General features: G+C 51.3%; 1 protein-coding gene across 1 annotated transcript; it reads right to left on the bottom strand.

Moving 5' to 3' along the window:
- Window positions 1-15797: 15797 nt before the first annotated feature.
- On the bottom strand, window positions 15798-38024 carry LOC117869841 (hepatocyte nuclear factor 6-like). Its single transcript, XM_034756951.1, has 2 exons — window positions 37091-38024; window positions 15798-16103 (listed from the first exon to the last, which is right to left on the bottom strand). Exons 1-2 carry the CDS (start codon window positions 38022-38024, stop codon window positions 15805-15807), a joined length of 1233 nt encoding a protein of 410 aa, XP_034612842.1. The 3' UTR covers window positions 15798-15804.
- Between the last annotated feature and the right edge of the window lie 30202 nt (window positions 38025-68226).

Genomic DNA, 68226 nt, shown 5'->3' with positions numbered 1-68226 from the left:
CCCGCCCCCACATCGCCCCGGGACCCGCCCCCGGGATCCCACCACTGCCCTGCCGGAACCCGCCCCCCACATCACCCGGGACCGAACCCCGGGATCCCCTGGGACCCAGCACTGCCCCTCCGGGACTCTCTGGGACCTCCCACATCACCCCAGGATACCCCCACACATCACCCTGGGATCCACCATTGCCCCCCAGGACACGCTCCCTGTGACGTTGTGCAGTCTATATGGTTTTATAAAAACTTGATAATAAGTCAATATAATGTAACTGAGATGGTTTTAGAGAAAATACGGTAATAAGTGAATGTAACGTAACTGGGATATGCTTCATGCAAAAGGTCTCTTGTAAGGTATCATTACAAAGCTTATAATCTACTGAGTATGATCATCTGATTTGTAGAAATGTACCACTCTTGTATCCAAAACTAGAAATATAAAATGTAACTCTGAGGGCCTATTGTAATTGTGTAAAGTGTGGACCATTAATGATGGTTTGGAATCTTGATGACTCCCATTGTCTGCAGATGGCTGTTTACCTGTGAGTCTTCCTGTATATGTGTGTGCTGGCAAGTGAGTAATGAAGTCTTGCAGTGACATGTGATCATGTCACCTGAACTGGAATCCATCTTTAACCTGGTGCTTTTCCAGTGAGGTGGGGGTGGAAACCCAGATAGACAAAGAGTTCCCGCCTTATGCAAAAGATATATAAAGGGGGGAAGAGAACAGAGAGGGGGAGAAGCCATCATGAAGAATCCCCTGGCTACCACCTGAGCTGCAACAAGAGCTGTACCAGGGGAAAGAATTGTGCCCAGGCCTGGAAGGTGTCCAGTCTGAGAAAAACTTACTGAAGCATTTCTGAGGGTGAGATTATCTGTATTTAGTTTGATTAGGCATAGATTTGCGCATTTTATTTTATTTTGCTTGGTGACTTACTTTGTTCTGTCTGTTACTACTTTGAACCACTTAAATCCTACTGTCTGTATTTAATAAAATCACTTTTTATTTAGTAATTTACTCAGAGTATGTATTAATACCTGGGGGAGCAAACAACTGTGCATATCTCTCTATCAGTGTTATAGAGGGCGAACAATTTATGAGTTTGCCCTGCATAAGCTTTATACAGGGTAAAACGGATTTATCTGGGTTTAGACCCCATTGGGAGTTGGGCATCTGAGTGCTAAAGACAAGCACGCTACTGCGAGCTGTTTTCAGGTAATCCTGTAGCTTTGGGACAAGTGATTCAGACCCTGGATCTGTGTCTGGAGCCAAACAGGAGTGTCTGGCTCAGCAAGACAGGGTGCTGGAGTCCTGAGCTGGCAGGGAAAACAGAAGCAGGGGTAGTCTTTGCACATCGGGTGGCAGCTCCCAAGGGGGTTTCTGTGATCCAACCCATCACACTCCCCACATCCCCCAGGGACCCAGCCCCCAGGAACCTCTGGGACCCACCCCTGCCCCCTCCGGGACCCACCCCCCACATCACCCTGGGACCCACCACCACCACCCCAGGATACACCCTCACATCAGCCTAGAACCCAGCCCCTCCATATCACCCTGCGACCTACTGGTGCCACCCCCCAGGAACCTCTGGGACCCGCCCCCCACATCACCCCAGGACCTGCCAGGACTCACCCCACACATCAGGACCTGCCTCTTCTCCCCTGGGACCTGCCCTCCAGGACTCTCTGGGACCCACCCCCTCAGAACCGCCCAGTCCCCCATTACCTCAGGACCTCCACCCCACCCCCCCATCACTGAGTGTCATACAGTTTGTGTCTTCTGTGGTGACAACGCTGAGTCCTCCTGTCCCTGGGAATTTGGGATGGGTCCAAACTTGGATGAAAATGATGTTTGCACAGTTAATGTGTAACCCTGTTAATGGCTGTCGTTAACATGGTTCTCATCCCAGTTGGGAGCGAGCCTAGTTTGAATATGGTTCTTTAATCCAGCCCCTCTTTATGCCCTTGGGGACAGCTAGAGCCTGAATTTAGGCTCCAAAATGTAGATTTTTTGTTTAGATTAAGGGGGAATTTGCACAATATAATATAGCTAGAAATAGGCTCCTCCAGCTGCATTTAGGAACTGAATTTTGTGCAGATGTGGTTGCTCCATCTCAAAAAAGATAGATTGGAATAGGAAAAGGTTCAGAAAAGGGCAACAAAAATGATTAGGGGTATGGAACAGCTTCTGTACGAGGAGAGATTAATAAGATTGGGACTTTTCAACTTGGAAAAGAGACGACTAAGGGGGATATGATAGAGGTCTATAAAATCATGACTGGTGTGGAGAAAGTAAATAAGGAAGTGTTATTTACTCTCTCTCATAACACAAGAACTAGGGGTCACCAAATGAAATGAATAGGCAGCAGGTTTAAAACAAACAAAAGGAAGTATTTTTGCACGCAACGCACAGTTAATCTGTGGAACTCCTTGCCAGAGGATGTTGCGAAGGCCAAGACTATAACAGGGTTCAAAAAAGAACTAGATAAATTCATGGAGGATAGGTCCATCAATGGCTATTTGCCAGGATGGGCAGGGACGGTGTCCCTAGCCTCTATTTGCCAGAAGCTGGGAATGGGCGACAAGTAATGACTCACTTGAAGATTACCTGTTCTGTTCATTCCCTCTGAAGTACCTGGCATTGGCCACTGTTGGAAGACAGGACACTGGGCTAGATGGACTTTTGGTCTGACCCAGTATGGCCATTTACAAATGTTCAGGGATGTTTGGATCCAGGTTCTTCAGCTAAAAGCAGGGATGAAATTGAAGGGAAAATGCTATGCTCCCAGGCTCCACTAAGCCCTGCCCATTTGAAGTGCCACAATGAGGTGCTACTCACAATAAATTGTGCAGCCCTTCCTAATATAGTTTTCTTGTTTTATGCACTCTGCAGCACAGCGGGAGGAGTTGATCATCATCCATCAACTTTCCTGCATTCTTTGCACAGCAATGAAGTAGTTCACAACATTGCCAGTGAAACAATCATCATTAGGTTTCAGAGTTAACAGTCTACTGAGATTAATTGAGACAAGTGACATCTCTCAGAGGGATTGTTTCAGGCTGGCTGCAGGCTTGGGCAGAAGGCACTGCAGTGGTTTACACTTGGTTCACAGTTTGATGATTCTGTTTGCGACTAGAAGCTTAATTTTGGTTTTTGAACAAAAACGGGTTTGTTGGAGAACAAGGTGATGAAAAAAGTAGGCCAAGCCAGCCCACTTCGATCCTCTTTTTCATCCTTGTAAGAAAAGTGAGTGAAAACAAATGTTTAAGAATCTTGCTCTGCAGGGTTACCCTCTCAACCACAGCTGCCTGGGGCTGACAAGAGGAGGGTTAAACGCAAAGCCTACGAGTGACAGGTTCATCTTTGTGCAGTGCCGAGCACAATGGGGCTCTGGTCCGCGAATGAGGCTCCAAATGTGCCTAGATCATTACTGAGAAAAGGAGAATAGCAGTGTGTTGGGGTTGCTATTTCCCCCCTAGAGATCAGGGCAGCTCCTCCGTGGGCCCCTTGGGTTTGGCTGTCTGGTAATCCTTTCCTGTATTTGGGCCAGGACCAGGGATGGGCGGGGAGGATTCAGGTGGCTTTATGCTGCTTTTGTGCTTCTCCTACTGTGAGGCGGTGCAGCCTTTGGGCTGTTCTAGCTTGCGCCATGGACCCCGGAGAACAGGGCAGCGGGCCCCAGCCGTGCTCCCAATCCACCCTCTGTACTGAGGGCTGGGAGCAAGACCAATGCAGAGGCCTTATGCTAGCTGCACCCCAGCCAAGGCACCACCCAGGGAACACCTCCCACCAGGCCCTTCACACCTAGCAACTACCACCCAAGAGGAAGGAAGTCCCCCCCCCCCCCCCTGCAGGGAAGCAGGGCAAGGACCCCAGCTAGAGAACAAAGGTGTCCCTGTGAATACTCCCTGAGAGCCTGGAGCCTGGAAGGGGCCCAGTACAAGGCTCCCACAGGCATCTGGTTGGGCTGGATTTGCTGCAGCGAGAGAGACCGGGAACGCTAATGCCGAAGGCCCAGTTTCAGTCTGAAGGCCACAGGCCTGTTGCGGTAGGTCCTGGGGGCCTGGCCCACTAATGGGGTCACTCTCAAGGGACTGGTTACAGGCTGGGACATAGCCCGGACCTTGGGACTCCGGGACAAAGAGGTTTAAAACGCCTTTGGCGTCACGCCTGGGCATGAATTCGCATCACTCCCGCAGCAGCATTCTCCGCCGTTTCAAATGCCCCGCGAGTAACATTCAAGCACTCCCTGTTGCTCCTTTTGACGTCTGCTACCCACCGGCCCCACTAGCAGAGCTGTGCTGAATGCAAACCAACCAAGAGCTCGCTTAGACAGTCGGAGTTCTGCCTCTCTCTAGTGGCCTTGAGTGCGGAGTGTGACATTAAACAGCGGATGCAGGAGCGGCATGAACAAATCAAGCCAGGAAGACGTGTTTAACCATCCCGCTTATACCTGGCACTTGCATCTTCTTTTTAGTAGCGAGGGTCTTGTCTTTAACCAAGGCCGAGTTGTCCAAAGCACGAAGATCATTTAGCTTGTACATTCTTTGGGGGAAGGGACTGTCTTTTTGTTCGGCGTCGGCTGGCCCTGAGTGGGAATTCCAGGGTGTTACCGTAACACACGTAATATATAACTAGAGAAATCAGCGCTGGGAAACCCCGGTTAAGTCCCAGTTAGTCCTTCCTCTAGTCTCCCGGCCCTTGAACTTCCCCTGGTAATGTGGCTTCTCTAATTCCTCTTCTGCTGCTCGGAAATGCTGCTCCCTGACGTTCAGCTTAAATTTCCCTTTGCTGAAGGACTCCAGGCATCAGAAGAAGTGGGTTTTTTTACCCACAAAAGCTTATGCCCAAATAAATCCGTTCGTCTTTAAGGTGCCGCCGGACTCCTCGTTGCCTTTGCTGAAGGGAAGCCACTCTCTGCAAGGCACTTGGCATGACGCACTAGGGCCACTAGATGCCACTCTTGACACATTTTGCAGAGACTTTTACAGGCTTGGCTACTGAGGGTTGCACTGCACCAGGGTCAGCAGCCTACAGCTTCGCCAGGCATTCTGGGCAAGTGCAGCTACCCAAGCGGCGGACTCCCCAGTGCAGGAGATTGCTGACTGGGGAGGACAATGCTAGTTCTGCCGTGAACTTTAAATCCAGGCTTCTGGCCAGCCAAGCAGCAATAAGACCTCTCCCAGAAGACGCATGTGCTCTCAAAGTCACCTCCAAGAACAGGGCTGGTGGGAAGATCCAAGCAGAAGGCTTTGAACAGGGAAGCAAGTCAGACTGACTCTTGGCCGGGTTTCTTTTTCAGCAGAAGCTTTATTGGGCCAGGCCAGGCTGATGGGAAGGGGATTAGCGTTCTCACCTTGCTATAAGCATGATGCTGCTTCACCCCACAAAGTGCTTCCCCATGGACTTGCCTGAGTGAGTTTCATTCATTCATTAGTGCCAATCCATGACTGACACCTCCATCCAATCTGTAGTTACTCAAGGCCTCTTTAGCAACCACAGAGCTGGGCAGAGTCGCTGATTTCAGGGGGAGAGGCAATCATACAGTTTTTCCGTTGGCCTTCAGCTCTCACATCACCTTCAAAGGGCCCACACGCTGTCATCTCCTCCTCCAGATCTCATCAGGAAATACCTGCTCACACAGCATGAAGAAAATCAGTGGAACTCCCTGCTGCAGGAGATCAGGACATTAGATATGGTGGCTGGGTTTGAAAAGGAGGTGAACAATTTTATAACCGATGCAGGCTACACTGAGGGAATCAACTCTCACGTTCCAGGGCAAGAGCTGATTGCCATGAGGGTCCGGCAGGAATTTCTGCCTCCTGCACAGAATGACGCAATAGGCCAGGTGCATTTGGGGAATCTTTTTAACCTTAATTCATCATTTGTGCTGGCTTTTATACCAGTGCAAAGTGGGTACAAAACTCCCGGTCACTTTGCAATGCTGTAATGAATGCACAAGGTATAGGGCAGCAGAAAATTCTGGTGCAGCTATCAACCACCAGCATTAGGAGTGACGGGCGTGATCCTTCCTTCGTCTGTGTGCACGGGACCATGCTCTGATGCCTTTTAGAGGTAGCGGGCTTAGCTTAATGGACCGTCCCTCTAGTAGGTTCAAATTCTAGCTGAGTTAGCCTGTTGTGGTAGCTAAACGTGAATTCCACGCAGCAGGCGGGGTGAGGGTTTCTCAAAGAAAACTTTAAAAATCCAGGCTCTGCATGGTCCCCTAGCCCTTCTTCTCCAATCCATGACCAAAATTCCACCCCCGCAAACCCCATTTTTATGCACAGGACGGTAGAGCTGTTGGAATATTTCACCAGAATTTCCGAATTCCATATTTCAATTTAAAAAAAAAAAAAAGCTGACACGTTTTCACAAATTCTCCTCCACCTTCATTTTGCAACTGACTCTAGAGCTGGGTCAAGATTTGGATAGAAGTTTGACCAAAAAAAAAAATGCCCCCCAAATTAATTTCCCCCCATTCTACCTGACTGCTTCACTTCACCCCAGACATGGCTGCATTTCTGTGGCACTGTACAGAAAGCAAAGCAGCTTGGGATTATAACAATAGGCCCTGAGCCTGCAAACACACACACGCTTTACTACTGTGAGCAGCCTGTTGAACTCAACAGTATGTTAATAAGAAGACCTAGCTCTTATGTGGTGTTGTCTTCAGTAGATCTCAAAGCACTTTACAAAGGAGGTCAGTATCATTATCTCGATTGGACAGATGGGGAAACTGAGGCACAGAGCGGCGCAATGACTTGCCCAAGGTCAGCCAGCAGCCCAGTGAGCAAGCCAGGTATAGTACCCAGGTCCTAAAACAGGGCACTAGCTACTACGACACACTGCTTCCCTACAATAGAGTATCGTTAAAGAAGTACAGACATCCCTAGTGTGAATGCAGCCATATCGGTATAAAGAGGCTTTTTACTGGTATAGTGATTCCGGTATAAGCTGTACTGTTATAAGGCACTGTTATACTCATGGCGCTGAGTCCACTCTTGCAACAAATAGTTTTACCGTAAATCAGACCCCTTAACTGATAGATTGTACAAAATGTGTGTCTAGAACAGGCCTTAGTGCAGTGGTTCCCAAACTGGGGTTCATGAAATGTTACAGGGGAAAAATTCCCTAATGGGGGACAAAGCTGTCCCTAGTGACCCCGGGCAGCCCGGGACCAGCAGCCCAGAGCCCCTGGACTTCCAAGAGCTAAGCAGATCAAAGCAAGCATCTCTATCACACCGAGGAGATTTAAACTTCAAGACTCCTTATAAGAAATGGAAAGGGAGGTGGATATTTTTTGCTGTTTTTAAAATTAAACTAGTATTGTTTTTTAAATTATCATGAGAAACAAGTTTAAGCTTTGTTGTAACGTGCGTTGTTTGCCTGGATTGCTCAAGACCTGAATGCTTGTGTAGGAGGAACTCTTTGAGTTGGCTTCTTAAATACCTTCCTGCTGTTTCACATCTGATACTCCTTGATGAAACATAGGAGCCTTGTCTTAGAACAGGCTTCTTCAAAGTGATACAAGCTACGAAAGTGAGATCTTGGAAGAATGTGGCCATTTTCATAATGTAATAAAAAAATAATCATTAATAATAAATAGTGTGTAATAAGCATGTCATAAAACAAATGTTATATTTCCAAGATCACTGCTTTTATAATTTATACTCAGGTAAAGGAGAAAATCCCTGGAAATATTCATTTTTAGGAGGGGGTTCGTGAGACTTGACATTTTAGAGAAAGGCATTCACAGGTCGTTGAAGTTTGGGAACCACTGCTCTAAGTGGAAAAGAGAATTCAGCCTAATTATGAACAGGGACGGCTTCAAATGCACTCAGGGGTCAAGGTATTTGTAAAATACACCCCAAAGGATGGACTCATGACCCCACTTGAAAGCAAATCAACCGAGCATGGAGCTTTTCAATAAAGGACATTTACTTTGTGGATAACATATCAACACAAACAGGTACAGGCTGAGGTATCCGAGAAAAAACTTTGGTATAAAATGTACATGTCTTTAAAATGTTTACAGGCAAAGAGACTTTGGTTAGTTAGCACAGTCAACAAAGAAGAAACGAAGAAGAAACATTCAAGTGAATATATAGCAATGCACTGCTTTTCACACATGGTCACAGCACGCTACCAACGGGAAAGGAAGGAAAGGGCTGGTCGAGTTTGGCGTCACGTATTATTTGTGAGAGGCTCCCGGTGGGGTCATTGCTTGGTTGGGTGTTTTGTGAATCGATGCTGGTCGGCCAAAAAGAGAAAAAGGAATTCAACAACAGAATTCAGATTTAGGTTTGGGGACGGTGGCGGTGTGTTGCAGTGGGATGACGCAGGGCCCAGTTCTGGACAGCGATCAAAAGGAACAGACGCCCCCCAGCAGCAGCGGCACGGATCCAGGAGGCTCCTTGGCAGGACGGCTATGCTCAGTCAGGGGGCTAGTCCCATTCCCACCCACCTTAAGGCCCCCCATATGTTACCACTGTGGCACAAAGAGGCCTGCTTGTAACTGAGAATCAGACCCACCGTTCTGTACGAATCCGTGCCGCCAGCCACAGCCAAAACGTGGCATTGGGGGAAGGAAGGAAGGAAGGGGCGTCACAGCAGTTGTTTGCATTGTGCACAGATAGGAACGGATGCTCAGAGCTGCTACTATATTCTTCCCAATTCCCCACTGTGGAGAAGAGGCCAGGCTGGACTGCAATGAATATAAAGGGGATTCTTGACTGAGGCTGCTGGACCCGGCCAGACCCCGTGGTTCTCTCTGGCTAGCTTCTGCCAGTTCTGCAGCAGAGATGTGCCAGGGGCTGGCCGACAGAGGCACCTCTCAGAGCTGGACTGCAGTAGTGGGTGAGAATCTTACCAATGCCCAATTCACAAGAGGGCACAGAGAGCTTCCAAAGCCTTTCCCCTTTATCCCCATACTGCCACCAGCAGAGTCCTGTGAAGGGGAAAGGATTCCCCTGACCAAGACCAAGAGGCAGGGCATAAAGGTAAAATCAGCAGGTCCCAGGATGATGGTATCTAACATCACAAGTTTAGGGACGGATGGGTTCAGAATCCCAGTTTTGTGCCCTGGGGTGTGTGTGTGCGAAAATTGTCCAGGTCTTTTCTTTGGCTCTTTGATGTTGTCAATTCCAGTGTGAAACTGGAGGTTAAAAGAGGAGCCCTTTAGCCTCCCAAGTGGCAGACAAGGCCGCTGCTTGAGAGACACCAGTACAGAGTGGGCGAGGTTCTTGTCCTTAGAATCACCAGCATTTCCCAGCAACTGGGATTACTGGAGAGAGATTGGAATTTCCAGTGGAGTCTAAGGGAGTTAGGCACTCAGCTCGCACTGCCAGTCAATGAGATGCCCCAAAGCTCCTTTGAGAGTCCCAGCCAGACAGTCAAAGGGCCAGAGGGAAATCGGGGTGCTAAAGAGAGCGGGAACCTGGACCCGAACAGCTCTGATCTTTGGGGATCCCCGTCTTGACCTTCCCGGCTTGTGGTGAAATAGCTCGGGCAGAATAAGGCCCTGCCTGAAACTCAGTCAAAGTCCCTGAGCAGAACCATTTCAAAGCGCTGGATTGTTTCCTGCTCCCAGGGGATTGTCTGTGTTGGCGGCCGGCTGCTGTCTCACCTGGTTCCACATGGAAGCACCCACAAAGGGCTTGTGTAACCCAAGCCAACCGGAGCTCCCTGCCCCGCCCCAGAGGCCAGACCGTGCATAGAGTTTCAGCAGCCTGCTGGTCTCTCTGAGCCAATGGATCTGGGGCAAATCCTGGCCCCACGGAAGTCACTGGCAAAACTCCCATTGATTTCATCGCTCATTCTCTAATTCAGGCAGGGGCTGCTCGGGCTTTTAGATCCAGCAGTTCTGCATTCGCTCGTGACCCACCGAGGGACACCAGTAGGCTAGGAAGGCTCCTGAGAAATCTCCCAAAAGGGCCTGGATTTCATTCGGAGGCAGGGCAGAGGGTTTGGGTCTGAGGGATGCTGATCCGGCCCCAGCCGTGTGAGATGTGCTCCTTGCTCTTAAGGGAATGTTGAGAGACTGGCCCCAGGGGAGTCAGAGAAGCGACTGCAAGAACGTGTTGTGTTCTTGCTCAGCAGCTGTGCTCCCTGTGTGCATTCAAGCTCATAACTGCTGAGCCGAGGGGCAAAGGTATGTTTTTAATGCTCCCCATTGCCCTGCAGGCTGTGGGGGACGGAGCCAGGTTCTAGCCTGGCTCGGGCCTCATCAATAGTTATTTCCTAGGTTGCAATTGCAAATCTCCCCCACAGATCTAGGAACCAGAAGGAGCTAGCAAAGATCCTAGGTGCTCGTGCAGCCAGGGAAACGTGCGCTGGCCGGAACAACACCGAAGCATGTTGTGCAATGGAGACAGCAGAGCCGCCCAGAGCAGGGTTTTTAGCTGTCAGAGGTTTTGTTACCAGGGCTGATTCCCAATTCGAAGTGAACCCAGTTTGAGACTCAGAGCCCAGGAGGAGTTTGCAGCACTGACAGCTTGTGGGGAAACACCTTTGCCCCGAGGACGTTTCTTGCTCAGTTAGAGGTGCGGGGAGGGGGAAACTAGCAGAAAAAATAATCTTTGGATCTTTTTGCAAAGCCTTGTAAACCAATCCTGTATTTATCATGGCTCCGATCCGGCCCCACCATCCTGCTTTTACAGAGAGTCACTCCTTAGCAGAACAGCACCGGTCTGTCCCACTGTTACAGGTGTCTCACTAAAGTGCATTACATTGGTAACATCCAGAGAGCAGGGGACCGTGGGGAATGTCACAGAGTCGTTGTCTCGGTTAGGACAGATGACGCATGTAGCTCACGTCACCAGCTCTGCAGGGAGGGAGGCAGCTCCTGGCCCACGCAGGGTGACAGTCCGACACCACAGAGCACTTCCAGAGACAAGCCATGCAAAAAATATCTCTCTCTAAATATAGCTATCGACACACGCACGCAGGCCCACCTAGGCGCCCACACGGAGACTCCTTGCAAAATCTTTGGTATCTTTGGTGCAAGAGACAAAGTGAGGTAGAAATTTGCCGCGGTTTGACAAAACAATAGAGTCGCACGAGACATATGGGGACAAATTCGGGTGAGGAGCGGCTGGGCAGGCAGCAGGATCCGGACACCTGGGCTGTCTCGCGGTGGGGACGGCGTTCAGACAGCCAAGGGGAGATGGAGCCAGCTAAGTCTCGGCCGGGTCTGATGCGTTCATGCAGAATCTGGGGCAGGGTTTTCTAGGTCAGATCCTTCCTTACGTGTAACTGACTCCAGGAGTTGGGGGTGGATTTCCCAGGGCCCTGGTGTAGCAGATGGATGGGGCAGAGCCAGCTGGGGAAACGAGCATCGCTCCAAAGAAGCAGAGGCTCTGGCCTGTACTATTTATCCGAACGAGTGCGCCCCGCATGGGGAGCGCTGAGGCCTTTCAGCCCATCCACGTGGTTATTGATTTGCGACTGTGGTCGTCCCCGCTTGGGATCAGCCCCGCTCCACAGGAACGGAAGCCTGGCAGCGCCGCATGGGAGGGGTTAGTGGAGATCATTAAGGACAGGCTGCTTCTCACTCGCTCCTTTCCACCCAGAAGCTTCAACCGTTTGACAAACCGCTCGGATCTGAGCATCACGGGGCAACCGCAGGTGCGATTTTGAAACCAGTTCACTTACTCTGGTGCACCTTTGTGTGTGGACGCTCTTGCCTGGCTTTAAGCCTGACCTACAGCGGGTTTAGTTTGGCCTGATGTGCCAGCTAAACCAGGTTGAACTGGATAGAATGTGTCCACACGGCCGCTGGCGGCGGCGGGGGGGGGGGGTGTGTGTGTGTGTGTGTGTGTGTGTGTACACACGAACACACAAGCCCTGAATTCCATCTGCATTGTGTAGAAGCTGACAGCATGCCTGCCAAGCAAAGATCTCAGGTGCTGGGGTAGCCGAGGGAAATTGGCCCAGGTTGCAACCCCCTCCTGCAGCCATGCCACCCTGTGGAAAACGGGGCTCCCACCCATTGGAGGGACCCTGGCAGCTGATCGGCCACAGTGATGCTGGCGCCAGCCCCGTCTTACAACAGCACAACGTGTCCGCCACCAACGTAGCGAGGCTGGTGCAGGTGAAAGCCGCCCCCAGCCCCCGGGGAGTTTGGGGATGAACGTCAGCGGTGCCAGGATTTCAGTCCTGCCCCAGGCACGTGCTCTCGACTGCCAGCAAGGGGATCCCATTCGCCTTAGACATGGTCTCAGGACATCACCTCGCCCTGCCACCCACATAGATACCACGGCGACGGGCACCTTATGAAGCCTTACTCGGACTCTTATTCTATTCGTTGCTGTATCCCACTTCCCCTTGAGCGCCACCGATAGAAAACCAGATGCTCATGGCTGGAAGCTTCCTGCCTAATCTAGCCCCAGCTGAGAGCCCGGGATGGCCACCTCCAATATTCTTATCCAATCTGCATTCTGGGGCCCAGGTGTGATGAGTTTGCTGGGCCCCAGCCCCGTTCCCACCGGGGTCCCCAGCCCCTTTCATTGCCCACCTCGTGGGCCAGCCTGGCAGAGAGCTGAAAGATCGGGGGTGGGGGAACCACTGGAGACCAAACTCCCCTCTCCTTGCTCTGAGTGGATCCCACCAGGAAGCACCCGGCAGGGTGGTGTGGGGCCAGCTTCCCTGCCCATGCTGTGGGCACAGCCGCCCCCTTAGCCAGGAAGCCGACGGGGAGCTCAGCTGTGCAGCCCGTTGGGACGCTGGTTGCTAAAAGCTCAGCTCTGATCCCCACCTTTCATCCGCCCTCCAAGCTGCCCGGGTCTCCCTGCCTTCACTTCCCCTCTGCCCTCTGGGGAAGTTGCTCCCGGCTAAGCCAGAGCCCGGCTCAGTCCCTCTCATCCTCAGAGGAGAGAAAGGTCAGGGGCTGCTTCAAAGCCCTCCCCAGCCCTTTGAGTCGCCGCCTCTCCAAATGCAGCCCCGGCAGACAGGGCCTGAGGTCTGGGGGCCGTGTGGGGTGCTGGGTGGTGGGGACAGTTCCACAGAGGGCAGCAAAATCCCGCTGCGCCGTGCCGAGCTGCTGCGTCCGGCGAAGGCTACGCTGGGTCCTGCCCGGCCTCGCTGCGGCTCAGCTCCCCCCCCGGGGTGTCTGTCATGCACAGACAGGCGGGGGGCAAATTAAAAGAAAAAGCGTTGCCACCTCCCCGAAGCAGGGGAGCCGCTCCGGACCCCAGCGAGGCGCAGGGGGACTTTGGCTGGCGCCTCCAGTGGGGGCAGGGTGGGGACGCTGGGAGGCGAACCAAGGAGGATTTTGAAAGCACCAGGCCCTAGCTAGGAAGTCGAGCTCCAGACCTGAACCCTCCCAAGGCTCCCAGGGGGGTTGGAGCCGGTTTTCTGGTCTGTCCCAACTGCAGCGTGACGCTCCCTAGCTTAGGCCTCAGGGCAGGGAGGAGGGGGTGTCGTTAGTGGCTCCCCCTCTTTTGAACCTCACTCTGGGCCCATTCCTATAAGTGCCCCACAAACCCAGAGCCCCCCTTGACTTCCAGGGGTGCTACGGCCCCATTCCTTGGAGGCTCTGCGCCTGGGGAGTTTTCAGGATGGGTTTGGTTCATCTACATGCCCAGGCTTCTCCAACACACCAGTCCCCTCTAGGCCTGGCTCCTCCATCGCGCAGAGATTGCCCATGGCTCTTATGGGCCCAGAAACCCCCCCTGGGCCCACAACCCACAGAGGCATCCATGGAAGGGGCACAAGACAGAAGACCCCCTTGATTTTTCCAAGCATCTTGGTTGTGGGGAGGAGGGGTCAAGCCCCCCCCGACTGCAGTGCATAGCGAGCAGGAGACCCCCCCCACACACACACTGTTCTGTGCTGATGCACTCACAGTGCACAACCGAATAAGGAGTGTTTCACGCTCACTTTGCACGGGTGGAAGTGACAGCAGAATCAGGACTCGTGATTTCAAAGCGCCAAGGCTCAGATCCTCAAAGGCATTTAGGTGCCTAACTCCCCACAGCAAACCAATGGGAGTTGGGTGCCTATATGCCTCTGAGGATCTGGGCTTTAGATCATAGAGCTTAGCAAGCCATCATCTGATGCTATTGGGCTGTCCACATGGGACAGGACCACAAGGGGGCTGGGTACAGAGCACCGGGCTGCCAGCCATCCCTCCCCCGCAGAAGGGACCGGTCATATTCCCAGAGATTTGCTGTTTAAACTGAAAGGCTCCCTGGGAAAACCTCCACACGCGCCCTGGGGAGAAGCCACCCTGGGAGCCGCACCACGAGGTGTGATTTGTAATCCAACACTCCCCCCGCCCAGCACTGAGAATCCCCACCTCCCACAGGTGTTAACAGGAGCTGCAGCTGTTCAGTTCCATGCACTGGGTCCAAGGCGCCATTTGTACAGCGCCTTGCGCAGTGCCGAGCAGGAGGACAAGGCCGTCCTCTCTGAGCGTAGCTGCGAGTTGAATGCACTTTGCACCTGTGCAAACAGCAGCACAAGGTGCTGGGTATGGGGGAAATCAGGCTCACTCAGAAACAGGCCCACAGTCTGGACACTTATGCCAGAAGAAGAAGTAGGTTTGTCTACACAGGAAAGTTAATCCAGATTAAGGTAGAGCATGAATTTAAAGCAGAATAGATATCCTGGAGTACCTTACCTGTAGATAAACCCTTAATTAAGTTGCCCAAGATCATTTTGATTGATTGATTTTAGTGCCAGTCAGTGACACAGGGGGAACCAGGCTGGGGGAATGTCCCATTCGCCTTGGGACTTCTGACCCTGAAACCAATCATATCCTGGAGGCAGGCTCTCCAGAGCACCTTTCCTCTCAACACTTGACAGACACTGGCTCATTCAGCGTCCCAGCACCCCAGTGAGATAGGGCAATTGTAAGGGCTCTGACAGGTGGGGAAACTGAGGCACAGGACCGCTGTGCCCCAAGGTCACACACCAAGTCAGTGGCAGAGTCAGGAACAGAACCCAGGGCTCCTGACTCATCTGCTTATGGTGACATTGCTAGAAATCTTGTAAGAGCCATGTGTAGAACCCAGGAGTTCTGGCTCCCAGTCAACTGATCTATCAATTAGATTGCATTTCCCCTCCCAGAGCCAAGGACAGAACCCAGGAGTCCTGATTCTAGGCTATTGTTCTAACCACTAGACATCACTCCCCTCTCAGAGCCAAGAACCAAATCCAGGAGTCCTGCCTCCCAGCCATAGCTCTCCCCACTTCCCCACACCACCGCTCCCCTCTCAGGGGCACAAATGGGACCCAGGAGTCCTGGCTCTGCATCTCACCTCTGGGCAGCACCGCCTTCCCCCAAAAGGAAACAACCACGGGCTCTATCATCAAGGGGAAACAAATGCTTTTTAAAGAGCCACAACCTCCCCCAGGCGCCCGAATCTTCAGCCAGGTGCTTCCCCTGCCTCCCAGGCAGTTATTGGAATCAAGGGGGGGCCCAGCTCCCCAGCCAGTGCCAATCAGTCTGGCCCCATTTACCCCAGATGAGGCTCTTGCCTGTGATTATTTAAACTCAGCTCCGCAGCTGGGGTAAATCAGCGTTGCTGCATTGGAGTTAGGGGGCCAGATCCCCAGCTGGGGTAAATCAGCAAGGCCCCACTCAGTGCAAAGGAGCTGTTTCATGTTAGCTAAGGATCTGGGCCTGGTGGGTTCTGTTGAAACAGCTGAAAAAAACAAACAAACCTCGGGCAGGGGAAGGGGAAAGAAACCACCGGAGAGGAGAAATTAAAAACAATCCCCCCTCTCCCCGACACCCCATCAAACCCCACCCAATCGACACCAGCCTGGCGCGGTGCCCCCTGTCCGGCGCCCTGGCTTCCCTCAGGCTTTGGTGCAAGTGACGGCAGAGGAGGCGTGGGTGCCCGAGGCCGGGGGGCGCCCCTCTTCCAGCCACTTGTCTAGGCTGCGGCGCCGTGCGTTCATGAAGAAGTTACTGACGGTGGAGAGCTCCAGGCCCAGCTGCTGGGCGATGGTGACCTGCAGGTCCTTGGAAGGCCGCTGGTTCTCATGGAAGATGGCGTGAAGCGTGCGGCGCTGGATGTCCGTGAAGACCAGCCGGTGCCGCTTAGGGACGTGGTTTCTGTCGGCTTTGCTTTGCTCTTGCTCTTTCCTTTTGCAGGCTGCGGCAGAGGGAGAGAAGAGGAGACGCGGTCAGAGAGGCGGGGAGCGGCTGCCCAGAGGTGCTGGAGCTGGGCGTGCGGGTGGGTTTACTGCCAGGAAACCAGCCCAGCCAATAACCCCAGAGACTGGAATCCTCCCGCTACCCCCAGCCCTGACGAGCTTCCCACAAGCTGCTTGGAGCCCCCGGCCCCACTCCTGATCCTCAGCCCCAAGCCCAACTTGGGGGGACCTGCCCCGCTGGATTAGCGCAGGGGCTTCTCCAACTGCTAAGAAACCCTGCAGCAAAGGGCTATCCCGCCCCACGGGAAGTTTCCTCCTGACCCGCATGTAGAGCTTGCCCTGAAGGAGGAGGGTGCCTGCCCCAGCAAGGGAGGCCTGATCCCCTGGCAGGGGACGGGAATTTCATCCAGCCCTGATCCAGGATTCTGTAACCACAAGACCAACCTTCTGGGCTCATAGGGACTGCCTGTTTGGATCCGAACCAAGGTCCAGGTAGCTGCTGTCCTACCTCCCACAGGGGCCAGTACCAGCTGCTTCAGAAGAAGAGGTCAGAACCTGGCAGTGGCAGATGGGGGAATATAGGGGATATAAGGAGACTCACCCCCGGCGTTAGGTCATGTCCCAGTCTCCTTCCTCCCTCCTCCAGGGACGAGTCTCCTTTGCCCTCCCCCTTGTGCCGTCGTTTACACCAGTGCAAACTTCTATCACACAAGCCCCCAACTGGGCTCAGGTCCCCGGGGTGCCGGGCGCCGCACGGACACCCAGCGAGAACCAGGCCCTGCCCCAACAACCCACACCCTACGAGTTTCCCCTAATTGTCAGCTCAGCTGCAGAGAGTGAACGTGAGCTCAGGAGATGTCAGGATGACCCAGAACAACCACCGCGGGTGGGCCAGGAGGCAGAAGTGAGACAGACAGAGATTGAATTTGTCCCAAGAAACAGGTCTCCTGATATAACGCAAGGGCTGAGTTCAGATCGCGCGTGTTGAGCCAGAGCTGTGAGAGACCGGACCAGAACCGGCGTGAGACATTAGGCCTAACTGGTGGACAAAATAACCCCGGAGACTGGAATCCTGAGGGGAGTTGTTCTAACGTGGGGCCTCGCAGGCCTACCCCAGTTAGGAGCTCAGCTGCTGAAAAGCAGGTAAAATGAACACACCGGGGGGCAGAGCATTGAAGCTTGCCCGCCCACTGCCCGTGCTCTGTGGATGGACGGAGGCCTTGTGGCTTCGGGGATGCCAACGCGGTATCCTTCACCACGGCTGAGATCACTCCATGCTAAAGAAAATTAGAGACGCCCCAGTTAGAGCTCTCGGTTCCCTGGAGTAGGCCAGCCTTGCCCGTCTATCCATCTGCGCCAGTCTGGTGCGTCTTTTGCTCTTGACACAACCTCCGCCGATACCACACGGACACAGCTGGACCCTAAGTAAGCACATTGACTTGTGCCAGTCCTAGCTACCAAGGCTGCTACTCCGGCTAGCTTCTAAAACACAGAACCCGGTGAGTGCCGCCAGAGGGCCTGCCGACCCTTTAAAGGGCTATCACCCTCTCCCGCCACACACCACGTAACCACAGCCTGACGCAGGTTGTAGCAGCCTCCCCGCCCGCTCCAGGTGAGTAACCACCGCCCGGCTTCAGGTAGGGTGTCAATAACCGTTCACAGCTAAGGAAACCAATAATGCACGAGAACCGCCACTTCATTTTGCTAGAGCCTCGTCCAACCGCCCGCCCGCCATTAATATTGCATCAGGCACTTCAGGAGGCGCGTTTGGGATGATGGATGGGCTGGGCCAAGGGAGCCCAGTGATGGAGCAAGAGGCCGGCATGGGCGGGGGGGGGGGGGGGGGGGGGGGGTGAGATGTTAAATGCTGCTGTATTCAGACACAGATCCCAGCTAAAAGGCAGGCAGAGCTGTTTTGGGAGTCCTCGGTCCAGTGCTTCATGGGCTCCTGGATCGATAGGGCCCAGCTAATCATAGAATCATAGAATATCAGGGTTGGAATGGACCTCAGGAGGTCATCTAGTCCAACCCCCTGCTCAAAGCGGGACCAACTCCAACTAAATCATCCCAGCCAGGGCTTTGTCAAGCCGGGCCTTAAAAACCTCTAAGGAAGGAGATTCCACCACCTCCCTAGGGAACCCATTCCAGTGCTTCACCACCCCCCTAGTGAAATAAAGACATGCTGCAACCCAGCGAGGCCAGCTAAGCACTGACGACTCCGTATCGTACGGCTGAGGCTAGGGGACGTCAGGCAAACGTCTGATTGACGCAGAGGGTCACCGGGCAGCTGTCCCTTTTATCTGCTGCGCCTCTTCTTTACCCTAGTATCTGAACGCCTCGTGATCATTAATGGCCGGATCCTCCCAACCCCTCTGTGAGGCAGGGCAGGGTGATCACCCGCATTGTGCAGATGGGGAAACCGAGGCATGGAGCGGCCAAGTGACTTGCCCAAATCTGTAGCGGAGCAGGGAATGGCACAGAGCAGGCCTGGGCCCTAACTACCGGACCAACCTGAAGGTCACTCAACCACCCCTGTTCCAAGGCTGGCTCTAGGAGCTGGGCTCAGCTGTCCTCGGACCTGGTTTAGCTGGGACTGAGAGCCCAGTGGCCAGACGTGCCAGAAGTCTGGGCCTCAGTCAGTCGCTAGAGGATAAAAAAGGGACTCTGTAGTTGCCAGCAGGAGAACTGCAGAGGAAGGCTGCAGCTGGACTGAGAGCAGCTGGCGGGGGTGGCTATGAAGATGACAAAGGCCCGTTAGAGATGCAAATTTCTCTGCAGCTGACAGAATCACCTGACTCCAGGAGCTGGGACCTTACACACCAAACGGCCCGGGAGCTGGCGACGCCGCCCTGCATGCCAAGCACACCCACCCAGAATGCACCTGCTGGTCTAGCCAGTATAAGCGGGGCCGGATGAAAGCCCCACCGATTTTCACCTGCTTCCATTGGTCAGCTTTGACGTTTGTGGAGCTTCAAGGCCTCAGGATCTGGCCGTGGGTTAACGACTGGTGAGGATCCTAAATCCCCTGTTAGTGTGAAACAGCAGGAGAGTGCTGTTCATTGCAAACCTGGCCCCGGCAGCCGCTGGTGTTTGGTTCTGGGGGAGTTAGGGGGTGTCTTCAACACCAGGGTTCTGCCTGAGACAGCCAGCCCTCAACCAGAGCCCTGCACATGCCTCTGTCAGCCCTGGCAGTGTACCATGTGATGCAACACCCCCTGTCCGTCCGTCCCCCGTCCCCCCACCTCCTGCCCTGTGCACCCACCAGGCCAGCTGTACAGACATGCCTCTCCCCAAGTGGCACCGCTGTACAGCGATGATCTATGGCTCTGTCTTACGGTTGTGAAACATGAGGGCCCTGCCTTCCCCTCCTCCAGTTCCTTCCGTGCCCCCCGCCCCCAACCAGCCCCCACCCCACCCCCGCTCCCCGCCTGGCTCCTCATCTGGGGCTGCACGCTGATAGAAAATATTGATCAGATCCAAGCAGCGCGTCTGCAAACAACAGCCTATTTCGCGTTAACCCTTGCCGGGCCGGGCTTCAAGCGGCCACGGATGGCATTTGCAGGGGTGGTGGTGGGGGGGTCGGGGTTTGCTCAGCAGCCCTGGGGGAGGTTTGAAAGGAGCATAGTCTCCATCAGCAGGGGACTGGAGACCTAGGTACGCTGGTTCAGATTAAGCCCCTGCTCTGTCGGTTAGAACCCAAATCTCCCACTGAGGTTGCAGCGGGTTCCAGAGTTAAGCAGAATGGGGCCGTTCCCACGGCTCACGCCTCCTGGAGCTCTTGTTTCAGGCTGGCTGCAAACTCTGGCAGGCATCAGTCCCATTTCCAAGCTTTTCTTCCTTCCTGCCCCCTTCAAGCGATGGCAGGCGCTGGGGCCCATCACCCCTCTGCCTTAACCCAGCCTGGAGGGGCTGATTCGAGCCAAAGCAGGTGCTCTAGCGCACGGGGCAGCCGCGACCCTGTCACCATCCCACAAAGTCAAAGAGGCCCCAAATAGATCAATAGCTATTTTGTGTGTGTGTGGCGGGGGGAGGGGGATGTCTCCTGTCTTAGTACATAAAGACCCCACCCAAGACACGGTCTGACACAAGATGGGTGTCAGCCATAGAAATTCAGATGCAGGCTTTGAACACCTCAAACTTCGATGGGGAGGAGTTTGGATTCAGGATGGGCAGGGGTTGATCCTGGTGACAACCTCTAGTTCTAATGAGTAACAACAGGACGACAGGACTTGTCTGCCTGGTCTGGATCGGTCTCCTCCTAGACAAGCGACCCAGCCTTCCTGCAGCGACCAGCCTCACCGGCTTCAAAGAAAGAGAATGCCCAGGGGACAAGATTTTGTTTTCAGGACATCTTCCATCAGAAGATCTCAAAGCCCTTTGCAAAGAAACACCCTCCCCCCCCCCACCTTTTGTGTCTTGCTCTTGTTAAGAGCCGATCACAACCCCAGTCTCACTCCCCCCCGTTGCTTGCTCCCCGTCTCCCACCAGTATATTCCCCACCTGCTCTCATAACAGCTCTGCTGGCAATGTCACAATGTGCCCACAGCAGGAAATTCACAAGACGGCTGGATTGGCAGAAAATTAAAGGCCTGATTTTTCCCAGGCGTTGGGCATCTGCAACTCCCCCTGGGTTTGGCAGGAGCTGGGGGGAGACTCCCCTGAATGAGTCACATCTTCTTTCTGTGCCTCAGTTCCCCAGCTGCTAAAATGAGTATAATAACCCTTCACTTGTCTATCTAGACTTCAGGGCAGGGACGGGGCTGGGCAGCGCCTGGCACGACAGGGCCCTGATCTCAGTTACTCTGTGTCTGGGCAGCGCCCGGCGTGACGGGGCCCCGATCTCAGTCAGGGCTTTGAGCTCCCCTCCAGTTTCCTTATATATATATATATATATATATATATGGAGATATACCTATCTCATAGAAGTGGAAGGGGCCCTGAAATGTCATCAAGTCCAGCCCCCTACCTCCACTAGCAGGACCAAGTACTGATTTTTTCGCCCCAGATCCCTAGAGTGGCCCCCTCAAGGATTGAACTCACAGCCCTGGGTTTAGCCGGCCAATGCTCAAACCACTGAGCTATTCCTCCCCACATTTCATGGCTCACTGACTTCCCCATTTCACGGGTGTGACCGAGAGGGGGATTTTGGCCCTAAGATTCCAGGCTGGGATCAAGGTGCCTAAATGCTTTAGGTGCCCAAATCCTACTGGGTCAGCTCCAGCCACCCTACCGCTGCAATTGGCCTAAAGGACCAGAGCAGCCTGTTCTCTTGGTGCCCCACGTGCCAGAGGGGGGTGGGGGGCCGGCACGTCGTCCCTGCTCTAGTCCTTGTACCCAGGCACCAGGACAGAGGTGCTGGGAGTGGAGCAGGTGACATAAGGGTTAGGACCTGTCGACGGCCCAGACAAACGCAGGCAGTGAGGGAACGTGGCCGTGAATCACGCTGCCGAGTTAAATCGCCCAGCAGGGGTTGCCATGGCAATGGGGAAGGCCAGGCAGATTGGTAGGATCCTCTCTGGACACAGGGACCTGGGGGTCACCGGCCCCCACCCACTGAGAAGGGCAAGGGGCTGGGAGAGTCAATGCCCAAGGAAAAGATGAAACCTTTCTCCTTCACACCTGGGAAGGTTTACACCTGTGCTGGGGGTGGGGGGCACACTGCTCCCAGTCAGCATCCCCCACACACACACTTTGGAGCAAGGCAATGGACACCAGGTCCCAAACCTTCACCCCTAGGAGGGCCAATTCTGCTCTCTGGGGCAGCCCCCTGCACTCAGTGGGGGCTACAGGGGCCCGTGGCTAGGTGGACCAGGATCCTACCACGTTTTCTTTGCACCTGCTTCCGCCGTTCCCACACGACCTCCTGTCCTTTAAGGTCACTTCTCCTGCTCTCCCTGCCCACCCCCCCTGAAAACCCCATGGCCAATCCTTTCCCAACTGGAGTCAGCCCCCAAGCCTTAAAAGACCCATATCTGGGGGAGCTTCCCCAGCCCTGAAGAGGGACAAACATTGGGAACAGCCACCGGCTCCTTTAAGCATCTCCGCTGGGATAGGAAACCGTACCGAGCTAAAAACCAGCCCCTGGGCGGCGGGGAAGATATGGCTGAGTCCAAAGGGCCTGGTCTCTCTCAAAGAATCATCGAAGATTAAGGTTGGAAGAGACCTCAGGAGGTATCTAGTCCAACCCCCTGCTCAAAGCAGGACCAACCCCAACTAAATCATCCCAGCCAGGGCTTTGTCAAGCCGGGCCTTAAAAACCTCTAAGGATGGAGATTCCACCCCCCAGAGGAAGGCTGGCTGGCCCGACTCCGGCAATATGGCCTCCATCATGGCACTGTGGCTACCAGACCGCCATGGCCAGGTTGGGTTTTAAGGCGACTGAGAGGAAGAATCTCTGCTGACACTGTCTCTCAGCTGGGCCCGGTTCTTATTCACAGCTCCTTTCAGAGTAGAGTAAATACACCCACTCTCAGGCCACTCCCAGAGCCACCCTGCGCACGAGAAATGACTTCCAGGGACTTGCCTCCACAGAGAATTTTGCCCTCGCTTTGCATAGACGATAAACACAGGCTGGGGGAGGGAAAGGGGGGGATGCAAAAAGCGGGGGCTAATTTTGGCAAATCCAAAATCAATGCTTCCCTGGCAGAAAAGCCCCCCTGGGGAACCGGGCGCAGGGAATTGTGGGCTATTGACTACTAGCTTGTGACTGTCACTGACTGACTGACTGCAAGGAGGAGAGAGAGAAAAAAAAAATCAATGGCTTCCCTTAAATAAAGCACCCCAGGGGGGGTTGGAAACCAGCCAGGAATTCGCTCCTCCTCCCTTCCCCCATGGCAGCCTGGATTGAGTCTGGGTCTCTGCAGCGTGAATGGAGTCTGGCACCTGCCCTGCTGGCCAGTCTGTGTCCCTGCCACGTCCATCAGGTATCCAGCCCGACCGAAACAACGGACCCAGCGATTGCACCATTACTTCGCGCTTTCCATGGGAAAGTCTCCGAGAGCCATGGAGTTTCCCCGCCCCGCACTGTGGGGTGTTAGGAGAGATGGGTAAATGGAGGGGGATACTACTGCCGAGGGCCTGCAGAGACTCAGGGCCAGGAACCAAAACCCCAGGCATCCTGGATCCCAGGCCCAGATGCTAGATCATGCTCCCCTCATGACCTGGAAACAGAAGACAGGAGTCCCCCAGCCCACGTCTCCCGCTCCAACCACTAGGCACCACGCCCCTCCCGGAGCAGAGACCAGAACCCAGATACCCTGCTCCCTTGTTTTAAGGGGGCACTGCGGATCGCCTGGCTGCAGGAGCCACTCCCCGTTCAGCGGGAAGATTTGACTCATTGGCCCTGTCTGCATCCTCAGCGGACATGGAGTCTGTAAATCCCTCCCCCACTGAAACATAGCGCCCCCCCACCCCCGCTCCAGGGATAGGAGAGTTAGCTGCCTCCAGAGCTGACATGGGCAGAGCCAGCGTTCCCAGAGCTCACTGACCTTCCATCAACAACCCCATGTGAGCAGGCCTCCTCAGGAGACCCTACAATAACAAATCAGCTGGATACAGGAGTCAAAGGGAGCTAATAAGTCCAGGTAGGGTGACCAGACAGCAAGAGTGAAAAATCGGGACAGGGGGTGGAGGGTAATAGGAGCCTAGATAAGAAAAAGACCCAAAAATTGGGACTGTCCCTATAAAAATCGGGACATCTGGTCACCCTAAGTCCAGGAGCACTCCGTGGGGTTCTCTCTCTCTCCATCGGGCTCCCATCACCTCGCCATCTTTATCCTCCCCATCCCGGGAGGTGGGGCAGGACTATCCTCCGCATTGTACGGATGGGGAACTAGGCACAGAGAGACTAACGCCCTGCTCCGCAGAGGTCTGGAGGCAGGTAACTCCCCATTGAAACCAATGGGGGTTAGGCATGTAAATACCTTTCAAGAGCTAGATCTAGGTGCGTCTACACTGCATTGTAAAGCTGGGCTCAGACCCGATCCATCGCCACACAAATCAGTCTGAGGTGTCAGCAAGCCCCGGGGACCCGGTCGGATCCTATGGCCCATCTTGGAAGGGTGTCTGAGCCCGAGTCCCTCGGAGACTCCGATCCAAGCCCTGTCATTTAGCAGTGCGGACGTAGCTCAAGCCGCAGACCCGAGCCGGAAGGTTTGCGCAGGGCAGTGTGTACGCTGCGAGACGTGGGTCCAGCCACCGCAAACCCAGGTTTACGACGCAGCGAGTCCACAACCCCGGGTCCCACAGATGCAGGTTCACAAGGCAGGGGAGACATCCCAGGGGTACCCTGGGATGGTTTCAGAACCCGAGCAGGAACGGCCACACAGCAAGTCTGTACACCCAGGTGCTGAGACTTGTTGCCATGGTTTTTAGGGGATGGGTTTTTTTTGCAGTGTAGACGCACGCTTAGGGTAGAGATCTGGCCCAGGGCTGCAGCCTGGGCTCTGGGACCCTCCCACCGCTCTGGGTCTGAGCCTGAACATCTGTACAACAATTAAATACCCCCTGCCCCCGAGCCCAAGTCAGCTGGCCCGGGCCAGCCGCGGGTTTTTCACTGCAGCGCAGAGGTTCTCTCAGTGACTTGCCCGGGGTCAGGAAGTTTGTGGCAGAAGGAACGGAGCCTACCTGGGACATCTCCTAAGTCACAGGCTTGTGGCCTACGCCCCAGCACCAGCCTTCCTCCCTCTCTCGTCTCAGTCTGCACCCAGCCCCTGAGCTTCTACCCCAGCCGTTGGGTCTAGGTTACAGCGCATCAACTAATTAAAGCCCAGGAGAGGAGACAATTGCTCTGTCTCTTAGGAACATGAATGCTTCATTTAGGGTGACCAGACAGCAAATGTGAAAAATCAGGACGGAGGGTGGGAGGTAATGGGAGCCTATATAAGAAAAAGACCCAAAAATCGGGACTGTCCCTATAAAATCGGGACATCTGGTCACCCTAGCTTCATTTCAATTTTGGACACTAGACTAGGGAGCGCGGATAGTGGTTAGAGCAGGAGGGGACTGGGAGATGGGACACGTGGGATCTAGTCCCAGCTCCAGGAAAGGGATGTGTTTATCATACCACAAATAGCAGCTCCTTTCTGGTACGACTCTCAAAGTGCCCCACCCACCCACAGGAGGGTCAGTATCTTTTGCCCCGTTCTGTGGATGGGGAAAGTGGAGTTCACAGAAAAGAAGCAACTGGCGCACGTGGGAACAAAACTCAAGATTCCCAGTCTCCTGTGTGGGTTTCCCATCTCTGCCACGGACTTCCTGTGTCCCTTCAAGCAAATCCCCTCCCTGCTCTGTGCCTCAGTTTCCCCATCTGTAAAATGGGGGTGCTGACCCTCCCCTCCTGCAAATGACTTCATTAACTGATGCTAGGAAAGTGCTAGGAGACCCTGCGATCACAGGAGCTTGTAGGGCGAAGGATGACAGCTGTTAGACTCTTTGCTCTCTGGGTGGGTTTGATGGCGGCCCAGAAAAGCACAGATCCTAGTGCCAAATGATTCCTTCTGGCCGACCGTCGGGCAGAATTCAGATGCTCCTCCAGCCCCAAAGAGCTACAGCAGGGAATATTCCTGCACTTCAAAATAATGCTGAGCGACCACTGGATTTTTTGGTGTGGGGGCCAAACCAAAACCTTTCCCCCCCAAAATCCTATTAGTTCCTAACCGAAAACTATTTTTTCCATTGAATCAGAAAACTCAACTTTCATTGGACATTTTGAGTTGCCTTGAAACGAAAGATTCCCACCCCCAATTTTTTATTTCAATTCAGCCGTTTCAGGTACTTTGCCCCCCTGCAGGGCATCATCATGGTGCTGGATGTTTTTGTCTCTGATAACGGGGCTGAGAACCAACAACTCGCTGCACGCAAAGCAGCCATCAGAGGGCAACAGCTTTGGATCACTGACGACCAGGCTGTGGAGCCCAGACCTGGACCCCTGAAGTGGGTTCCACCAGGGCAGGGGTGAGACGCATGGGGAGGAGAGATGTGTGGGGCAGGGGAATTTTGGCCTGAGCCGCATCGGGTTCTGGTTTCCAGGTGGCAGCCGATCCAGAGATCGCTCCAAAGAGCGGGGCTGACGGACTGGGCCCAGTTCTGGTGTCTCCCTGGTTTTACACAAGCAAATCTCCATGGTTTTCAGTGGGCTTTGGCTCAGAGCCTCAGTGGATCCACACCAGCATTGTTAGCACAAGAATCGGGACCCCTGTCTCCATCCGCCAGGCTGCTCCCCTTCAAATCAGGGGCCTGGCTCTAACGGGAGCAGGGGCAACTCGGTTGTTTTCCAGCCGGTTCTGTTTAGCCTCCGTTGCAGCAGCTGCTGCTGCTCGCCCTCCCCGCTGTCGACCCCCAGCCTCGCTCTTCGATTTCTCTGCAGCAGCAAGGCCCCATGTTTTGTCTGTGGCTCACGTACTGGAGCGGATTCTGCAACGGGGACGCGCTGCGCCTCACTGCGGCGGAGGTGGGGGGAAGTGGGGCTGGTTGGAATGGCCAGCCTGACTCCCCCGGGACCTGGATTTCTGCACTGAAACGCACAGGCCCGGAGGCTCTGGTGTGGAAGCCGGAGGAGTGGGTGTGGGGGGGGTGTCTATGCCCTTCATGACCTGTGCACCCCCTAATGCAACGCCCCCACAAAGCAGCCACCTCTCCCCATTTCCCAGCAAAGCTGTAACAGCAGATCATTCATACCACTACAGCTTCATTACATTTACCCCTTGTACCAAAACATTGTTACTCACCAGTCAGAGCTAAGGGATAAGACACTAGACTGGGTCTATTCCTTCCCCTGCCATGGGCCGGTTTGAGTGACTTGGGGAGTGGGGCATTTACACTTTGTGCCTCCGTTTCCCCCCCCCACACACACACACCTTTCATCTGTCTTGTCTAAGTTCTCTGGGGCAGAGACTGCCTCTCACTCTGTGTCCGCGCCCAATGGGGTCTCTAAGGCTCTAGTTCAATACGAGTAATAATGGCCCACTACAGAGCTATGGTCTCAAATTGCAGTGGGGGAGGTTTAGGTTGGATATTAGGAAACACTATTTCACTAGGAGGGTGGTGAAGCACTGGAATGGGTTGCCTAGGGAGGTGGTGGAATCTCCTTCCTTGGAGGTTTTTAAGGCCCGGCTTGACAAAGCCCTGACTGGGATGATTTAGTTGGGGATTGGTCCTGCTTTGAGCAGGGAATTGGACTAGATACCTCCTGAGGTTTCTTCCAACCCTGATCTTCTGTGAGTATCAGGATTCGACTACCCCCTGCAGCACAAAGTACAGTTTGTTAAGTAGCAGCCTCCGGTTTTTAACCGTGCGGGGTCTTCGGCCCGGGAAGCTACGCTTTGCATGTGGATCCCTGCACCCGCACCGAGCCCGGTTAACGTGAATGGGGTTCTGAGGTGGGGGTTCCTGCACGGACCGGCTTGTGGCACTGATGCCTCGCCAGCGCATTTGTTACAGAGCTAGCCTGGTGTTTTCCCCTCGATACGTCGTATCAGGAGGATTGGTGCTCTCCTGGCCCCCAGCACTCTCTCCAGAACTAGGGCCCAGCCATCCGAGCCCTGCGCCTTGTGAAGTCCCTAGCGCCAGGCGGGGGCGAACGCCACCAAGTCAGGACAATCGCGCTTTGTGCCCGTGAAGATGGCCGGGTCAGAGAGACTCAGACCTAGAGGAGGAAATGACGGTTGATTGAAAGGCTCCTGGGCCAATCCCAGAGTTTGCCCCCAGCTCTGGAAGGGGCCAAGAGGATATATTAATGTCTGTAAAGCACAGTTAAGGTGAAAAATGGTACAGAACTGCTGTGGGAGGTAACTAGGACTCCTGGGTTCCATCCCTAACCTGCTGTCTTGCCCATAGCCTTGCTCTGTGCCTCAGTTTCCCCACCTGTAAAACAGGACTAATGATACTCACCTTCCTGGGAGAGCCACGGATGAGACGTGCTACCCACTATTACGCTTTGGTGCGTTAAAAGTTTTTACTGATTATGAGTTGCCAGCACGTGGCTCCATTTGAAGTCTGGGCGGTATTTGTTTTCAGACGGCTAAGGCCATAAGCAAATCGAAATCCAACTCTTACTTATATGGCTATAGCCTTGGTCTGTATTGTTTATAGAGTCAGAGGCCAGATGGGACCCACGGATCATCCCCCTGACTCCTGGATAGCCTGGGCCATGAACACTTCCCAGCTGCCCCCACATTCATCCCCATAACCAGGGGTGGGCAAACTACAGCCCAGGGGCTGCATCTGGCCCTTCAGATGTTTTAATCAGGCCCTTGAGCTCCTGCCAGGGAGTGGGGTCCAGGGCTTGCCCTACTCGGGCACTCCAGCCGAGGAGTGGGGCCTGGCGCCGCGCAGCTCCCACAGCTCCCACTGGCTGGCAACCACGGCCAATGGGAGTTGCAGGGGTGGTGCCTGCGGATGGGGCAGCACACGGCGCCTCCTGGCCGTGCCTCTGTGTAAGAGCCGGTGGGGGGATATGCCGCTGCTTCTGGGAGCTGCTTGAGGTAAGCGCTGCCCGGAGCCTGCACCCCTGACCCCTTCCCACACCCCAACCCCCTGCCCTGGTCCCCATCCCGCCCTCCAAACCCCTTGGTCCCAGCCTCCTCCTGCACCCCAGAGCCCTCACCCCCACACCTGCACCCTAATCCCCTGCCCCAGCCCAGAGCCCCCTCCCGCACCCTGAACACCTCATTTCTGGCCTCACCCCCAAGCCCAACCCCCAATTTCATGAGCATTCACGGCCCACCATACAATTTCCATACCCAGGTGTGGCCCCCAGGGCGGAGAGTTGACTCAGCGAGCTAAACTAGGACATAGGGTCTGGACACACTTCAAGCCGGTGGCGTGATTCCCAGCTTGATACCGATGCTGGCTGCCATCGAGCCTGCATGATAAAAACAGAGCAGAGGGGCTAGGGGCCCTGAGTATTGCCTCCTATCTCAGACAGGATCACACTGGGGCCGTGTCCAGCCAGGCTACTCTCCATTGTTAGTACGCTCCAGCTCAAAGGACAGACATAGCCAGAGATGTATTACGGTAGTGTCTACGGTCCCCAATCAAGACTGGGACCCATTTGCTACAGTGAGAGAGAGCGTCCCGACCCCAAAGCGCTTACAAGCTAAAGAGACAAGCCAAAGGGTGGGAGGGGAAACTGAGGCACGGAGGGGGCAGCAACTCGCCCAGGATCAGTGGCAGGATCCCTGACCTCCTGAACCCCCCGTTCAGCACCCTGGCCAGCTGGACCTCAGCCCCCATGTGCTAGGCGCTGCACACAGATAGGAACAAAAAGACAGTCCGGTCCCAAACCAGTCTGAGTTTCTGGAGGCTCAGGCTAGGCAGGGTACCTGGCCTTTTACAGCCTCGTCGCAACTGCATGTTGTTTGTAAATCCAAAGCACATTTATCTAAGGAAGCTGGAGATAAAAGGTCAAACCGCACATTAAGATCTAGTGTGGGCCGACTTTTTATTATGTATTTTTCAGGCAGAGAAGCGGCCTCTAAGTATTACCATATTTTTCCTAACAACCGCTGTCCTTCCAGGAGCCCTATTTCAGATCACCCTTAGTTTTGGAAAGGGGCTGCTTTAGGCTGAAACAGAGAAAGTCCCGCAAGTTCGTTTTTAAATTTAGCCTAGAAAGGTTTGATCCTGCACTCGTTAGAGTCAATGGCAAAACCCACATAGACTTTAATGGTGCAGAATTGGGCCCTTAAATTAATAAGATCTCAGCTGATGTCCAGTTGTAATTTTCCCACTGTTTCAGGAAAGCTATTAAATTTATAGGGAGTCAGTATCGCTCACCCCAAGCCATCAAACAACATGAGTTAACGCCCTCTCCCCAAAAAATCACGTGATTGGATCAAAAGGCGTGGCATTTTAACTAGAATAAATCCTGGGTTGTTTTTATTTGCCATCTCCTCTTGGAGCCTTTAAGCAGTAGTGTAGCTAGGGGGGAGCAGGGGGAGCGCCTGCTCCCCCAATCCCAGAATTCCCCAAGTGGCGCCTTTTCCCCTCGTCCGTGATTTCGGCGGTGTGCCGCTCCATCTTTCGGTGGCATTTCGGTGCATGCACAGGGCCGCTGAAATGCCGCTGAAGGACATGCACCTTTTTTCTCCGCCGCTCCTCCTCGGCAGCAACCCTGGCTATGCCACTGCCTTTAAGGGTCACATTTGCAAACTTCTCTTAACAACTCCAAAGGTTAGAAATAATAACAACAAAATAATAACAAAAATGCAAGATTCTTACATCACCTGACTCCAGGAGCTGGGGCTTTAAGGAAACCCAACAGCATCGCAATAAAATTGCAAAGCGTTGGCAGCACAACAGGTCGAATCCTACAACCTTTGTCCCCGAAAGTAATCGTAGTAGACTCAGCAACGCTACTCTCAGGAGTCCGAGCGGCTGGATCTTGCGACAGCTAGTCACCATCGTAGTCAATAGCACAACGCTCACTGACTTCAGCGAGAGCAGGATTGGACCCTGTGTATCTGCCACGTAGCTGTAAAGGGGCTCACTTTTAAATCAATAGGAATAATCTAGCTATACTAAAGAGAGACGCATTTCAAGTGAAATCAATTTTTTTTAAAAACAAACAACCAACTTTCCCTGCCATCCCATAGTATGGTAACAGCTGATTGGACTAAAAGTGACGCGTGTAAGGCCGAGAATTTTGCAAAAGGGACTAGCGATTTTGGAAGCCCAACCCGAGACATCTTACAGAGGCCTGAGTTCCCACCTTCTGGAAACCAGGTCTCAAGACGGGCATCTGAAAACCAGGACACCTGTTATTGACTATTTGTAATGTGATAGCCCCAGTCAGACCTCAGGAGCCCACGGGGCCAGGTGCTTGTGCCTAAAATCATTCGTCATATTTTAAAAAGTCACGGGGACAGATTCGTAAAGGCACCTGAACATGCAGGTGGCACTTTTGAAATTCCCACTAGGCGCCAATCTGCATCTTTCGGCAGCTAGATGTATTTAAACCAGAGGTTCTCAAACTGTGATCCACGGATAGTTCCCCCTAAGGTGCGCACCTGGGCGGCCGCACACGAGAATGAAGGGCCACCCACCTAATTAGTGGAGCCGCGCAGACGTGGCTCCACTGATTAGGTGCCTGGACCCTGGAGGACGCACATGTAAAGTGAGGTGGTGGCCTTGGAGGGAACAGGGGGTAGGTGGGAGGGGGCAGAGGGGTGAGGAGAAGCTGAGGGGGGAATTTCGGACGTGCAGGGCTGCGGTGGCCAGAGAAAGAGGTGACTTTCCCCAGCTCCAGGGCTGTGGCTGCCAGGGAGATATGGCCCTGCTTGTGGTGGGGGAGAAACCCTCCTCCTTCCCAGCCCCAGCTCGGGGGCTGCTGTGGTGGGGGAGAAACCCCCCCTCCTTCCCAGCCCCAGCTCGGGGGCTGCCGCGGCAGGGGAGAGAGGGCACCTCCATTGCATTAGAAAGGTAAGACTACTGATATTAAGATAGGAGTTGTGTGCTTTTAATTGTAGAACAAAAAACATTCCATTATTATTCATTTTTTTAAATAGCGCTTTTATCCAAAGCGCTTTACAATAGTTAGCTAACGGTACAAACGACATTTGGAAAGATCATTAAGTGGTCCGCCAAGACCCTCAGCAATTTTCAAGTGGGCCGCGAAAAAAAAAAAGTTTGAGAACCACTGATGTAAATAATCTCTCTTATGCCTGCTATTGATTTTATGTGGAAGGTGCTCTGATGTCACGGTGACGGGCAACACTAGAAAACCCTACGATAAGATAAATACACCCCCCACACCCCTAATTGACTTTCATCACAGATGCTCTGCATTTCCGCTTCACTCAGCTTTGGATAGCAAAAGTAGTTTTACGAGCCAGTTTCATTTTCTGGCTCTCAGGCCCTGGCTCCACGCTGCTGTACTGACACCGCATGGGAAAGTTTATATTAAAAAGTGGGGGGGGGGGGGGGGGGGGAGGAAACCAACCTGTTTTCCCATTAAGTTTTTGTTTGGTTTTAAAATTTCATAAAAACATTTCTATTCCGCCAAGGTGAAGTTCACCCTGTCTCAGGGGCGTGGCACAAAACCTGTGCTCCATTTTCATCCTGGGGCCTTAAAACGCTTTACGGACGTTGATCAGCCTTCACAATCCCTCCGTGTGAGTGATCATCTGGAGAGGAGGGGAAAGCAGAAGCCCAGAGAGGTGAAAGGACCCACCCCAGGGGGCCCCACATGCCAGGGGGAGGGACAGAACCCAGGAGTCCTGCCCCACTGTATTACAGGGAGCAGCGCCTGCTGACAAGGGGAATGTGTCACTGTGTAATCGGATCTGTGCAAAGCTCCCGATTTACGTTGCACGACAATCCCTGTGCAAAACCCGATACCTCGGCACAGAGGGCCCCCTTTCACAAGTCAAGATTTCGCCATGAACCCCGGTGAGCCTGGCTTCTCTTGGCAAAAAGTCTTTCCCGCCTGGCCAAAATACTTGATGCTCAGTTCCCTCCCCTGCCCCATCGAACTGCAGCCTCCCCCAACCGGAGATTTGGAGTCTAGCCTTCTCCTGAAATAGGGATTGCCTCCATATCCCAATCCTGATCCCCCTGAATGCCTCCCTGCAGCTCGCTTCCCACCAGTAACGGCGCGAGTGCTCCACGCGGGATTGATGGGCGCGAGTCCTCTGGTGGCACGTGAGCACAGCTGTCGGTGGGCAGCAGGCCGAGGGACGCATGAGGGCACAATCCTGCCAGGCCCCATGCCAGGCACCACTTCAAAGTCAGCAGCAGAGGAAGGCGCCCAGGTCCTTTCTGTCTCCCACATTCTCTGGGCCAGCTCAAAGCCCAGAGCACAAGGGCTGATCTCATGGGTGGCTCTTACTCAGTGGAAGCAACAAGATTGGATTGGGGGCCGGTCCCGCTCTTTGTACAGCACCGGGCACCGTGGGGGCCTGGCCCATGATTACGGTTCCGAGGCGCTAGGGCATAACCAAAAATAATAACATAACAAATCACCGGCATGCAGCCACCTCTGGGGTGGAAACAACCATTTAGCCTGCAGGATGCTGAACAGTGGTGGAGGGATCAACTGCACTCGCAGACATGAGGCCATAGCTAGGGAATGGGGGGCTGAAGGCAGCGACTGAAAAAGGATTTAAGGATCATAGGAGACAGACATGAGCTCCCAGTGTGATGCTGTGGCAAAAAGGGCTAATGTCGTGCTTGGACATAAACACGGGGAAGTGGTGAGTAGGGATGGGATTCCCCTGCTATGGGAATACTGCAGCCAGTTCTGGCAACCACCGCTTATAAAGGACACTTCGAGAAGGGGCAGAGAAGAGCCACAAAAATTATTTGAGGCCTGGAGAAAATGCCTTATGGGGAGAGACCCAGGGTAAGTCTACACTGCAAACCAAACCCCGCAACAGTGATTCTCAGAGCCCAGGGCAACTGATTCGGGCTTGCGCTACGGAGCTAAAAATTGTAGTGTAGACATTCCTGCTCGGGGTCTGAAACTCCTGTCAATTTTAGTTGGTACTGACTTGGCTGGTGCTTTTTAGGTAGCCTGTTGTAAAACTAGGCAAATGAGTTGAGTACCCCCTGGGAGATCTCTGCTACTCCCAGAGGTACGTGCCCCCCAGGTTGAGAACCACTGTCTAGTGGGAAAATGCAGCGTGAGAACCAGATGGCCTGAAGCTGAAGCCAGACAAATCCAAGCTCAAAAAAGGCTCCCATTATTAACAGTGCGGGTGACTAACCATTGGATCGGACGGCCCAGGCAAGTGGTGAATTCTCCATCTCTTGATAGCTTCAGATCACGACTGGCTGCTTGCCTGGAAGAGACGCTAGAGCTCAGCTGTGCTCCGGGAGGTCAGACTGGATGATCTAACGGAAGCCTTCTGGCCTTAAAATCTGTGAGGGCAACTCCCCTTCTCTGGGTGGGTTTTCTCATCCACGCAGAACAGACCTGGGTTTCTCCGGGGCTCATCCAAAGGGCGACAGGCCACGTGGAGCTCAGTGTCTCTCTCCCAGAAGGGTGGAGATGAGCCGACGCTACTGGGGTTCAAACTTGCAAGTCCAGGGAGCATAGGAATTGCAAACTAGAGGTTTACAGCCCCAAGCCAACCCCTCCAGCCGACGGGGCGGGAAGCCGAACACTTCTCTTAGCCCAGCCAAACCAGTGTTGCTAACACAGGGCTGCAGCTAACTCCCTGGTGCCCACCAACTCTATCCTAGCGACGGTGGCTGCCTGCATGCAGACCAGGGTTGCCGTCCACAGGCCAGATCACGCAACACAAGGCCACAGGAACGCAGTCACAACCAACGGTACTGAGAGACATTCATCACCGCTGGGTTAACCCGGGGGCTGGTGTGCAGAGGGGCCTTCTATACCCTTTTCTGCCCCCCACCCCACTTGGACAGCTCCATTCCCGGCTGCCCACCCTTCCACAGCAGAGGGGACCCAATTGAAGACAGCCGCTGATGCCCAATGTTAAGCAGCCATGAAGCTGCTCCGACAGTTCTGGGGACACCGGCTTGCATGGTTCAGGGGTTGGAGCTGGACAACACGACCACCCCTGTGCCACGCTTTGGGCATCACAGAATCTGGCCCTCGGTCTTCACGGTGCTAACCTCGGGTCCTGGGCATTGTGACAAGAACACCCCGCCAATGGCTTTCTTAGTCGATGCTAGAAATCAGAGGTGAGGAAAGGCCTAATGCAGCTAGTGCAGCCCCCCCCCCCTCCCCGGGTCGGCTCCAGCATTTCTGCCACCCCAAGCAAAAAAAAAAGCCGCGATCAGCGGCGGCAGTTCAGCGGCAGGTCCTTCGCTCCTAGAGGGAGTGAGGGACCTGCCGCCCCCGAATTGCGGCAGGTGCCACCCCAAGCACCTGCTTGTTAAGCTGGTGCTGGAGTCGGCTCTGCCCCCCGCCCCGAGCTGTCCCCAGCCCTAGGAATAAATGTGCTTGTGGGGGATACCAGGGAGTGGAACCACACCCCAGAGAAGCTCTCTGCTTTCCCATGAGCCCTGGCAAGAATAAACGCGGTCAACGTCTCGCGCCGCGATCAAGGTAAAAGGAGAGGAGCCGGAGGACGGAAAACACAGTGGGCAATTGGAGAGAGAGGTGCCTTTGAAAATCACTAAATGCCGGATCTAAAGCTCACGGCAGCCACCGGGGGATTTGACGCTATAGCCCAGTCCCTGAGCTCACTGCTGTTTCCTGTTGCCAGGCCGGCTCCTTCTGCTGCTAAGAGATGTCAATAAAACTCGGGGGAGTCCTCGGGGGTCTAAATATCATTCCCACCAGCCACCAAACACCCCCATTTTGTTTCCCCTTTCCCAATGGCCCCCCATCAGCCTCCCGACAGCATCATTAGCGGCGAACGAGCAAAGAGATGCTGTGATCGCAGGGCCCTGCTGTGTCATATGATGGGGCCAGGACCGTTGTCACATGGCACTTAATAGACATACGCACAACACCACCGCTAACTGGCTCACCGGGAGGAAACTCAGAGAGATCGGGACCAGGCCAAGAGCCTGAAACACGGCCAATGCCCCCGCCCACCTCCGCCCCCACCTTCGCTTTTCAAACGCACCAGCCCTTCGGAAGATGATGGGGGAGCCTCGCAAGCATGAAGGAGAAAGGAAAAACAAAAGAAGCAGAATCATTCCGAGCAGCCATGCAAACTCCTTGAACCACAGCGATGATATGAAGCGTCACCGGCCACCACGATTCTTCAAAACGAAGGACGAAAGTTAGGCTCCTAGCGCCATACGGAGGCCACTAAATAAGCAGCCTCGTTTTCGGAAGCGCTAAACACTCACCAGCTCCCAGTGGTAAGGGCTGGTGTCGGGGGGGAATCAGGCCAATTATTTGAGGCTCCTAAATCCCTATTTAGGATCCTCCCTTTGGATAAGGGTCAAATCCTCAACCGGCCTCGATTCAGCAAAGTCCCTCCCTACAAAAGGGTATTAGTTTCATTGATTTTAATGGGACTTAAGCACACGCTTAACGATAATTGCGTGCTTAAGCGTCTCCTGCTTCAGGGCTTAAGTCCTGCTCTAGACTACTGGGGGGAGAAGCCCCTATGCCAGGTTGTCACATCACTGCAGGGTTTCTTACACCTCCCTCTGAAGAAGCTGGTGCTGGCCCCAGTCGGGTACTAGGTTAGATGGACCTTGGGATTGATCCAGCCTGGCTTGCCTAGTTGCCTGGCGTAAATCAGGATTGCGCCACTGAAGCCCATGGGAGTCACACTGGTTTAGACCAGCTGAAATGCCGGCCCGCGCTTTAGGAAAGCCTGGGGGGTTTGGCCAATGAAAAAGGCCGTCCCCTCCCATCTGTTGCAAGGGGGCAGCACTGTCAATCCTCCATCTGTGGAGTTTCTCCCCTACAGCTTCCTCACACTAACCCTACAATAACATCAGCACAGAAACATCGCTCTCGTCAGGGTTATTTGGACCCCATCCAAAGCTCACTGAAAGCAGTGGAGACTCCCATCAGCTTTGACTCAGGCTTCCACGCCACGGGATATGGCCCACAACCACTGAGAACGAGGTCTCCATCTTGACCGTGAGGCTATGTTCAATCACACCATGGCAGCACGAGGAGCTGCCACAGGCTACGGGGTGAGGTGACGAAATGGCTTTACCAGCATAAAGGACAGAAGGCAGGCGGGGAAAAAAAGATGGAGCCTCTTGTGCGTATGTTGAAACCACCCCGAAACAATACAGGGGAATGCAGGAGAGAGAAGGCACCCGGAGATTCCTTTGCAACCCACTCACCCCCACCCCCCATAATGTGGGTGTGTACATCGCAAGTTCTAATCAATAGCTATGATTTGTATTACCAAGCAATAAAGGCTCGGGGTGTCATTATTCATGCATTGCGGCTTCATTCGGGCCTTCCAGTTTGCAAAGAGATTAGCAGAGTCACAGAGCAGGTGACCTTTGCTCGCTCTCTGAAATCAAGAGGCAGCGCCATATATCCCTGTATTGTTCCAGGCTCAGTTCCGGATCATGCTCATAAAAAATATCTTACCTTCTAACCTTAAAGCTGCCATTCTCTGAAACTCAGGCTCCTGCAGCCAGCGCCACATCCTTTTGAAAGTCTCCCTCCCGGACTTGAGTTTGCTCCAGGGTTTAGGGTTCCTGAGGAGGTCTGACAAGGTGCCTTGAGACCGGCACAACACCCTCTCGGCAAAGATGGCCTGCGGGATGCTGTATCTCTTGAGCTCAGCGATGATCCGCTGGGCCACTTCTTTGGTGTTGATCTCCTCCAGCTGGCTGGAGAGGACGGTGGTTTGGGTGGAGATGGGCTGGTTGGGTCTGGAATTCATGTCCGGCCTGGCATGGCCATAGGGGTGCTGGCCCATGCTGTTGGGGGATCCCATGGTGGAGTTCTGGGAGGGGGAAAGCTCCCTGGAAAAGTGCTGGTCGATCCTGCCAAACATGGCAGGGTGGGCTTCGAAGTTATTGGCCACCACCATCTTCTCGTTGCCCAAGTGTCCGGCAGAGTGGCCATAGCTATGCATGGGGGTCAGGTTAGGGCTGGGCAGGGACGACAGACTCTGCCCCATGCCAAGATCCTTGTGGTAAGGGCTGTAAAAGTTACCGCCGGAACCCAGGCCCCTTTCTTCCCTCATCAGGGTGAAGCTCCCAATCACGTTGCCCACCGGCAAGCACTGGTGGTGATGGTGCTGGTGGTGGAATTTCTCATGCAGCGGCTGCAGGGGGGTCAAGGTGGTGTAGCTGTTGGCAGCCCCAGTGGGCGAATCCCCACCAAAGCCAAGCCCCGGGTGCAAAGCGGTAGCCAGGTGGTGCTCGGCTCGGTGATACTCACTGCCGTCCAGCACCGAGGCCACCAGAGAAGGTCTGGAGAGAGCAGAATGTAAGGTTCTGCCTTGGCCGTGCATGAGCTCCTGCTCTTGGCTGGACATGTCCCCGGTGTTCTCCAAACCCAGCTGGACATTCATGGCTGCGGGCTAGCGCATCCTCTCTTTATCTACTGTGCAACTCATTAATCTTTCGTTTCTTGAGTGTAGGGAAGGGCTTGCCAGATTTCAAGGGGGTCTGAGGAAACCTCTCTGCCTTTATCAGTGGGGATGGGAGCAGGGGCAAAGCGGGAAGTCCCCTATGTATTCCGCGACTGGATCTTGTCTCCAGTGGGAGAAATCTAACATCCACCAGTCTCGGTTGCAGCCCCAGGAAGACAAGGGCGCATCATTCCTCCCCAGCCCACCAACAAGCCCCCTTCAAACTGATCAGAAACGAGACACATTCTAACCCAATGCTGGATGGATTTGGGGGAAGGGAGAGGAGGGAGGCTGGAGGATTCCCCCCACCCCCTCCCTTTAAACCCCAATCAAAGTGAGAAAGTTCATGAAGAACCTGGCTTACCTAGTGCCGCTGCTGTTTTTTCTAGGCATTTGTTGCGGGAGGGGGAGGAGAGGGATGTAAAAATATAAATAAAAACAACCAATAATAATAATAATGAAATGAAAATCAGCAGCAGGGGTTCAGATCCCCCCCCCTTCCTGGAGCTTTCAGCAGAGGGGCTCCTGTGTCTGAGAATTTGGAGAGGAGAGGTCTTCTCTTCCCTGATCAGTCAGCCCTTTTAGGATAGTCCAGATCTCCAGCAAAGTGCTTGCAAAGCGACAGCAGGCTCCAACAATTAGCTACTGTCTGTGTTTTGGTGGGGGGGAAGGATTAGATCTCTCTCTCTCTCTCTCTCTCTCTCTCTCTGTTTTTAATAGGTGCAGCTCAAAACAGTCCCATCCTCTTTGTGTCTGCTACACACACACACACACACACACACACACACACAGAGATCTCTCTCTCTCTCTCTCTCTCCAGAGAATACTGCCCTACTCCAGCCCACAGCTACTCTCATCGATTTCACTAGGAAACACTCCGCTTTCCTGCTTCTCACACGTCACCAAGCCTAAAATCTGACAGATGTGCAATCAGCTACCAACCTGACTTAACCCGATCGGGCCCGGCTCCGAATTCGGACGACAGAGCGAAAAGGGGCGTGTGGCGGCGGCGGGGAGGGGAGGGGGAAATCTAGATTGTATTGACTTTGCAGTTTGTTGCAATACTTTGTGGCTCAGGGTTAAAATGTATATTTAATACTCCCCTCCCCCCAAAAAAATATTATATTTATCTTATATGCATCCACCTGAATAAATACACCATATCTCTCTAGTTATACACCGCTGCCCATCACGGTGGTATCTGAGCGCCTGCCACGTCGAACCAATAGTGCAGTCCCTAGTGGATTTCAGGACATCTCTGTCTCTCCTCTGTATAATACCTGTATTTTTGTAATGCCTCTCTTATGTACGAGATCACAAATAATCTATATGGAGTCGGTGTATAAATATAGATTAATCTATACAAACCCACCTACAGAATCTGTGTGGAAGCCTGGGTTATACATCTGTAGAAAGCCACACAAGTGTATACATTATGTTTTGGTGATTTACCTAGCTTATGTAGGCGATCATAAAAAAAAATCTAAATAATACAGAAATTGCAAATGCATGTTCCTATATTTTTGTGATTTCTCTCTTATACAGAACTCACGAAAATCTATATAGAATATAGACAAATCTAAATATATAAATCACACACATTCACCTCGCTGCCTTTTTTATATGTTAGATGAAAAAGAAAAAAAGTATAACTATCCAAGCTATGAGAATGTCATAACCTTTCACACTTGATAAGGGGACACTGAATTCGCAGTAGAGCTGAAAGGTGGTTTAAACTGGACTTATCCGTTTTAAAATCATTCCTGTCCGACCAATAATGATCCCCAAGGAGCCCATAACGTGAGATTTTTTTTAAATAAGCCTTGTGCGCAATATTAATCGCTTCTAAATATTCTTAACCCTCTGTAGCTCTGTTCTGGAAAATGCAGATGTTGCAACCAAACCCCCTCCCCTTCTATTCACAATGATTTCAACTGAAACAATTACAAAAATAAATACCGGCGGCCCTTGGACAAAGGAAAAACTCTCCAATAGTCCCCCGGTAAATAGATTAATTGGATCTCACACGTAGGGAAATTGAAACAGATTTAAGTAAGTGTGTTCAAATAGGCATCTTAATAATAAAATAAAATAAAAAATAATAATAATCAGAGGCGAGCAAGGGGGAGTCCGGGCTACAAACACAGGGACCCAGAGAAATCGGTCCGTGGTTGTCAATTTTCTCAAAGGATCTTAAAAGCTCCCGTTGCAAAGGAGGGTTGGGGATTTCCATTATGATCAGTAGCTGCGGTGTCCTTCTCTCCAGCTGGAGAACTCCAAGTTCCGTGGAACATTTCTGACTATTTACCCTCTTTTCCTCAAAGAGGCACCATTAAAGTAATCAGTGCAGGGCGCAGCAATCTAACAAACCAGTGTAAAAAGAGAGAGATTAACTAGAGAGAGAGAGAGAGAGATTGGGGAGACTGGTTGTTTAATGAAGAGTGGGGAGGAATTTAGGATTAGGTGGGCGGGGTGGGGTGGACACACTCCACAAATGTGTGTCCCGTCCCGCCCCTCCCCCGCCCCAAATCTCAGCAGGTGCGCTCTGGGGGAAGTGGCTAATCTGCAGGGAGGCTTAAGGGCTGCTACTTTCCTAACCCTGCTGATCGAGGTCAAGAGGAGGGGCTCACAGCCCTAGTCAGGCTCAGTAGATCGCCTGGGTTCCTTCTAGCTGGTAACCTGAACTCAGGCCCCCCCTGACTTTCCCAGCTCCCAGGGCAACGCGCATACTACCCACACACTACACATTCCAGCCTAGTGCAGAACGCGTCACAAAAATGCTCCAACGACCCCCACCCCTCCAAAAAACTCCCACCAGCTGACCCAGAGAGGAAATGCCCCATATCCTCTCTCCTCTATGGTTAATGGTTTTATTGCGATGGGTTGGGAGTCTGGGGGATACTTTGTGTGTCTAGCTGCAAAACAAACCAGGCCCCGTGGAGGCCAATCGATGCGAAGCTACTGCCAGATTTTCCGGAGAGATCAGTTCGCGTTTAGACAGAGACGGCTCCTCGGCGGGGCTGTGAGCCCGGGTGGTGGTATTTCTCCCCCCCTCCCCCGTGTTGAGCTGAGAAAGTTTTTGCAGGCTGCCCTCTGGTTAAAGTGACGGACACTGCCTTTACAAATCTGCCCCGTAAAGGTTAAAGGGCTCTCGGAGGAGCTGTCCAAACCCCTAGGTGCTGAAGGGGCTTGGTGCGGATGAACTGGTGTCGGGGCGTGGGGAGGAGAGAGATATTTATAGCATATCCAAAAATCAAAGTCACCACCTAGATCCAAAAGGGCTCGGATGGAAACAGCAAATACAGGGACTTTCTCTTTAACAAAAAATCATTTCGCTAAACCAAAGCTTCCAGACAGGAACGCAAAATCTATTTGTGTTGTGTTTACATTGAAATAAAGCGGAGTTAAGAAGCGCGTGCATTCCAGGCACACTCACACACAAACCGTGCACCTCTCCGACTGAAAATGAAATAACTGCAGGTTTGGGGGAGTTTTTAAAATGATTTGGGGACGCAGGCAAGAGAGAGAGAGTTTATACTTAGAAATATCTGGTCTCCCTGGTTTTAGAAGAAGGTGCACTCTTATTTATTCAGAGGGAGAAGCCGTTTAGATTTCAGCTTGTGACAATTTGTATCAGGGTCATGTTTAATCTCCGACTCCAAAAGCAAAGAAATGCCGGAAAAACCTGCAAGTCACCTCTCAGAAATCCACATTTAGCAGGGGCATCTCTTAGCCACCGGAATTCCCCCCTCTCTCGACAGACTGATAAAATGGCCCAAAAAAAGAGGTTTTGTTGTGAATGCCAACACGAGGTTACTAACTTTATTCCTGGTCAGAACTGTGCAAAAAGAGACATATTAGACTTCCAGATCACATTTATTATAAGCATTTGACATGGCATTTCTTAGTGTATAACAAGAATGAAACACACACACACACACACACACCCATAGTCCAACACACATCGCTATTTAAAAGTCTATCACTATATTCTTTATTTTTTTTAAAAAAAGGTAAATCAAACTTTAAATGACTGGGACACTTAAAATATACTGACATACTGAGACTGGAAATTTATGGTGCCTCCCAAATGACTTCAAAGATACCAATCAATTGTCTTTAGCGTGGAGATAAATGTTGCCATATCTTTATTCCAGTTGAACCTAATTATGAAATAATATCATACTCCCGAGTTTCCCAACACCTCCTGTGAAACTGTATATGGCGCCTTCACAAATACTTAAAGGCACTAGCCTCATCAGTTTGGTTTTTAGCTCTCCTGAACAGAGTTTAAAACACCATTTAGTTGATTAATTGCTTTTTATTGATCAATTTGCTGTCTGGCAGGAACATTGGCCCTTCCACTGAATATATTGAAATACTTTCCCTAGCCCATTAAAAGACACAAAATACTTTGTTTTACAATTTGGTTGGCTCCCCCCCCACACACCAATGTCTAAGCAGAAAATACAGGGCTATCTCAGTTATCATTCACTTCGAGGAAATGAAGTTGTGTTTAATGCAATTTAGCCCCCTTAAAAATGAAAATTGCATTACAGAAATTTAATATTTCTCCTCTTTAGGGCTTTTCAGAAATAATAACTTTAACATTGTTAATGAAATGCCAGCCAACTTTCTTCTGTTGTTCGTCAGATCTAGCCTCCACAGAGGACGGATGGTGTCAACAGCCCTAATGTATTTAGGGAATTTATTTCAAATTGTTTTTAAAAATAACTATGCTCAAAGCTAAAATAATATGAAAAAATCATCCTAGACACAAGAATAGATTTTTAAAGGAATTAAAAGGCACCGTTTCGGGGGCAAATAATCACCAACAATATTTTTTAAATGCTCAAAATCATCAGGAGTGTCACGTTTTAGCTGCAAAGGAAGAAAGGTGTCAGAACTCGGCATGTCCTTGTTATAACAATGAGGATCCGAGACTTGTTTCGTGTAAGTGCGTTTATTATTTAAAATGCTCGGTGCATATGAGAGAGGCGTTTATTCAGAGGTCTACTACGTACATCCAGGTCAGCTGAATGGATGTTTAACCAGGAACACTTCAAATTTTCCAACCGGCAGTGATCTAAGAAGATAAAACATCCTCTGATAATTGGATTGTGCCTATGTGATATCTATATCTATCTACACACACACACACATCGTCTATACACACACACACACACACACAAACGCATCTATATGGATGCCCATGCACCTACACATCAAATTTCACGCCCACACAGGGACATTGGAATTATGTCTTATGTCAATTTCAAGAGGGGGAAAAAAATCATTTCACTGTCTCTCAAATAATATTCACTTTTCCAAGCTCGCTGAGTTGTTTGTATTTACTCATTTTAAGTAATCTTCCAACAAATGCCAACTCTTTGGGATTTATGTCGAAGCCTTTAAAAATACTTTTCCCTTAACTCTGCCCCGGTCAGTAAACAGATCCAACCTGACACAATGAAACCACTTGGCAAGTTGGTAATTAATTGATAGGAGGGCTACGGGTTTACAAGGAGAAATTTAAAAATAAAAAGTTTATCAATAAAAAAAATAAAAGTTCTGCAGGATATTGCGAGACAGCCCCTCAAAATACAAATAAACGTTAAATAGCTACCCAGTGAAAGACTCAGAAATTCACTCTCACCTGGTAAACAAATGTTAACATGACTCAGTATTTACGGCAGGCCATGGGGGGTGGTTTCTGATCCCATTCACACCACACTGGGAGCCCGTTTCAGGAAAGTCAGTGGAGTTACATCTGTGTGAACGAGATCAGAATCCGTCCAGTCCATTTGGCAGTGAGACATCACAGCAGCTACAGGGGATGAAATGTAGAATTAAAGTAACAGACAAGAACAATCTGAAACACCACCTGATTATCAGAGGCTACTGGTATTATCAGTTGAAAAATGGAAAGTGGTTGTAATTACACATATATTCTGTGGGTCTGATTCAATAGAGATCTGAAAAATTATATATAATACATATAATTACACACATATTGATTATTCAGCGCTTTATAGAATCAAGCTATACAGAATATTCTATATATAATGAAGACAGATACACATTAAATATTTTAAATCTTAAAAAATAAAAATGATACATGACACTATTTGAGAGGAGAAAAATATTAACTTGACATAAACAGGCTTTTAAATAAGCCCAGAAAAGATCTCTCAGTACAAAGAGGGGAAAGGGACTCCTGGTCATTCAGACCTAATGTAACTATAACACGACACATCCACAAATAAATAAATAAAAGAGAAATAAAGAGAGAAAATTAGTACAGCTCCTTTCCTCTCCATTTAAAGTCCCTAATAAAAAGCAGAGTGCATTATCTGGAAGTCAGGGAAATTTTTTTACAAATATGATAAGCTGTTAACCTTTAGAGGGCTATAAAAGTGGCTGTAAGTAAAAAAAGGAGAATTTAACTTGATTTAATGTAATCAACATTATTTAAACTATTCCCTGGACTATTCCCCAATGTAGTTTACCTTACAGATAAAGGAAATAGCAGGGAAGGAAATTGAATTACATTCCTATATTTGCCATGCTATGGATCAAGTTCCTGACAGCAAGGAGGTGAAGTCTCTGCCCCAGCTATGAATCATTTTGCATTTACAGTATTTGATGTTTCTTAATAAATACCGCTTCTATTGGGTTAAGCTTTAATTTGGACGCTATTACAGTGCAGCCCATGGGTCTTCAGTGCTGTTTAAATCTGATCAATAGAATATTGTAATAAAGTATCCCTTAATGAGAGTGAAATTAACAAGGGCCGAGAGATGGCAAAACGTCTGCGTTCATTGGGAAGTTTGCTTCTTGGTTTAACCAAAGATCTTTAGTATGGTCCAAACTTTTTATTCAATAATTTGTTGGGAGCCCCCCCACCCCACCCCACCCCTTTGCTTTAAAACTGCAGGGAAGAGAGTGAATGGTTTTTAAATCAACTTGGTGCAAACTTTCTCCTCTTTGAAATATCAGGGCTGCATTAAAGGGATCAATAGGGATTTTGTGGTGTTGTCTTCACTAGATCCTTCAGAAAGACTATTTATTCGGCTGCTAAACAGAGGAGATGCCTTTTGCTTGTGGCGGGGGGCGGCGGGGGGGCTAAAAGGGGCTTATGCTTCAGCTGTGAGTTGAAGGCAGGGGAAACTAAAGGTTATAGGAGACCTTCCCAAAACCTCGCAGTAGGGTTCGGTCTTCTGTTCATTACAGCGAACCCCTATATCAGGGGCTTGTGTACTGATCATCCTAGGGAACTGCAGAGAGTAGATCTGAGTCAGGGAATGGGCTGCTTTTATTCTTTTTCATTTCTAACCGGTTAGTGAGAGCCCTTTGGCTTCCCCCCCCCCCTCCCGCCTCTCCACATTGATTTCCATCCTGTCTATTGATCGGCAACACAATATTGCACCGCATACACTTTTTAAAAAACGCTCGGTCATTTCCATCTTTAATAGTGGGAGCCAATTTATTGTTTTCTCCAAGCCACTTAAAAAGAAACAAAACTAGGAAACTTTAATGGATCAGTTTAGATCCTTGGCTCCCCGCCCACCCCCTTTCCTCTTTTATGCGTAGGTAAGAAATGTATTTTAAAGTAAGGTGGTTTCTCCTCTCCCCCCAATCACTAAAATGTTTGCTAAAAGCCCGGGTTTTGTGATCGCGCGAATCTACCAGTGGAATCAGAAAAATAAAATAAAATGCAGATTTTGTAGGAATCGCGGAGATTTTATTCGGCGCAAGGCATCAAACATATTGCCCCTGAATGAGCTACACATTTGATTTGTTTCTCTTATTGATCATTCTGTGGTTAATTTCTCTAACGTTGTGTATGCAAGACAGTTCCCCAGGTTCGGGTGCACGGATGCTGTAGCAGGAAACCAGATATTCGGCTAAATTAAGATCTCTTTAGATGTATATTCCACATTCCACCCTCCCCCACCCCCAAAATTACAGTTTGGTCCATCAAAACGCTGCTCGATCTTTTTTTTACAGGTGAATGTAAAAGTCTGAGAGTCTGTGCTCAGATCAGGACAGATTCTGTCGTGATCATAACAATAAAATCGAAGAGCTTCCGTCACCCGTGCTCAATGCAAAGCTGGCGGAGACAGAAGAGGTTGGAATTTTAACCCCAAGATGCACTGCGTGATATTAACACGACCATTCTGTTTCGTGGGAGAGGGGTGTTAATTGCATAGAGGGTCATGCTAAAAGTAACACAAGGAGGGGGTGGGGACCCCTGAGATTTTACAGTACAGCTTCCTGCAAGGAAAATACACGTCACCATTCAATGCAGCCACCGGTGCATATTGACCGGTGTGCTCTGACTCCCGGTTGTGTGTGTGATTGTGTGTGTGTATTTTTTAAAAGGGGGTGTTTTCTACAAGAATCAGATGTCCAACTCCTTGCAGAATAAAGAGCTCAGGGGTTGCACCGATTGTGGGATTTCTTTTACCCCCACCTCTGAAGGGATTTTTTTGAACAAGCCCTTTCCCCATGAAGGTAAGGACGAAGCAAGGTGGAGTGGGATCAACCTTCCTCTATTCCTTGCCTTTGTCCTATCAAAGTAGCAAAACCGGGTTTCTGGAGAGCAGCAGGAATAAAAACACAGGCTAATTGCTGGAGTATGTACTTTGCAGAGGAGGGAAAGGGGGGGAGAGCCAGACGTTCGCTGCGTGTGATGTGCAAGCAGTAGAAACACTCCGCTCTCCCTCCACACCTTTTACCTGATCCCCAGCTCTCTGATTAATCCCCTCCGCCCCGCCCCTCAATTAGAGACCGGAGCCATTCATTTTCAAGTCCACTCACGGCTACTGCCTACCAGCCCTGGTGGAATTCAGACCTGTCCCTGCCTGGCAGCCCCACATCTTCCCCAAAGACGAACCCACAAGTCCGAGTTGTCTCCCAAAGTTTCCACCGCCTCCCACTTGGCTTTGCTCGAATAACCGGGGGAAGGGGCGAGAATCTCCGTCAAACGCTGAATTTGTGGCTCGGGTCCTGCTACTTCAGTTTGGGACCCGCCCCTTTTCTCCCCCAGTGGTTCATAGGAAGCCAGACATCCGCAGCTGTCTCCTTGCTACATACTCGACAGAAATTCCCACGATCTCACCTCCGCTCCTTCGCCTCCCTGTGATTCTTCTCCTATGGACACGCTGGGTCGCCTGTCTCCTGCTTTCTGAAGGGACCCAGGAATTCCTGCTCCTGGGATAGTCTGTCTCGGCCCTCCTCCTGCAGCTTTTCCTTGCCAGTCAAATAAAATGAATCCACCTTTTGCTACCAAAGCTTTCCTTCTCTTTTGTGGATCTCTCCCCCACCCCCGCCCAGTTCCTGGCTAATCAAGATGTTAATGAACAGAGATTCCAATCAATAGATTCAATCAGAAAAGCAGAAATGATCATACTTTCACTTCCCAAAGCTCTCCCTCCCCCCAGCACACACAGCTCCTATCAGCTAATGAAAACAAATAATCATTAGAGGATAATTTGACAATCCAATTTAATTATTCCTAAACCAGATATGAGCCTTTCCAGCGGGCGAGCTGGAACTAGAAAGATTTTTCTTTGATAGTATTTTGCGGGGGAGGGATTTTCTCAGAGCTGAGTTTGAAGGATCTAGTCAGTTTCATAGCACCTTCTTGAAAGCCACAGAGCATGTGGAAAAATCCGGATTTAGTCTTTGCTAGCTCATCCTAACACATTTCCAGATGTAGGTGCGTGCATCCTTACAAATGGCGTGTGAAACCCACATTGCATTACGTTTCTGATTAATCCTATTTGATTTTTTTTATGAGTTTGCTAGGCAGAGTTTACTCGCCTTGTCCCCAGAGGGAAAAGATCACTTGGAAAACGTTGATTTTTCTAATAAAATAATTATGAAATATTGGCTGAGATAAAAAAATAAAATCCACAAGCAAACAAGGAGACAAGCAAACCAATGCAGTGATGGTTAGATGAACTACAATGGGAGAGCATCAACTCTGGGTTATTTATTACTAGTTCCTGCTAAGAAGGAGCCATCCATTCCACCCTGTTAGGATCTGGCACTTTAAGGGGTTATGGACAGTTAGTCAGATACACAAGGAAAGTTAAATAAATTCTAGATTGTGAGATCTCTGAGGCAGGGACTATCTGTGTCACATTTCAATAGGCCCTAGTACAGTGCTACCACCATACAAATGTTCAATAAGAATAAATCCTTGTGCGACTTTCTTTACGTTTGTTTCCCCAAGAAAAACTGGATGGAAAAAAATACGTTGGGAGGATGAATGGCACTCTTTCATGGGGTATAATAATTGGCTAAAGCGCTGGATGAAAAATAAACCCCAGTGAAATGACCATAAACCACAGTGGGAGAGAGCTTTTATGCCTTAATAGGGAAGAAAATAAGAGAATGGGTGTTAATGCTTAAACTAAAGATAAGGTATCAATTCCCACTTAGGTAGCATTACCTTGTCCATTGGATACCTGTGTGTATCAACGGGCCATTGGTTGTGTATAACCTGCTGGCACATTATTTTTTGGGCTACATCTTTTCTATGGGACATTGTAACCAAGGGCAAATTACTTCACTGTCCAGTTATAAAACCCAGGAATTAGGGATTTCTAATGGGAACAACATGTGGGGCTAGCCTGTTAGAGAAGGCAGTGAACAGTGGATTGAGCACTGATTTGTGATTCAGGGCAGCTGGGTTTTATTCCTGCTGTGACTTAAGCCATTTTGCCTCTGTTTCCCCTCCCACCATTTACCTGTCTTCTCAACCTAGTTTGGGGCAAGAACTGTCTCTTACTAGAAATTTGTACAGCACCTGGCACAATGGGGCCCTGATCTCAACGGGGGCTTATCAGGGCTACTGCAATGCAAATAAATAGTAATATAAAGCACACGTAGATAGTGGGTGTTATGTCTCTCATCTACCTCATTCTTTTGGGATCTGAATGCTAACAGCAAAGAAGTTAGTTCAAAGAGATGTTTGCCAGATACACTGGTCTAGGCCTAATATTCAGGTCGGGGATTTTTTGTTAACTGCCCAGATTACCAACAGAAATAATTTAAAAACCCAGCACAAATTGTTTTGTTTAAATTATCAGTTAAAGACGCCTCTGCCTTGCTGGACCCCACAGCTATCAATTTATCTAGCCCCTCTATTTTTTCCCCAGCGCCGACCTGTCACAGAAGGAAAGCATCTAAACGGCATTGTGCTAAATGGCCCATTGAAGTCAATGGGAACTGGCCCATTGATTTCAATGGGCTTTGGAAGCAGTCCCATGAGAACCAGAAAGCGAAACAGACTAGAATCAGGGACTTGAAATCCATCCTAGCTGAGCGAAATACAAACAGTGTAGATGGGGAAAAGTCAATGGGAATGTTAAATTGGTTTTAAGAATCCAAGTCACTGAAAGTAACCTAAGTAAGGATTTCCCGCCTCCCGTGATACAGGTCTGAGGCCTGATTTCTGTTAATTGAGACAGTCACAGGGAATCCCCAGTGTGAGAACTGATAATCAGGTGGAAGCGACTGCTTAAGGAGTGAGAGAGACTGTCAGGAAAGGGGCAGCAGCCTGGATTAGACCTGATTGTCCTTTTCATATAGTCTCAAATCACAACCAAGGAGAGGGGAAGTTTGCCAGAAATAAAAAAAAAAAGATGCTATTGGGAAACCCAAAGCTAATTAAGAGCATGTTCAAACGACAATATTGCAAATATATGAGGTCCGATTCATTGCTCTTTACCCAGGCAGGCCCTGATTCAGCACCGCACTTAAATGTAAGGTATATTATTCACGTCAATGGGATTTAAGCCTGTGTTTAAAGTTAAGCACCTGTTTAAGAGCTTTACTGAATCAGGACTTCATTTCTTACTCCCAGGGATGTTCATGGAAGTTTTGCCTAAATAATAATAATCTCTAGCTCTTATCATCTGTAGACCTCCAAGGGCTTTACAAAGGAGGTGAGTCTCATGAGCCACATTTTACAGCTGGGGAAACTGAGGCACAGAAAGGGGGAAATGATTTGACTGCGGTCACCCAGCAGCAGAGGTCTCCAGAGCGCTAGGCCAATGTTCGATCCACTAGAACGCGCAGTAAGACTCAACTTCAGGATTTAAGCTGATCTCGAGCAATTAGAGACCAGGATGAGAGACCTTCACTGGGGGTGGGGTGGGGGGAGAGGGGAGGTATGGATTATCTCACATCTGCCTGCTATCGGGTTCTGGCACCGTCCTCTGACACATCCCTGTCAGAGACAGGACCCTGGGCTAGATGGATGCTGGCCCTGATCTGCAATGTCCACTCTGCTGTTTTTCGCGTACTAGAGCTGAGCTAGCGCAAGTTTGTCTGCCTGGGCTGGGAGGCTCAGGGTATGCCCACACTGCACGCTGAGCCAACCCCCCGCTTCCGTCCACACACAAATCAGTCTGACTTAGGTCGGCAAGGACTCAGAACCCACTTTGTAAGATGCTGCTGGGGGAGGGGAGGGGTCAGAGCCTAAGTCCTGCTGAGATTTGGGTTCAAGCCCTGTCATGGTGCAGTGTGGACACAAGGCAAGCCGCAGACCTGAGTCAGGATGTCTGGTTAGTGCAGTGTGGACACGGAGGCACAGCTGTGAGATCCAGGTCCAGCAATTGCAATCCAGATTTACAATGCAGTGTGGACGCTCACACACGGACTAGGAAACACCAGGTCCACAAGCCCGGGTCCCGCAAACCGGGGATTAGTGTGCAGTGTAGACACACCCTCAGCTCCAAGCCTGCAAACACGTTTTCTGAGAGTCCCATTGAAACCAGTCGGATTCCTTGGGTGAGGAGCACTGGGTTGTTTGCTTGATTAAAGAATCATTAATAGGTTGCCTCTTTGATAGCTTTTAAAACCCCTTTGCACTCGCAGTCAGAAATAAAACTCAGGGTCTAACCCGCAGTAGCGGGAGCTGGTGACTTCTGGTCCCACGTATGCTTGTGGTTACTGAACGATTGTAAAGGCCTCTGTCATTTCCACTGCATGTTTGTGTGATTGGAAGGCAGGTCTAGGCTGCATTCCCCCTCCAAGAGTTTTGCTAGGGCTGTTCCGCTCCCTTAATACAGTCACTTGAAGGTACCACAGACATGTTTTGCTCTTAATACATTGGTTTCCAAACAACCTAAAGGCAGGGCCTGGAAATGGCTAATATGCACCTAAATGCCATATCTGGCACCTCTCTGAAGCTACTATCTTGTTCTCCAGCATTTTGCCTTTAAATTTTAACAGCCAGAGTAAGTTCATAGGTACTACAGTTACAAAGATGTGATGTCTACAGTCCCAGGAGATCCGTTCCCCCGGTCTACCCCAGGCAGGTGTGTGTCTAGTATATGGAGCGGCCTGGTTGGCTGGGCAGTAGCACACAAGGAGAGCTGCTAGCTGTGCTCCCCAAACTGGGCAATCAGGAAAAGGCATTTCAAAAATACGCAGGGTGTTGGAAGTGGGGAGGGGTGTTTCTGGTCTCCATGACCGCTGCGCAGTGGAGTTCACAATTGTGACCAGGGCAGCCACTGCTGCAGGGAATAGGGCTTTGTGGGACAACTGCTGGAGGACTTTTAGGGTTGACATAGGTCACACACTGTCTATGCTCGCACTGCGTCGATCTCAGTAGGTCAACCATGGCTCAGGGCCGTTCGGGGAGATGGTTTTACTGTGTTGCCGTCGACCAATCTGAGTGTAGACACCCGCACAAATAGGTCAATGCAAGAGAGCCTGGGACAATAGCACCAGGAGGTGTGAACTGCCCTGTCCCTTGCACTGAAGGGTTAACTCAGATGCCCAGTTATAAGAATTTCAATATCAAAATTGTAAACTATTTCACTCCTCGTGTAAGAACGGAGGTGGGGCGTGCGTGTGACAGAGCGGCACAATTTACTGAGAGTGATGTCTCTTTTCGATACCATAACAACAACCACCCCCCCAGCTCTTTTCATCCAGAGATCTCAAGGGAGCCCAAAAAATGGACTTCAGACATCAGGAATGGTAACATACAAAAGCCAATAGGGGACCCCTTCAATCCCCCTCGAACCTCAATAAAAGATTTAAAAGTAACCATCTTTCAACAAAAAAACTTCAAAAACAGACTTCAAAGGGAAACTGCAGAACTAAAAATTCAATTGCAAACTTACCACCACCAATTTGGGCTTGCTGGCTCACTACAAAAGCAATTTTCCCTTGTATTGACGCCTCCTCATCGATTATTGGGAGTGGACCACATCCACCTTGACTGAATTGGCCTCCAACATTGGTTCTCCACTTCTCCTTCTCTTCATGTGCCAATATATATTTATGCCTGTATCTGTAATTTTCACTCCATGCATCTGAAGAAGTGGTTTTTTTACCCACGAAAACTTATGCCCAAATAAATCTGTTAGTCTTTAAGGTGCCACCAGACTCCTCGTTGTTTTTGTGGACACAGACGAACATGACTACCCCTCTGATAAAAGGAGCCCAGAAGCACTATCCCACTTTAACAAATTGGGAAACTGAGGCACAAAGCAGGGATATAACTTGTCTAAAGTCAGCCAGCAAACAGAGCTAGGACTAAAACCCCAATCTCCTGGCACTTAGCCTAGTACCTTACCAACTAAGCCACACTGGTAGGTATCAAGTATCAGAGGGGTAGCCGTGTTAGTCTGAATCTGTAAAAAGCAACAGAGGGTCCTGTGACACCTTTAAGACGAACAGAAGTATTGGGAACATAAGCTTTCGTGGGTAAGAACCTCACTTCTTCAGATGCATCTGAAAAGTGAGGTTCTTACCCACGAAAGCTTATGCTCCCTATACTTCTGTTCGTCTTAAAGGTGCCACAGGACCCTCTGTTGCTTTTTACTGGTAGGTAGTATAGGATCTACACCACCACTTTTGCTTCAGTCAAGGAGGATCCCAGTTCAAGGACCCTACCAGAGGTCTCCTACAGGAAGCTAAGCGCTAACCACCCAATGGTGCTCATGCAGCATATTTTAAATCTCTGCACAATCTAGTCGGAGTAGCAGATCACGTGGGCGGAGCTTGGACAAATCCCACCACCTTTCCCCCGCAAGCTGACCCCTGCCTGGATGCCGGACGACTGTGGAAATAAAATACATTGTGCTGGGGTTATTCCTGTCCAGATTCCCGAGCTGGGACTTTGTAAAACTTGGAGAGCAAGCCCTGGAGAATCTATCCTAGGTTTTACACTTAGCCTGCTGCAAACAGGCCCTGGGAGGGGAGTTTAGGGCCTGATCCGAAATCCATTGAAGTCAATGTGAAAATTTCCCTTTGCCAGTAGGGAGCGAATACGCTTCCAGGGGAAATTCACCTGAATAAACCTCAGCCCAATCCTCTGCACAGGGCAGAAGTTTGCCCCCAGTGCAGTTCAGCTATACTTCACTCTGCAGTCACAGTGCCTGACCAATACCAGGAGGCAATCCAGTCTGGGACGGGAAATGAAGAACCCAACCCCTTTCTCCAGTTGAACCTGCCCTGGGAATTTAGCAAGGAAGGAGGTAAGTCCCCAAGCGGCCTTTAGTTAGAACGTGGGGCGCGTGTCCGGAAAACACCGTGGGGTTCTTTAATGACCATCGGCGGCTGGAAGGTGGTCTCTCCAACGGCCCAGCAAGCCACACCAAGGCCTGGTCTACACCTAAAACGTAGCTTGATCTAGCTACACGGCTCAGGGCTGTGAAAAATGTCACCCCCTGTGTGGTACAGTCAGGTAGAGCTGTACCACTGTAGACACAGCTAGGTTGACAGAAGAACTCTTCCATTGATCTTCCTGTTGCCTCTTGAGGGGGTGGAAGTGCTATATTGACCGAAAAAATACCCCTAAGTCGCTGTAGTACGTGTCTATGCTACAGTGGTACACCTGTGGTGCTTTTAGCATAGAGATACACCAAGACATTAGATCAGTAGAGACTTAGGAAGCCGACATCATCCATGTTCCTTAGAGGTCTCCCATGCAACCAGTGTCCCAGGCTGACACGCAACGGGCGCAAAGGTTGAGAAAGAAATAGCTTAAAGTCCTAGCTCCTGGAGTCTCTCTCTCTCTCTCTCTCTCTCACACACACACACACACACACACACACACACACTCTCTCTCTCTCTCTGAAACCTAGAGGCTCAAAAGCCAGTTGGCCAATAGAAACAACCCAACTTAATAAAGTTGTTAAAAAAGTTTGGAGTTGCTTATACTGTATCTACTTATCTATAGCAGCATCCTCTTTCAACCTGTCAGGGTCACTCAGCCTCGCCACTGGAGATCCCAGGTTCCTGGGGTTTACGCCCTGGCTGGAAATGAATTGCGCTGGGTCGACGCTTTGCGTTGAAGAGCTCTAGTTCAGGATGGAATTGTGCGTGAGTGGGGCATAACAGCGTTTAAACAGCCCTCCCCCTCCAGAGGGCTCACGGCACTGTTAAGGATTATGATGCCCCTTTTTATGCGTGGGCAACTGACGGTCAGGGACCTGCTTCACATCATGCAATAAGTTGGTGGCAAGTTTGGGAAATAGAACCCAGGTGTCCTGAGACCCAGGTCAGTCCCCTGCCTTACTGGGGAAAACACACACATGCACACGCGCTCTCTGTTGGGGGTGGCTATAGAATGCATCCAGATGAATGGGGCACTTTTGGACATACATCATTGGCCGTAACCCAATTTTGAAGCCTGGCGCTGTGGAACAGGAAGGGGTGCAAAGCAGCCGGAGTTTCAGAGGCACCTAACCACAATTCCCATCTCTCCCCCGAGCTAGAGCCAATGCTCTGAGAGTTGACTTTCTCGGTCTCTTATTAATCCTAATGTAGACTGGGGCCTTTGGGTGCTAAGGAGGATAAATTGAGAGCCCCAGGTCTAGCTGAATTGCTTCATTAGCAGCACTGGGAGCCCAGGCTGGGCTGGGAACTGGGATATGCCCCCCACTGTCCCCACCTCCCTCCTAGGAGCAGTATCTGCCCTTGGCTCTGATGACAGGCCAGTCTGACCACCCCCATGCCCCTTAATACCACCTCACGGAGCCCACAGAGCCCTCCTCCCTCCCCCCCCCCCGACCCCCAGCTCTAGTGACCTCTGCCCTCCCAGCTGCCCGCCCAACACACTAGCCCCCATCTTCGATGCTGCGGTCTCCTAGCAACCGTATCTGACCCGGCGTCTCCAAGAAGTGGCCTATTGATTGTGTAGATAATAAATGGACAGCAGCGATGCGCCATCCCCAATCCATTTCTACTCTTCCTTGTGGTTCCTTGATAGATTCTTGCTCTGAACCTCGGCTGGAGGGATAAGTGGGTTAACTCTTTAGGAACCGGGCCTTGCGGAGGGCTCCCTGGCTTCTGTCAGGTCACCCACTCCCTCCGAGGGTGTCTGTTCACCTTGTTCGCCACGCTGCCAGGCCCAGATGCTCCTCCGTGCAAACCAGCGTAGATCAATCGGCTCCAGTTTACCCCTGCTGAGGATCTGGTCCTAGGCAATGTTGTTTCTGCGGTTTGCAGGCAACTTGTGTATGTTTATTCCGGGAGATGGGGAGATCTTTGGGTCATCAACCCCCTCTTCTCCTTCTCTTTCATAAATTCATAGATTCGAAGGCCCAGCAATCCTTTAGTCACATACCGCGGGCCGGCCCGGAGACCTTCCCTGAAATAATTCATGTTTAGACCAAGACACATCTTTTGGAAAGACAGCCAACCTTGCTTTAAAGATTCCCACCACGAGCCTAGGGAAGTGGCGCCAAAGGTTAATTTCCCTGGTCGTTAAGAATTTCCGCCGTATTTCCAGTCCGAATTTGTCTCGCTTGGTGGTGAGAACACAGGTGAGAGCGCCTAACCGATGCACACTGAGGAATGCATGAGGAAGATCAGAATCCCCATGACGCTGGAGGGCAAAGGAGGGACTCCGGATTTATACAGAGGTTGCTCAGAGCAGAACCCTGCTGTCTGAGGGGAGACATAAGCAGAAGGGGGGTCAGGTGACACGGTGGCCGAGGCCCAGATTTTCAAAAAGGCGCAGCACTCAAAATTGGGGGCAGCTTGTCAGAAGAGCCGTGCTCCCAGTGAGCCGGCAGAGGTTCAGAAAAGCTCTCCCGTTGGGCGGCTAAACTCCTTTGAAAATCTGGCCTGCTGGGGGCTGAGCACACAGGGAAATCTGGCCCTTATTTAGGTGCCTAAAGGGAGCAGAGCTGGAAAAACTGGTCTTAAAAGTGCAGTTCACAGACTTTAAAGCCAGAAGGGGCCGTTACGCCCGTGTAATCTGACCTACCGCATAGCACCAGCTGCAGAGCGTCACCGATCATTTCCACATCAAGCCCATCACTTCGGGCTGAACTAAAATCGATCTTTAAGGGAAGCGGCTAGTCTTGAGTTGAAGTCTGCAGGGGATGGATGACCCGCCCTGACCCTAGGTAAGTTGTTCCGACGGCCTGTTACCGTCCATGTTAAAATTCGGTGCTTTAGTTCTGATGTGAGTACATCTAACTTCAATTTCCAACCTTGGAAGCTCATCGGGCCTTGGCCGGCTAGATTAAAGAGCCATGTAGGGTCAGGAAGCCCTTCCCCGGCTGTGTAACTTTCAGAATTCACTGATTTGATCAAAGATGAGCCTTGCGGGTAACATTTAAAAAAACCCAACAACCCTACGTTACTTAGGAGCTCATGGTTAAATGTTCAAAAGCACCTAAGTGATTTAGGAGACTCACTCTCATTTTCAAAAGCCACTTAGGACCAGAATGTTGCCGGTATTAGGGGACTTAGGCGCCTATTTGCATCTTAATAGGATTTTTAAAAGTGCCTAAACAAGTTAGATGCCTAGCTCGCGGCGATACGTTCCCCGAACACGGCCTGGTCCCCGGCGCATGGTTACTCCCTTCTTGTCTATCCACAAAGCTAGGCCGCCCTAACCCTTACTCAATGCTGCCCTCTGACACAGACTTTGATGGCTCTGAGATCGACCTACCATCACTGCTGAGTTCAGGACGGTCCAGAGAATGTTCCAGCCCCCTGGGGAGTCAGGGGTGTGGACCTCCTCACCTCTACCAGCTCTTCCACCCCCATTGGCTGTGAGAGAATGGAAATATTAATCCAGGGCCTGGGTGTATCCTGCCGCCAGGGCTGCCAGCCCCTCACGCTGCTGTCTATGTGATACCCCACACGCTCTGCCTCCATGATGTTTGATTCCACCTAGCACCACCAAGCTTGCGGACAATTTTAAAAAGCAGCAGCAGCACCAGGGGCCTGTTGTTGGGTTCCTGCAGTGAGCTGGTCAGAACAGGCCATGGGCAGAGGGCAGAACCGCTGCCTTTCCGATGGGTATTATTCTGTGTATTGTAGTAATGCCTACAGGCCCCAGCTGAGGTCAGGGGCTTATTGCATCAGGCGCTGCACAGAGAGCGAGAGACAGTCACTGCCCCAAAGAGCTCATGCGCAGAATAGACAAAAGGTTGGAGGGGAAACTGAGGCACAGAGCAGGGGCATGACTTGCCCATGGTCACACAGCAGCTCAGTGGCAGAGCCAGGAAGAGAATCTAGGTGTTCTGACTCCCAGTGCCTTACCCACTGGACCATGGTGGCTGTCAATAAAATACAGAGCCAAGATACACCTGAGATCACTACACATCCCAGGAGGTTGGAAATAACCCTAGAGACAAGCGAGCTGGGGTATTGCCCATTTGCTCTGCCGCCTCTGTGCCTGCTGGCTAGAGCCAGGGCAGGAACAGGGGCTGAGAACACTCCACCAGAGAAGCTGTTTGCAGGGGATTTTCCTGCAGCAAGTGCCAGGAATCAGGCGAGACGAAAACCCGATGGGGTGACATTTCCAGATTTAGGTCCCAATCCGGCAAACTGCTCTGTGTCAGTGGATCCCCTGCTGCCCTTTGGAAGATTGAAGCTGGGGTCTTCAAAGGAGGTTTGGGGAACGAGGGAAATTTGAGCATCTTGCTCCCTTAGGCTTCTTTCCCTGAAGCAGTAACGTGTGCAACAAATCCAAAGGCACTGAAGCAAATTTTAGCACCTAAAGCCCATAGGATGGCTCATGGGCTTCAAGTCAGGCATGTGCTTAAGTGCCTTGCTGAATCAGGGCCTAAGTGGAACGCTTACCACGGCCTTAGCGATGGAGTTGGTAGCTGTGCCTCGTTAATACACACACACTGCAGAGTATGAAACAGCTGGTAAAAAAGGGTTAAGAGCCAGGCATTTTAAAAAACACATTTTAGGAGGCAAGAAGGGGCTGTATCTCGGGAACCCCTTAGCCCAGGGGTCAGCAACCTTTCAGAAGTGGTGTGCCGTGTCTTCATTTATTCACTCTAATTTAAGGTTTCGCGTGCCAGTCATACATTTTAACATTTTTAGAAGGTCTCTTTCTATAAGTCTATAATATATAACTAAACTATTGTCGTATGTAAAGTAAATAAGGTGTTTAAAATGTTTAAGAAGCTTCATTTAAAATTAAATTAAAATGCAGAGCCCCCCAGACCGGTGGCCATGACCCGGGCAGTGTGAGTGCCACTGAAAATCAGCTCGCGTGCCGCCTTTGGCATGCGTGCCCTAGGTTGCCTACCCCTGCCTTAGCCAAATGATCCCAAATTTGCACCATTTACTCTACCCCAACCCTTGATGTGGCAAACAAATTTTCAAGGCAATTTGCCCATCCATGTGCCTTTTACAGCATCTTGAGAAAAATCAGCTCTTAAAAAGAAACTGCTACAACCCTAAATGTGTGATAGCTCCATAGTTCAGTTCAGACATTCACTCTGCACACACAGTTGTGCCCTCACACTCACTGCATATATGCAGATATACAAACACACACACAGTCTTGATCTTACACACACATTCACTGCATACTCACACACACGATCTCACAGACCCACATACCACATACACACATGTATGATCTCACACACACACACTCACTACATATACACACATATGATCTCACACACACATATGATCTTTTTCACACACATGATCTGTCACACACACTACATACACATGTATGATCACACACATGTATGATCTCTCACAAACACACACGTATGATCTCTCTCTCACACACACGTATGATCTCTCACACATTCTGCATATATAAACACATGTACAAACAACTCTTTCCTGGCGACGTCACTGAAACACACACACACACAGGCAGAGGCTCCTAGCCAGAGCTGTCGCCCAGGTCTCTACGGCGCGGCTCGCCCCTGATGAAAGGGGCTGCTGCGTTGCTGGCGAGATCCATTACGGACCTGCTGTTAAGCACTTAAGTGCTGGCCTGGGTCACTGATGGAGCTCACCGGGCCAGCCATTTGAGCCCAGCCGCGCTCGCGGTCGGCAGGGAAGGGCACATCATTAGGAGCGAATCGGCAGAGTTCAGTCTAGTAACGCTGCTATCGAGATTAAAGAGAGGGCCCCAGTTAGTTGGGCTAATGGCCACTCCGGCTCCAGCGCTGCGCAGAGCGGGGTTTGGAGGGCTTCTGATAAAAGGCACAGAGATGACACAGATCCGCCTCTGAGGGCACTTCAAAAACACTCCAGCCTTCGCCGGGGAGAGATGGGCAGGCGAGGAAGAAACAGGAGTAGCACAAGGAGCTTTTCACTCAGGAATCGACGCCCTCCTTGCTGAAGTGCCTTTTGCAGACAACAGCAGCCAGGCCTGCCTGCCTCTTGCTCCGTCTCAAAACCGTCTCTCTTGGCTCCCAGTCTGGGGCCTGATCCTTCCAGCCTCCACCAACTCCCATGGAAACCCCCACCCCTTGCAGGATTCGTCGGGTCCAAGGCCAGACCACTGTGATCACCTCACCTGTCCCCCTCTGGCACAGACCAGAGACCTGCCCCCAGATCATTCCCGGAGCAGATCTTTTAGAAAAACATCCAATCTTGATTTGAAAACGGTCAATGATGGAGAATCCACCGCGACCCTTAGTAAGCTGTTCCAATGGTTAGGGCCCCTTGTTGTTAAAAAGTTACTCCTTATTTCCTTATTTGTCCAGCTTCAACTTCCATGCCATTGGTTCACGTTAGATCTCTCTTTCTCTTGGATCAAAGAGCCCGTTATTAAATATTTGTTCCCCACGTAGGTACTTACAGACTGTGATCAAATCATCCCTTTATCTTCGCTTTGTTAAGCTAAATAGTTAGCTCCTTGAGTCTCTCACTATAAGGCAGATTTTCTAGTCCTTTAAATTGTTCTCGTGACTCTTCTTTGACCCCTCCCCAATTTATCAACCTCCTTCTTGAACTGCGGACACCAGAACTGGATGCAGGATCCTAGCAGCGGTCGCACCAGTGTCCAATACAGCGGTAAAATAACCTCTCTGCTCCTACTCAAGATTCCCCCGTTTACACATCCCAGGATTGCATTAATCCTTTGGCCACTGGGAGCGCATGTTCAGCTGATTATCCCCCACAACACCCTAATCTTTTTGAGAATCACTGCTTCCAGGATAGAATCCCCCATCGTATAAGCATGGCTGCATTCTTTGTTCCTAAATGTATACGTTTACATTTTGCCATATTAAAATGTATGTTTGCTTGTACACAGCTCACCAAGAGATCCAAATCGCTCTGTATCAGTGAGCTGTTCTCTTCGTTATTTCTCTTCACTCGCCCAATTTTACATCTGCAAACTTTAGCAGTGATGATTTCGTGTTTTCTTCCAGGCCATTAATCAAAATGTTAAACAGCGTAGGGCCAAGAACTGATCCCTGTGGGACCCCCCTCGAATTGCACCCAGTCAATAATGATTCTCTGTTTACAATTTCATTCTGAGACCTATCAGTTAGCCAGCTTTGAATTCATTTGATATCATTCAATTTTTTTAATCAAAATGTCATGTAGTACAAGTCAAATGTCTAAGTCTATGACATGAACATTATTACCTTCATCACTCAAACGTGTAATCTCACCCAAAAATTGGCATTAATTATATTACCCTCCTTATTATTAATCAAGTTCCACTTCAGCAGCTCCATTATCTTGCCCTGGAACAATGTCACCCTGACAGGCGTATAATTATCTGAGTCATCCTGTTTACCCTTTTTAAATATTGGCACATCATTAGCTTTCTTCCCGGCTTCTGGAAATTTCCTCATGTTCCAAGACTTATTGAAAATCAACATTAACAGTCCAGCAAGCCCCTCAGCCAGCTCTTTTTAAACTCTTGGATGCAAATTATCCAGACTTGCTGATTTCAAAATGTCTAACTTTAGTAGCCGCTGTTTAACATCCTCCTGAGATCCTAGTGAAACAACAATGGGAACCCTCCCTAGACATTCCCTTGCTGTTTGCTACTCCACACCTGGGAACGTGGGGGCATCGGGGCGGAGGGATTAGAACTAGGGTGACCAGACAGCAAATGTGAAAAATCGGGACAGGGTGGGGGGTAATAGGAGCTTATATAAGAAAAAGACCCAAAAATCGGGACTGTCCCTATAAAATTGGGACATCTGGTCACCCTAATTAGGACTCAGATTTTCCTGCTCCCAAAGCCCAAGCCCTGAAGCTAGAGAAGAGTCTCTGTGAGCAGGAGAGGACCAATGACACATAGTGGAAGATCTCTGATTTCCTCCAGCAGAGGGCAGTGGTGCAACCACACGTCTAGCTAGTAAAAATTCATTACAAAATTCAGCTTTCTCGAGGAACTTTTCAGCCAAGGATCTCAATGCACTTTATAGATACTTGTTAATTAAGAAACAAAGATAAGCGCTATTAATCCTCTTTTGGGGCCGGGAAGAAGCTATGGAGTGGAGAAGTGACTTGACAAAGGTCACACAGCAAAGTCAGGAATGGAAGACTCCAGGAGTCCTGGCCTTAACCAGTAGAGAACATGCTCTCCCAGAGCCAGGAGTAGAACCCAGGCGTCCTACCTCCCAGTCTCCTCTGAGTGCTTGACATTATCCTTCTCCAAAGCAGCTGTTGAATGCTGTCGAGCTCTTTTGAAGAAAAAAAAATAAAAACAGGCCCCAGGTGATTTGTCCAACCCCAACAGCAGACAGGCGCCCGCAGCTGCGACCGTCGCTGCTGTGCTGGGCGTTTAAACCCACCAGTGGCTGCAGATCAGGGCTGTGTTTACAAGCCGAACGGCTGGACAAAAGGGACTTGATGAGAGCCGCTAAACAAAAACAGCCGTGAATGCGACAGGTCAGCTTGCCCGTCACACAGCTTCCCCTTCCTACCTCAGAGCCGCCGCGGCTGCCTCAGAGGCCCAAGACTGTGAACTGTCAGATGCACGCACCTGTGCGTGCATCCTCGACAATCCCTCTGATGGAGGCCTCACCAGTGGGCACAACCCCCTGCTAACCAGGCAGAACTAAGGGTGATCATACAACACACCACACAACACTGGGTGGGGTTGTGCCATTGCTGCTGCTGAACGGGGACCGGGCCTCTTTAAGGAGCCCCCCAAAGTGCTAGCCCTTGAATCGATTTGCAGCCGGGGCCAGTGACCTCTGTCAAACCACCGGGGTTAAAGGTCAGCAATCCCTTCTGCTCCCCTCCAGGCCAAAGGCGGAGGCTGCCTGGGCTTCTGTGGGTGAGACGGGGAAACACCATAGAGGAGAATGGGGAGGGAGAGTTGAGGGTGAGGGGGGAATGGGACTGTAGGGAATACAATGAACACACACACACACACATGGATCTTAGAGATGCTCTCCTAGACTAGAGATACCATGTGCGTGCGCTTGAATGTCACTTGCCCGTCCTGTTATTGGTGGGGGCGGGGGGAGGTCAGCGCTGATGGGGAGGTTACCCCCAATCCTACCAGCAGAGGGAACCAACTGAGACGCCCCCAGCACGTGCTAGCGAGGGACGCCGAGGTTTTTCAAGCACTCGGCACCCACAATGTGGGACTTCCTGAAGTTCTCTGCTCCCAAAGCGTCCCTGGGCATCTGGCCCCGGCTGTGAGTGTTGGAAATCTGGCCCAGGGGGACATCAGAAGCGCTTAGGCAAGGCTGGTCTGAACAAGAAGCGTGCAGCGTTAGAATCACGTTTGCTATAATTCCTGGCCCCGTGGCAAAACTCCCATGGACTACGATGGAGCCAGGATATCACCCCAGGTGAATTCAGTCGCTGCCAGTCTTGCCTGTGTCACCATTTCCCATAGGCTGTCTCGGCACAGATTATTATTCTGGGGTGTATTACGGTAGCACCTTGTCCCCGCGCCCGAGATCAGGGCACCGCTGGGCCAGGCGCTGCACAGGCGCAGAGACATTCCCTGCCCTGAAGATGTCGTGGCCAAATAGACAAGACAGCAACTTGTGCGCAGGGGACAGCTCATGGCAACAAAACCAGGTCCGTGCTCAGGACTGCAGGCTGGGAACCTGCCGTTGTATTTAACTGCATCACAACGGAGGGGAGGGTGGGGTCGTGGGGGCGAAGACTCCCATTCACTATGCAGGAAGTAAGGGAAGGGCGAAGCATGGCTCCAACCCATAATACTCTGAGTAACCCAGTTACTCAGACCACTTTACTACAGCACCACTTTGGCTAAAGCTTCAACGGCCCCCTGCCCAGGCAGTACAATATCATCGTTGCCCTGCTACAGATGGGGAACCCGGGGGGGGGAGGGGGGAGGGCACAGAGAGTGGGAGGGACCAGCCCAGGTCACCCAGGGAGCTGGGAATAGATCCCAGGAATCCTGCTCACCTATTCCCTATCTCCTTTGCGTTTCTGAGGAGCTTTAGGGGATCTGTGAACTTCAGGAGGAATTGTCTGGCTTGTACAGGGCCGGATTTCCAATTGGCACAGTATTCCAGGGGCGCCGTACCTCCCTAAAAGTGTGTGCAACATGAAGGTCATCTGTAGGCGAGGGTGGGGGGGGGGTTGAAGATGCTGTGCATAGGGGCGCGGAAGGTGAAAATCCGGCCCCGGGCCTGTGCTGTGCACATCAGACAACTGTCTTTATATGCCAGTAGGAGCTAGTGTCTCCAAAAGGAGATCAGGGCCCTATTGTGCTAGTGCTGCACCGATGCAAAGTGAGAGAGAGACCCTACGCTGCGGGGCTCACAATCTATAGTGTGGGAAGGGAAACTGAGGCACGGAGAGGGACGTGACTTGCCCAAAGTCATCTAACAGGCTGGTGGCAGAGCAGGGAACAGAAACCAAGTGTCCTGGCTCCTATCCCAGTGCTTTAGTCACTAGACTGCACTTCCTTTCTATTTTAGGTTCACCCAGTGCTGTTTTTAAAAGGGCCTGGCAAAGGGACGGCTACTAGCCAGTCCCTTCTGGCTCCTCCGGACCTGTCCCCTTCCACACTGACATTCTTTAGACATCAGGCCTATGGGTCGTATTGACTGAGCAAGGGGGCTCGCAGCCCGGTGCTCATGTCCGACCCAGAGCCGCCGTTCGTTGCTAAATCAAATGAGTGGGGGGGGGAAGGTGGCAAGGGGTAAATAAGCAGCACCGATATTTCCTTCCGATCCGTCCGCTGAAAGGGGAGGACAGAGACGAATCCAGGAATGCTCAGTCCCTCCTAGACAAGGGGAAGGGATGGAGGCTGAGGAGGTGGAAGACAGAGCAGACGGGCACCTATATCGTGCTAACTCACATATCGTTTTTGGCTTAAATGAATGACCTTCTGTCCCACCGCGAGGGGTCAGGACCCCGGAGCCATCCTTGTGCGACCCCAAAAATGGAGGTCACTTTCAGAGCTCCCATTCCCCCGGAGGAGTCAAGGCATGTTGCAGATGGGCTGTAGCAGTCATGTGGTTTGCTAAGCGCCAGTCCTTTCCATCCTCGAAGATCTGCACTGGGAGGTGACAAAGAATTAACGCAACGCGTTTAGTGGCTTGTCTCCACCGGATTCTGCCAGGGATGCGCGGGGTTTCCGGCAAACTCGTTGCAAACTCGCCAGAGAAAGTCACGGGGCGGGGAAGCCTTGCACAAGCGTAAGAGTGTGACGTGGGGGCCGGCACGCCCCTTTGTGGCTGGGTGAGGCGTAGCAGGCTTTGCTCCTGGGGCGCTCCTAGCTAACAGCTGCGCCGACCCTGCGGTTGTCTGCTTCTTACATCTCAGCCCTATGGCTGGATCGCACAAGGTCCCAGCCCCTCCAGGGTCATCCAGCAAACAATAGTCCGTTGACCTCACATTGGGCCCATGGTCTGACTCCAGACTCCCTCAGCCCTGATACCAATAGGGGATTCAATATTCCTGACCGCTTGTCAGGAGGTTTCCACCTTCCTCAGTGGCCAGTAGGGGAACCCAGGTCCCCCCTCTCCTCTGGGTTCCGCTCCCTGGCTCTGCAGACCCTGTGCTGCCTCCCTGGACCACTTCGGGCGTTGCCCTGTCCGGGGCCCCTTCCCAGCCATGGCGTGCTGTCAGTCTCTGCAAGGCATGCCCGACCGGCTGAGCGCTGTCCAACTGGTAGCCCACGAGACAGATCCAGCCCGCAGGACCATTCCATCCGGCCTCCCACAGCGGGCGCCACTGAGTAGAACAAAACAGCCTCCTCCGCACAGTGTGGGACTGCCTGAGGCATGCAGGTGACTTGTTACGTGCCTGCCCAAACTGTCATGGTGCCGCGCGGCTTCCCAAGCTTGCCGTGCTTCAGTTTCCCTCTCTCGACAGCTCTGCCCTGCTCACTCTCCCCCGGCAGGTTCTGCTGCAGGAGTTCGCACCACTCCCCGGACAGGGCAGTCGCTGACCCAGCAGGACCCTTCCTGCTCCCTGAAAGCCCAGCTGCCTCCCTTGGGCTTCCTCTTGCAGGCTCGCTGGCTCCAGCTCACAGCTGTCTCTCCCCATCTGAGCCTGGTTCAGCCCTTTTAAACCCTCCCTCCAGGCACCACACCTACTGCAGGTATAGCAGAGCAGGGCTTATGGCACTCCCAGGCTCTCATTAACTGCTTCCGGCCCATCATGGGCTCAGACTGGCCTTAATGCAACCACCTGCCCTAGGCCGGATGGCATGAAACCTGGGAAAAGGGAGCCTACGGTGGTCATGGGCCTTCTATCCTGGGTTCAGCTGTAGCATCGCAACATGGGAACTGCCATCCCCGATCAGCTCACTGGTCCAGCCAGTCCAGATCCTGCCTCTGACAGTGGCCGCTGGGTGTAATGGAAAACGATGGAGTGACCTGCCTATTGGAGAAGTTTCTGCCTTAATCCCAGACAGTTACCTCTCGTCAAGACAGGGGCGTTAAACTCCCCCCGCGAAATGTAAAATGGGCTCAAAGTCAACACTTCTTTCTAGGTTCTTACCCTGCCTGTGAAACCAGGATCACAATCCTTCTTTGCTCCCTCCCTGTGTCTGCCGGGTCTACTTAGCCTGGGAGCTCTCTGGGGCAGGGACCGTCTCTCGTGGCCTCTGTGCAGTGCCCGGCTCGGTGCGCGGTCAGGGGCACGACACTCACACACGCGATAAGCATCAGGTCTCTGAGACCAAGGTGATGCCAGCGACTTCCAGGTCGGTGAGACTGGGCTTCTCCGTTGTGCTGGGGGATGGTGGTAAAGAACCCGCCCAGAGTGAAACGAGCGACTCAGTTCATGTCGCCCAAGGGGGATTCAAGGCTCCTTTGTGCACCAACACCGCAGTCTAAAGGGCCAGAGCGCCCAGAGGTAGGGCACTGGTGAGCATGCGTGCCACGTCCCGCTCTGTGCCCGCTGCGCTCAGGAGCTGAGTTTATTACAGCCGCAGCTAGGAAGCGTTAGCTCAGTCTGTAGCAGCTGATGCATTTAGTTCTGGAGGGCCCCAGCATGTCGGCCACTGTGTGTGCATGCGGGAGAGAGAAATTCGTGGCTGGGAGATCTCATGGGATACTAGATCTTCACAAGAGTGGCCTCCAAATAAGGGCCTGTGCTTTCCCCAGAGCTCAGCACGTTGAGGGTTGGGATTGTCTGAGAATCTGGTCCTAATTATTAGTATTTATTTGTATTATCGTACCCCTCCCCCTGATCCTCTGTCACAAACCAGGACTCCCTGGAGAAACGTGCAGCACAAACACAGAACAAAAGACAGCTTCTGTCCCACAGAGCTTATGGTCTAATATCTAAATAAATGGAGATATCCTATCTCCTAGAACAGACCTTGAAAGGTCATTGAGTCCAGCCCCCTGCCTTCACTAGCAGGACCCAGTACTGATTTTGCCCCAGATCCCTAAGTGGCCCCCTCAAGGATTGAACTCACAACCCTGGGTTTAGCAGGCCAATGCGCAAATCACTGGGCTATCCCAACCCCTACTGGGTACCTATCCTGCTGAGAATCTGACTGCTGGTCAGATGTCTGACTAGGAACGGAGCTGTTTGGAAAAATCTGGTCCTGAGCGCGGATGCCGAGCCTTCGAAAAATCTGACCTGAAGTGCTTTGGAAAAATCTGGTCCATACTGTGCAAAAGCTGCCGCAAAAGGCACGCACAATCAAAGGGACAGCTCAGTGCTTTGAGCATTGGCCTGCTAAACTCAGGGTTGTGAGCTCAATCCTTGAGGGGGCCATTTAGGGATTGGGGGCAAATCTCTCTGTCTGGAGATTGGTCTCCCTTTAAGTAAGGGGTTGGACTAGATAACCTCCTGAGGTCCCTTCCAACCCTGATATTCTATGATCAAGGGCATTTCCTGTTTTACCCCCCCCCCTCCCAATGTGCATGCTACACGGACGTCAAGCCAGACCGAGCACCTGCTCAGAGGACTGGATGATCTAACAGGTGTTTCCCAGCCCTAGCTCCTGTGGTTTAGATGTATCATTGCAGGTGACAGCTGTGCAATAACATCCAACACATGGCTCCGCACCCATAGATTGTGTGTCTTTGACTCCTTGCCCCTGCCTGTGCCTGCTATCGCAGTCCCGCTTTTCACATCGCAAATCTCTCAGCCGCTTCCGGAGCAGCCGTTTAAAAAGTCTCCTGCCAGAAAAAAATATTGCCCTTTTCCTGCAAAAATGTGGAAATTCTCCTTAGAATGAGTCTGGCTGCGAACGGGTCAGATTCTAACAAGTGTGAGGCATTGCACTGACATAGGAGTGTTATAGCAGAGGGAAAGGTCCATTTCCCAGTGGAAGCGTCAACGGGCCCAGCAATATTTGACTCATGGTGCTCAAGAAACTTGGGTTTTACAGCTGCAAAGATGAGGAAAAAATAGTGCTGAGAGCCACTTAAAAAAAAATAAATCTCTAACCGCCTTTCTGCAAAATCCGTGGCAAATCCATGATGGCAGATTAAAAAATGTTATCAGGGTGGAC

This window comes from Trachemys scripta, chromosome 24, assembly GCF_013100865.1.
Source record: "Trachemys scripta elegans isolate TJP31775 chromosome 24, CAS_Tse_1.0, whole genome shotgun sequence".
Classification (NCBI taxonomy): Eukaryota; Metazoa; Chordata; order Testudines; family Emydidae; genus Trachemys; species Trachemys scripta.
The sequence above is the reverse complement of the archived record's forward strand: the minus strand, read 5'-3'. Positions and strand labels throughout refer to the sequence as shown.

Excerpts from the sequence above, each read along its gene's own strand:
- LOC117869841 (XM_034756951.1), bottom strand. The coding sequence starts at position 38,024 with ATGAATGTCCAGCTGGGTTTGGAGAACACCGGGGACATGTCCAGCCAA. Across the intron at positions 16,104-37,090 it reads GGCAGCTTTAAGGTTAGAAG|CCTGCAAAAGGAAAGAGCAA; the intron begins GTAAGATATTTT and ends CCTCTGCCGCAG.